The sequence below is a fragment of the Aegilops tauschii genome, chromosome 7 (genome assembly GCF_002575655.3).
Source record: "Aegilops tauschii subsp. strangulata cultivar AL8/78 chromosome 7, Aet v6.0, whole genome shotgun sequence".
Taxonomy (NCBI): Eukaryota; Viridiplantae; Streptophyta; class Magnoliopsida; order Poales; family Poaceae; genus Aegilops; species Aegilops tauschii.
Window position 1 is genome coordinate 276,337,789 of NC_053041.3, and position 72,089 is coordinate 276,409,877.

General features: G+C 43.2%; 3 protein-coding genes, 2 long non-coding RNA genes and 1 pseudogene across 11 annotated transcripts; all 6 read left to right on the forward strand.

Annotated features, from left to right (window-relative positions):
- Positions 1-5,170: 5,170 nt before the first annotated feature.
- Positions 5,171-5,680, forward strand: LOC141028043 (uncharacterized; annotated as a pseudogene).
- Positions 5,681-21,096: 15,416 nt separating this feature from the next.
- On the forward strand, positions 21,097-26,032 carry LOC120969402 (uncharacterized). 7 transcript variants are annotated; one of them, XR_012188543.1, is made up of 8 exons: positions 21,097-21,723; positions 22,346-22,420; positions 22,915-23,050; positions 24,124-24,323; positions 24,523-24,611; positions 24,860-24,901; positions 25,330-25,502; positions 25,667-25,835. It is a non-coding gene; the product is annotated as an uncharacterized lncRNA (long non-coding RNA). The 7 variants fall into 7 exon arrangements; XR_005763568.3 differs by lacking the exon at positions 24,523-24,611 and having other exon boundaries at positions 25,667-26,032; XR_012188546.1 differs by lacking the exon at positions 25,330-25,502 and having other exon boundaries at positions 25,721-25,845.
- Positions 26,033-29,901: 3,869 nt separating this feature from the next.
- LOC109746330 (uncharacterized) lies at positions 29,902-30,530 on the forward strand. Its single transcript, XR_002228777.4, has 3 exons — positions 29,902-30,085; positions 30,172-30,249; positions 30,368-30,530. It is a non-coding gene; the product is annotated as an uncharacterized lncRNA (long non-coding RNA).
- Positions 30,531-31,827: 1,297 nt separating this feature from the next.
- On the forward strand, positions 31,828-33,205 carry LOC109746333 (uncharacterized). The gene is made up of 2 exons (XM_020305451.1): positions 31,828-32,758; positions 32,844-33,205. Exons 1-2 carry the CDS (start codon positions 31,828-31,830, stop codon positions 33,203-33,205), a joined length of 1,293 nt encoding a protein of 430 aa, XP_020161040.1.
- Positions 33,206-33,708: 503 nt separating this feature from the next.
- LOC109746332 (uncharacterized) lies at positions 33,709-35,220 on the forward strand. Its single transcript, XM_020305450.3, has one exon. The coding sequence runs from the start codon at positions 33,709-33,711 to the stop codon at positions 35,218-35,220; it is 1,512 nt and encodes a 503-aa protein (XP_020161039.3).
- A 38-nt stretch (positions 35,221-35,258) lies between these two features.
- Positions 35,259-36,179, forward strand: LOC109746331 (uncharacterized). Its single transcript, XM_073504018.1, has one exon. It carries the CDS (start codon positions 35,259-35,261, stop codon positions 36,177-36,179), a length of 921 nt encoding a protein of 306 aa, XP_073360119.1.
- The last annotated feature ends 35,910 nt before the right edge of the window (positions 36,180-72,089 follow it).

Below are 72,089 nucleotides of genomic sequence, written 5' to 3' on the forward strand. Positions count from 1 at the left end.
GTAGGTGGTTCTCTCTCAGAAAATGTAAGCTGGAAGTGTAGGCACGTTCTGATGGCTCTCACTCAGATGGATAAGGGGGTGGAGGGGTATATATAGCCTCCACACAAAATCCAATCGTTACACACATTTGACCCAACTCGGTCAGATCGAATAGAAGAACTCGGTGAGACCGATTTAGTTCAAAATGTGAACGTTAGGAATCTCAGTGGGACCAACTGGAACAACTCGGTGGGACCGATGTGCTAGGGTTAGGGCAAAACCTCATCAACCTCATCTCGGTGAAGCCGCTTGCTTGAACTCGGTGAGACCAATTGCAGCAAAGAGCAAACAGATAGTTGGTCAAGCAAACTCGGTGGGACATATTGCACATTTCGGTGAGACATAAATAATTACAACGGGCAACAAAGAGTTTGAGGGCCCATCTCGGTGAGACCGGGATCCGTATCAGTGTGACCGAGGAGTTAGGGTTTCTGGCAGTGGCTATGTGAAGTGAACTCGGTGGCGCCGGATAGATCAAATCGGTGGGGCCGAGTTTGACTTTGAGTTTTGGACATATTTCAAAATGAGAAAGTGGTTGAGGGCTTTGGAGAAATATCACTAAGCACTTTGATCAAGTAGACCATTAAGCAACACCTCATACCCTTTTAATAGTATTTGCTTTACTATGGACTCAATGTGATCTTGGATCACTAAAATATAAATGAAGAGTCTTGAGCTTTTTCCAATATGTGTCCTTAGCATTTTGAAGGGGTTCCACATCCTCTTGTCCTTGCCACACCATTGTTGAACTTGTCTAAAATACACTAGATAGAAGTATTAGTCCAACAAGAGACATGTTGTCATTAATTACCAAAATCACCCAGGTAGCACTTGTGCTTTTATCTCCCCCTTTTTTGGTAATTGATGACAACATACATCAAAGCTTTAGATTATAGATATGTAGAGAAACAAGTAAAGCTTTGGAAAGACATGTAACATGCATAGGCTCCCCCTACATGTGTGCAATCATGTGAAGATAGAGTGTAAGAACATGTGAATGCATAAGCATGACAGAGCAAGCAATGAGTTACATGTATCTTGGCTATATGCATCAGAGCAACTGATGTGAATAAAAAGAAGTGTACCTCCATGTTCATGAATCCTTCTTGCAAACAATATATACATCAGCAAGAGATCATCATGCACGTGAGTGTGATGCATATACTTACCTTGTGGTCTTGAGCTGGCTTTGGAAGAGGTGGACTTGAGAAAACAGGGTTAGATAACACAAGAGCACTCTAATTAAAGCAATCTCAGGAAACCAAAAGAGTACCAAGACTGGGATGACATTTCATGGGTGAGTACTCAGTACGTCATTTGGATATAGACATGTCCCCAAAGATTTAAAGATGTGCAATGAATTTCAAAGATTTTCTTCCCCTAAACATGGACTCTTTCTCCCCTGAATCTGATATTGGATAATGGGAGAAGGTAGGGTGAGAGAAAATCAGAGTAAGAAAAATCAAAGCAGGAAATGGTACAATCAACCAAAATTTAGAGCAACAAGAATGTTTGTAATAGCTAAGATTAAACATATATTGACATGTCTTTCCCCTTTTAAAGACATGTGACTTCTCTCCTCTTTTGTCAACAAGCATCCGTGAGAGAGCTTAGATGAGCTCATATGATAAGCTTTGATGGTTTCTCTCTCCACCTTTGACATCAATTTCCAAGAAGGGCACTTTTGGAGCATGAGTCAAGTAGGTGTCGTCCTTGAGAGTCACAACAAAGAAGTAGGTAGTCTGAGATGCTGATAAAGGATAGAATCATTGAGTGGAGCTGAAGAAAATAGGCAATAAGAAATGGCAAAATATTTTCTCAGAGTTGAAATCGGTGGGGCCGAGTTTGACTTTGAGTTTTGGACATATTTGGAAATGAGAAAGTGGTTGAGGGCTTTGGAGCAATATCACTAAGCACTTTGAGCAAGTAGACCATTAAGCAACACCTCATCCCCTTTTAATAGTATTGGCTTTCCTATGGACTCAATGTGATTTTGGATCACTAAAATATACTAGTAGAATGCCCGTGCGTTGCCACGGGCTTCTGAAATATTTTGCTGGAGTTATATAAGCATAATACATGTTAATTTTCACATGTGTAGAAAAGATAGCATGTGCACGATGAGGTAATAATTAAAGTCCACTTCACTTGCAGTGTAAATTAATAAAAAAATTGATGATGTATGCATGTAAAACGATGATCTAACTAATAATCTGTTACAAAATAAGATCTACTTTATGTGTTTAAGAAATTCTCGCACAATATCAGAAATGTTGTCTTTAGTTTCATTTGCATGATATTTCGGCAAGTATAATAAAACTTCTTCCTCAACTCATATCCATCATGCACAAGTAATATATGTAGTTATAGCCTGAATACTTTATGTCGAAGCAATGCCGGAGCTTCATGGGGGCCAACCTCCCCCCCAGCTCATAAGAAATGTGTGTATATCCTTTAGTTATATATGCTTATTTATCCACTAAAAATAAGCCCATAGCAATTAAGTTTGATACCAGCAGCCCATGCCCCCATGATTTCCTCTCAAGCTTTGCCACTGCGTCAAAGGTCTTAAATGTGTAACAGAGAATACTCACCATGCAAACGATATTTTCATGGGTCTATGTCTAACCATATCTTGTTGTAGATAAGTATTAACATGTTGTACGATGTGGCGATATTTGATGGTTCTATGTCTTTTTCTCCATCTTTTCTTATTTGGCCAAGTACGAACGTGCTAATAATATGTATCTTTTAACCTGCCTATCTCGTAGATGGTCATGAGCACACATGTAATATATGTAGGCATTTATCACTTGTAATTCCACATTTATAATATATTTATGGTATTATATATTATATATGGTTCGTGTTGTTAAGTACAAAGTTTATGCGATCAGTCTTATGCCGTTGTGCAAGAACATATCATCTTTTATAAACCATTTTTCAACTCGTCGTTTGATAACAATGCATTTCCAATCTCCACCAATTTGAATTTTTGGGGGGCAGGCATCATTGATTTAATGACTCTAATATCTCTTGGGGTACAAACATAGTCTATCATCATGATATAAGAATGTGCCAAATCAGTATACAAAAATTAGCCAGATTAGTTGAATACACCAAAAATATGGCGAACGAGAAACCGATAATCACATTGAAAAACTACCTTGTATTTAAACCTTTATATTTGCTAATTTGCTTTGTTATGCAATATCACATCTTGCACATTATCATGTTGTAAACAAATATGTAAACTTTTGGCCTCTTCCAGTGACGACGTCGCGTTGGAACCCTTGTCAGTCGATTCTTTTTGAGTGTCGCTAGAATACATCTCTATTCTGACATAATCTGAAAAAATTATCATATAAAATATGCACCTTTTGTATTATCATGTATAACATACATATAAAAAAGGATTATTTGTATGCACCTCTTCCCATGGTGTTTCAGCCCGCTCCTTCATTGTTAAGTCGGTGGCTATGTCACTTGATATTTTTTAAAATCATCTAAATCCATCGCTCTTTTTTTATCTTGAGGAAAAAATGGGATACAAAAATATTTTATACTGCATTATATAAACATATATAACATACTAAAACAGAAGTGAGGCTAACACAACTGATTATATTTGCAAAAAATAAAGTGGGTACACCTTATTAGTATTTTTGAGACAATTAGTTTTGTTTTAGCGAACTTAATTAGTTTTTTTAGACAGTTTGAGGCTCGCCCAAAACTTTCTGAGCGGGGCCAGCCAAACAAGAGACGACCCAAGCTCGAGCCTGCTAAAATTCTTTTTTTAGCTACTACTAGTACACATGCCTGTGCGTTGCAACGGGAAAATAATTGCGCAAAATCTACTCCACATGCCATTATGCAACACTTCCTACATCCAACTTTGGCAAATAACAAAAATAAGGTTACCCGAGTATCGCTTTTCGACCAAGATCCTTTGATCCTCTTCTCATGCCGTCTTTGGCCACCGATGAACCACCACTCCATTTCTCTATTCACCTATTTCTTCTAGGATTTTTTTTAAAGCATCATTTTTTATATTGAAAAGAGTTGACCTGCAGCAATAAAGACAAAAGTGATGCACGTTTGAAACCATCTCCATATCACTTATTGCTTTGGTTCATTCGGAAAACAAAAATTCAATACGACAGAGTACCAAATTTCAGATACAAGTTATTGTTAGGCAGAATAAGCCGCGGCGACAAGCTCACCGCGTCGGGCGCGTGTATGGGCGCGCGCCAGACGTAGCGGGCGCGTCGGGACCGGGGGGAGCGTGTGTGTAGGCGTGCGTGTGTGCGTGGGTGCGGTGCATGGGCATGTCCATGTGATCGAACACCGCACGGATGTGTGTAGAGGTAGCCGTTGGCACGCGGGGTGAGCACGTTGAGCTGGTCCATCGCGGGCTCGCCGCGCCCGGGCGTGTGCGTGCATGTCGGGGAGGGCGCGGTAGAAGCGGGCGGGACGGGTGCTCGACGTGGGCTGGGACGTGGGTGCGTGCCCGGCGCGTCCCTGGGTATAAGACCCCGTGTAATGGTTCTGCTCTGTGACAAGTTCGTGCTCGTGAAATACAAGGCCATGGGCGCGGTGGCAGCGTTCGTGCGCTGGAGAAACTCCGTGTTCTTCCTCCTCCTTCCTTCTTCTTCCTGGAGTGAGCCACGGCGAGGGAGAGCAAGCTGAGTGACAGAGAGAGGAGGGCACTGGCGAGGAGGCGCGGCAACAACATTTGGCATCAGAGCCAGGTTCTGTCCAGGGCGCGCCGGCGATGTCGATCGTCCCCTACGGCGGCGGTGCTAGCGGTTCGTTGCCGCAGCAGGTGCCGCTGCTCACCGGAGAGAACTACACGGCGTGGTCGATCAAGGTGGAGGCAAACCTTGATGCGGCCGGGCTGTGGGAGGCGGTGGTCGTCCAGGAGGACGCGGCGGCCGCCGTGATCGCGAAGAAGGACAAGCCGGCGAGGGCGTATCTGCTCGGCGCGCTCGCGGAGGACTTGCTGCTGCAGGTGGCGGCGAAGAAAACTGCGGCGGAGGTATGGGCAAGCCTGAAGGCGCGGTTCGTCGGTGCGGACCGCGTGCGGGCGGCGCGGCTGGGCACACGGCACGGGGAGTTCGAGCTCCTGCGCATGGCGAGCGGCGACACGCTGGACGAGTTCGCCGGCAAGCTCGATGGCATGGCGGCGCGTTACGCGGCGCTCGGCTCAACCCTGGAAGACGCCGCGCTGGTGAAGAAGCTGCTCGACTCCGTGCCGGACCGCCTGTACGCGGCGGTGGCCGGGATCGAGCAGTTTTGCGACGTATCGACGATGCCGTTCGAGGAGGCGCTCGGGCGGCTGAAAGCGTTCGACGAACGGCTCCGACGACGCGGGCAGGCAGGCGGCGAGAGCGCGGACGGGCAGCTGATGTTCACCGCGGCGCAATGGCGGGCGCGTGAACGATAGCGAGGCGGAGCTCGGGATGACGACGACGGGGCGCGCAGCGAGGCGTCGGGCTTCGGCGGCAACCGGAAGGGCCGGTGCTACAAGTGCGGCGAGCGGGGTCACTTCAAACGTGACTGCCCGCGGTGGAAGAAGGCACCAGCGCCGGAGCATGCACTGCTGGTCGACGGGGACGCCGAGGACGCTGGGCTGCTCTGAGCTGCGGCTTAGGGCGCAAATGTTAGGCAGAATAAGCCGCGGCGACGAGCTCACCGCGTCGGGTGCGTGTATGGGCGCGCGCCAGACATAGCGGGCGCGTCGGGACCGCGGGGAGCGTGTGTGTAGGCGTGCGTGTGTGCGTGGGTGCGGTGCATGGGCGTGTCCATGTGATCGAACACCGCACGGGTGTGTGTAGAGGTAGCCGTTGGCGTGCGGGGTGAGCACGTTGAGCTGGTCCATCGCGGGCTCGCCGCGCCCGGGCGTGTGCGTGCATGTTGGGGAGGGCGCGGTAGAAGCGGGCGGGACGGGTGCTCGACGTGGGCTGGGACGTGGGTGCGTGCCCGACGCGTCCCTGGGTATAAGACCCCGTGTAATGGTTCTGCTCTGTGACGAGTTCGTGCTCGTGAAATACAAGGCCGTGGGCGCGGCAGCAGCGTTCGTGCGCTAGAGAAACTCCGTGTTCTTCCTCTTCCTTCCTTCCTTCTTCTTCCTTGAGTGAGCCACGGCGAGGGAGAGCAAGCTGAGTGATAGAGAGAGGAGGGCACTGGCGAGGAGGCGCGGCAACAACAGTTACTACAACACTTGCACAACAAGAAGACTAAACCAAGATTGATTATGACACGCCAGTGGTGTGGTAAGCCATGCCTGCAGAAGATGTGTCCCATGTCATTCAAGCCTAGCTCCTCCTTTTGCTCCCAGCTCATTTCATACTCCTCAACTGCAATAGTTAACCAACTGCCAAGGTCAGAATTATGAATTCTCAGAGGACAACCAACTTTAAACGGAAAAATCCAAAGAGGATATTCCAGCAATTCACAACAATGACTAAATCACACAGTGCAGGCAAAACGAAAACAAAAAGTTTGCAAGATCAATATCATTTGGTTCAAAATTTTGAAGTTATATGGATGAATGATGATGTTTATGATTGATTGGTTAGGCTAACTTGTTAGCGGCCGAGAAAACTTGTTTGTTAGCTGCCTATCATCTTCTGTCGAATCTCTAGCTGGAACAATGAACCAAACCGCCATGTTCCCTTGAAACTAATGTCAACAAAATAAATGTCTTACTGCAAAGTCTTGAAGAACATAGTAAAGATATACATAGGGAATTAATATAGAGTAATCCAAAAGAAGAACTAATCAATTGAAAGGTATCCGGATCGTATGAGGAATGAAACAACACCTTCATTAACATGTTAGACCGGGATGAACCAATCAAACAATAGTCAAATAAATAGAGGAGCAGGCATACCCGAATTCCCCAATAGGTATGTTTATCAGATGGATCAAATGAACTCTAGCCATAACCCATCATTCTTGGTATGGTTTGTGGCACAGGATGGTGGTGTCACACTCCTGCAATTGACATGTGGTTAAAGTATGACCAGCAGCTGCATTCACCTCAACATAACTCAGAAGACAAATCCCCACAAAAGGAAATTCAAAAGATAGATAATAATTGGTAGAAACCTAGATCAAACTGAGTAAGAAATACCTCAGATTAAGCATTCATAATTTGATTTTCCAGTGAAAATCATAACTTGGTCAGAAAATAAAATACCTAAAGATTCTGTTGTACGGGATTTGCTCTAACTCCGCCAGAGAATTTTGGATTTGGGGTAGTGTATTCTATTGCAGGAAGTCTAACACAAGACTGGGGATCAATTTTATGCCAACAATGTATGGATAAAGTAATCTTTACTGAATACAATTCAGAAAAAATGCCGCCAACTACAGGTAAGTTTCCATGTATCTACTTACATGTTTTCTCAAAAATAAAATGGATGAATCCTTACCTTATGTAATTTTTTTTGTTTTAGAAAAATCTTGTTTCTCTATTATTGTTAGATCCTTATGAACATATATTTTCCATAGTTCTTCAACATACAAGTAATCTTGACGTCTTGATTCTTGGTACTGCATGGTGGTTGTGATCAAGTCATTTAATTTAAGTGCAAAAACTGAAATGGCTTGCAACAGTTCACTATGGCCCTGTTCGTCAAGATAAAAAATACTACTCCCTCCATCCCAAAATAAGTGCCGCTGATTTTGTACTAAATTATTACAAATTTTGTACTACATCAGCGACACTTATTTTGGGACGGAAGAATATATAATTGGCGTTCATGGAGTGACCATGAACGTACTCAGAAAACGCATGCAGTGACCGAATTTGAAATAGAAACTTGACGACCATCGCATAGTATCTAAACTCATGTGCCACATAGGAAAAACCTTATAAGATAAACTCGAACGGATAAACTTCAGACTGAGACCTTCACTTACCTTTCATTATTATATAGAGAATAACCTGCAGAGATAAGGATTTTCACATAGCATCTTCTCAAAAAAAAACTGCATGCAATACAACAGCTATTGTAACTGAGTATACCATAATCTATAGTATTCGTTTGTGAAGATGAGATTTGTGTAAAATTCCTTGTATAAAAGAAATCTGCACACAACAGCTACTGTAACTGCCTACCGTTACTTGGGAGTATAATATGCAATGTTTTAAATGGCGGGTTATGGCACATAGTGGCAGAATCGTTAGTGCGCTAGCTGAACACCTTAGCATGAAGGCCCTCCAAAAGATATAGTGGGCAGGGAGGAGCAATGCTTGCAGCTGGCTATCTATTTCATACTCGACATGTCGTTGACAACCAAGTGAAGCTGCTGCAACTTGTAAGGCGCACACATGGTGGGTGTCTTGCCATGCTAATCTTTCCCTATGTCTTGGTCCATACTGGGGAAACAAATAACCTGCATACTAATCAAGAACATACTTAGAAAATGCATGCAAGGACTGAATATATGTAAGTAAAAATTATCGACCTTGCGCTACTACTACTGTATCATTGCAACAATAAGAATTTACACCCAACATCCTGTAGAAAGAAATCTGCACACAACATTAGCTATCATTACTTGAGACCAAAATTAACTACCTTTAGCGGTTATCTCTCGCATAGAATTATATCCCGTTTTTAACTTTTCTGCACAATAATCTGCAGAGAAACAACCATAGAGTAGATCTTTTCTTTAAGCATTACCAAATCTCGACATTCATCTGAACAAAAATAACAATTTGCATAGCTATTTTATTTAAGAATTACCTCAAACACATGAGCAGGTGCAAGTATCCAACAGGAAGACGCTGTTGGAAATATGCCCTAGAGGCAATAATAAAATGGTTATTATTGTATTTCCTTGTTCATGATAATTGTCTGTTGTTCATGCTATAATTGTATTAACTGGAAACCGTAATACATGTGTGAATACATAGACCACAACATGTCCCTAGTAAGCCTCTAGTTGACTAGCTCGTTGATCAATAGATGGTTATGGTTTCCTGACCATGGACATTGGATGTCATTGATAACGGGATCACATCATTAGGAGAATGATGTGATGGACAAGACCCAATCCTAAGCATAGCACAAGATCGTGTAGTTCGTTTGCTAGAGCTTTTCTAATGTCAAGTATCATTTCCTTAGACCATGAGATTGTGCAACTCCCGGATACCGTAGGAATGCTTTGGGTGTACCAAACGTCACAACGTAACTGGGTGGCTATAAAGGTGCACTATAGGTATCTCCGAAAGTGTCTGTTGGGTTGGCACGAATCGAGACTGGGATTTGTCACTCCGTATGACGGAGAGGTATCTCTGGGCCCACTCGGTAATGCATCATCATAATGAGCTCAATGTGACTAAGGAGTTAGCCACGGGATCATGCGTTACGGTACGAGTAAAGTGACTTGCCGGTAACGAGATTGAACAAGGTATTGGGATACCGACGATCGAATCTCGGGCAAGTAACGTACCGATTGACAAAGGGAATTGTATACGGGATTGATTGAATCCTCGACATCGTGGTTCATCCGATGAGATCATCGTGGAACATGTGGGAGCCAACATGGGTATCCAGATCCCGCTGTTGGTTATTGACCGAAGAGTCGTCTCGGTCATGTCTGCATGTCTCCCGAACCCGTAGGGTCTACACACTTAAGGTTCGGTGACGCTAGAGTTGTAGAGATATTAGTATGCGGTTAACCGAAAGTTGTTCGGAGTCCCGGATGAGATCCCGGACGTCACGAGGAGTTCCGGAATGGTCCGGAGGTAAAGATTTATATATGGGAAGTCCTATTTTGGCCACCGGAAAATGTTTGGGATTTTTCGGTATTGTATCGGGAAGGTTCTAGAAGGTTCCGAAGTGGGGCCCACCTGCATGGGGGGACCCACATGAACGTGGGTAGTGGGGGCAAGGCCCCACACCCCTGGTCAAGGCGCACCAAGATCCCACCTTAGAAGGAATAAGATCATATCCCGAAGGGATAAGATCAAGATCCCTAAAAAGGGGGGATAACAATCGGTGGGGAAGGGAAATGATGGGATTTCTTTTTCCCACCTTTGCCAACACCCCAATGGACTTGGAGGGCAAGAAACCAGCCCCCTCCACCCCTATATATAGTGGGGAGGCGCATGGGAGCAGCACCCCAAGCCCTGGCGCCTCCCTCCCTCCCGTGACACCTCTTCCTCCCCGCTTGCGCTTGGCGAAGCCCTGCCGGGATCCCGCTACTTCCACCACCACGCCGTCGTGCTGCTGGATCTCCATCAACTTCTCCTCCCCCCTTGCTGGATCAAGAAGGAGGAGACGTCCCCGCTCCGTACGTGTGTTGAACGCGGAGGTGCCGTCCGTTCGGCGCTAGGATCATCGATGATTTGGATCACGACGAGTATGACTCCATCAACCCCGTTCTCTTGAACGCTTTCGCGCGCGATCTACAAGGGTATGTAGATGCACTCCCCTCTCTCTCGTTGCTAGATGACTCCATAGATTGATCTTGGTGATACGTAGAAAATTTTAAATTTCTGCTACGTTCCCCAACAGTGGCATCATGAGCCAGGTTTATGCGTAGATTCTATGCACGAGTAGAACACAAAGTAGTTGTGGGCGACGATTTGTTCAATTTGCTTACCGTTACTAGTCTTATCTTGATTCGGCGGCATTGTGGGATGAAGCGGGCCAGACCGACCTTACACGTACTCTTACGTGAGACAGGTTCCACCGACTGACATGCACTTGATGCATAAGGTGGCTAGCGGGTGTCTGTCTCTCCCACTTTAGTCGGATCGGATTCGATGAAAAGGGTCCTTATGAAGGGTAAATAGCAATTGGCATATCACCGTTGTGGCTTTTGCGTAGGTAAGAAACGTTCTTGCTAGAAACCCATAGCAGCCACGTAAAACATGCAACAATAATTAGAGGACGTCTAACTTGTTTTTGCAGGGTATGCTATGTGATGTGATATGGCCAAAAGGATGTGATGAATGATATATGTGATGTATGAGATTGATCATGTTCTTGTAATAGGAATCACAACTTGCATGTCGATGAGTATGACAACCGGCAGGAGCCATAGGAGTTGTCTTAATTTATTGTATGACCTGCGTGTCAATGAAAAACGCCATGTAATTACTTTACTTTATTGCTAAGCGTTAGCCATAGTAGTAGAAGTAATAGTTGGCGAGACAACTTCATGAAGACACGATGATGGAGATCATGATGATGGAGATCATGGTGTCATGCCGATGACGAAGGTGATCATGCCGCGCCTCGAAGATGGAGATCAAAAGGCGCAAGATGATATTGGCCATATCATGTCACTTTATGATTTGCATGTGATGTTTGTCATGTTTACATCTTATTTGCTTAGAACGACGGTAGCATAAATAAGATTATCCCTCACTAAAATTTCAAGAGATGTGTTCCCCCTAACTGTGCACCGTTGCGAAGGTTCGTTGTTTCGAAGAACCACGTGATGATCGGGTGTGATAGATTCTAACGTTCGCATACAACGGGTGTTGACGAGCCTAGCATGTACAGACATGGCCTCGGAACACAAGCAAAACACTTAGGTTGACTTGACGAGCCTAGCATGTACAGACATGGCCTCGGAACACAAGGGACCGAACGGTCGAACATGAGTCGTATAGTAGATACGATCAACATGGAGATGTTCACCGATGATGACTAGTCCGTCTCACGTGATGATCGGACACGACCTAGTCGATTCGGATCATGTATCACTTAGATGACTAGAGGGATGTCTATCTAAGTGGGAGTTCATTAAATAATCAGATGAACTTAATTATCATGAACATAGTCAAAAGGTCTTTGCAAATAATGTCGTAGCTTACGCTTTAGTTCTACTAAGATATGTTCCTAGAGAAAATTTAGTTGAAAGTTGATAGTAGCAATTATGCGGACTGGGTCCGTAAACTGAGGATTGTCCTCATTGCTGCACAGAAGGCTTATGTCCTTAATGCACCGCTCGGTGTGCTGAACCTCGAGCGTCGTCTGTAGATGTTACGGAACATCTGACATACACGTTTTGATGACTACGTGATAGTTCAGTGTGTGATGCTAACGGTTTAAAATTGTGGCACCAAAGACGGTTTTGAAACGTCGCAGAACATATGAGATGTTCCAAAGACTGAAATTGGGATTTCAGACTAATGCCCACGTCAAGAGGTATGAGACCTCTGACAAGTTTCTTAAGCCTGCAAACTAAGGGAGAAAAGCTCAATCGTTGAGCATGTGCTCAGATTGTCTGAGTACTATAATCACTTGAATCGAGTGGGAGTTAATCTTCCAGATGAGATAGTGATGGTTCTCCATAGTCACTGCCACCAAGCTATTAGAGCTTCGTGATGAACTATAACATATCAGGGATAGACATGATGATCCTTGAGCAACTCGCGATGTTTGACACCGCGAAAGTAGAAATCAAGAAGGAGCATCAATTGTTGATGGTTAGTAAAACCACTAGTTTCTAGAAGGGCAAGGGCAAGAAGGGATACTTTATGAAACGGCAAATCAGTTGCTGCTCTAGTGAAGAAACCCAAGGTTGAACCCAAACCCGAGACTAAGTGCTTCTGAAATGAGGGGAACGGTCACTGAAGCAGAACTACCCTAGATACTTCGTAGATAAGAAGGCTGGCAAGGTCGACAGAAGTATATTGGATATACATTATAGTAACGTGTACTTTACTAGTACTCCTAGTAGCACCAGGGTATTAGATACCGGTTCGGTTGCTAAGTGTTAGTAACTCGAAATAAAAGCTGCGGAATAAACAGAGACTAGCTAAAGGTGAGATGAAGATATGTGTTGGAAGTGTTTCCAAGGTTGATGTGATCAAGCATCGCATGCTCCCTCTACCATCGAGATTGGGGTTAAACCTGAATAATAATAATTTGGTGTTTGTGTTGAGCATAGACATGATTGGATTATGTTTATCGCAATACGGTTATTCATTAAAGGAGAATAATGGTTACTCTGTCTATTTGAATAATACCTTCAATGGTCTTGCACCTAAAATGAATGGTTTATTGAATCTCGATCGTAGTGATACACATGTTCATGCCAAAAGATATAAGATAGTAATGATAGTACCACATACTTGTGGCACTGCCACTTGAGTCATATTGGTATAAAACGCATGAAGAAGCTCCATGTTGATGGATCTTTGGACTCACTCGTTTTTGAAAAGATTGAGACATGCGAACCATGTCTATTAGTATATATGCATGAAGAAAGTCCATACAGATGGATCATTTGGACTCACTTGATTTTGAATCACTTGAGACATGCAAATCATACCACATGGGCAAGATGACTGAAAGGCCTCGTTTTCAATAAGATGGAACAAGAGAGCAACTTGTTGGAAGTAATACATTTGATGTGTGCAATCCAATGAGTGCTGAGGCACACAGTGGGTATCGTTATGTTCTTACTTCATAGATGATTTGAGTAGATGCTGAGTATATTTACTTGATGAAACACAAGTCTGACTTATTGAAAGGTTCAAGTAATTTCAGAGTGAAGTTGAAGATCGTCGTGACAAGAGGATAAAATGTCATTGTGGAAAGTGTTTCACAACTAATACCGCCTGGAACGCCATAGTGTGATGGTGTGTCCGGACATCATAACTGCACCCTATTGGATATGGTGCATACCATGATGTCTCTTATCGAATTACCACTATCGTTCATGATAATTGTCTGTTGTTCATGCTATAATTGTATTAACTGGAAACCGTAATACATGTGTGAATACATAGACCACAACATGTCCCTAGTAAGCCTCTAGTTGACTAGCTCGTTGATCAATAGATGGTTATGGTTTCCTGACCATGGACATTGGATGTCATTGATAACGGGATCACATCATTAGGAGAATGATGTGATGGACAAGACCCAATCCTAAGCATAGCACAAGATCGTGTAGTTCGTTTGCTAGAGCTTTTCTAATGTCAAGTATCATTTCCTTAGACCATGAGATTGTGCAACTCCCGGATACCGTAGGAATGCTTTGGGTGTACCAAACGTCACAACGTAACTGGGTGGCTATAAAGGTGCACTATAGGTATCTCCGAAAGTGTCTGTTGGGTTGGCACGAATCGAGACTGGGATTTGTCACTCCGTATGACGGAGAGGTATCTCTGGGCCCACTCGGTAATGCATCATCATAATGAGCTCAATGTGACTAAGGAGTTAGCCACGGGATCATGCGTTACGGTACGAGTAAAGTGACTTGCCGGTAACGAGATTGAACAAGGTATTGGGATACCGACGATCGAATCTCGGGCAAGTAACGTACCGATTGACAAAGGGAATTGTATACGGGATTGATTGAATCCTCGACATCGTGGTTCATCCGATGAGATCATCGTGGAACATGTGGGAGCCAACATGGGTATCCAGATCCCGCTGTTGGTTATTGACCGAAGAGTCGTCTCGGTCATGTCTGCATGTCTCCCGAACCCGTAGGGTCTACACACTTAAGGTTCGGTGACGCTAGAGTTGTAGAGATATTAGTATGCGGTTAACCGAAAGTTGTTCGGAGTCCCGGATGAGATCCCGGACGTCACGAGGAGTTCCGGAATGGTCCGGAGGTAAAGATTTATATATGGGAAGTCCTATTTTGGCCACCGGAAAATGTTTGGGATTTTTCGGTATTGTATCGGGAAGGTTCTAGAAGGTTCCGAAGTGGGGCCCACCTGCATGGGGGGACCCACATGAACGTGGGTAGTGGGGGCAAGGCCCCACACCCCTGGTCAAGGCGCACCAAGATCCCACCTTAGAAGGAATAAGATCATATCCCGAAGGGATAAGATCAAGATCCCTAAAAAGGGGGGATAACAATCGGTGGGGAAGGGAAATGATGGGATTTCTTTTCCCCACCTTTGCCAACACCCCAATGGACTTGGAGGGCAAGAAACCAGCCCCCTCCACCCCTATATATAGTGGGGAGGCGCATGGGAGCAGCACCCCAAGCCCTGGCGCCTCCCTCCCTCCCGTGACACCTCTTCCTCCCCGCTTGCGCTTGGCGAAGCCCTGCCGGGATCCCGCTACTTCCACCACCACGCCGTCGTGCTGCTGGATCTCCATCAACTTCTCCTCCCCCCTTGCTGGATCAAGAAGGAGGAGACGTCCCCGCTCCGTACGTGTGTTGAACGCGGAGGTGCCGTCCGTTCGGCGCTAGGATCATCGGTGATTTGGATCACGACGAGTACGACTCCATCAACCCCGTTCTCTTGAACGCTTCCGCGCGCGATCTACAAGGGTATGTAGATGCACTCCCCTCTCTCTCGTTGCTAGATGACTCCATAGATTGATCTTGGTGATGCGTAGAAAATTTTAAATTTCTGCTACGTTCCCCAACAGTGGCATCATGAGCCAGGTTTATGCGTAGATTCTATGCACGAGTAGAACACAAAGTAGTTGTGGGCGACGATTTGTTCAATTTGCTTACCGTTACTAGTCTTATCTTGATTCGGCGGCATTGTGGGATGAAGCGGCCCGGACCGACCTTACACGTACTCTTACGTGAGACAGGTTCCACCGACTGACATGCACTTGATGCATAAGGTGGCTAGCGGGTGTCTGTCTCTCCCACTTTAGTCGGATCGGATTCGATGAAAAGGGTCCTTATGAAGGGTAAATAGCAATTGGCATATCACCGTTGTGGCTTTTGCGTAGGTAAGAAACGTTCTTGCTAGAAACCCATAGCAGCCACGTAAAACATGCAACAATAATTAGAGGACGTCTAACTTGTTTTTGCAGGGTATGCTATGTGATGTGATATGGCCAAAAGGATGTGATGAATGATATATGTGATGTATGAGATTGATCATGTTCTTGTAATAGGAATCACGACTTGCATGTCGATGAGTATGACAACCGGCAGGAGCCATAGGAGTTGTCTTAATTTATTGTATGACCTGCGTGTCAATGAAAAACGCCATGTAATTACTTTACTTTATTGCTAAGCGTTAGCCATAGTAGTAGAAGTAATAGTTGGCGAGACAACTTCATGAAGACACGATGATGGAGATCATGATGATGGAGATCATGGTGTCATGCCGATGACGAAGGTGATCATGCTGTGCCTCGAAGATGGAGATCAAAAGGCGCAAGATGATATTGGCCATATCATGTCACTTTATGATTTGCATGTGATGTTTGTCATGTTTACATCTTATTTGCTTAGAACGATGGTAGCATAAATAAGATTATCCCTCACTAAAATTTCAAGAGATGTGTTCCCCCTAACTGTGCACCGTTGCGAAGGTTCGTTGTTTCGAAGCACCACGTGATGATCGGGTGTGATAGATTCTAACGTTCGCATACAACGGGTGTTGACGAGCCTAGCATGTACAGACATGGCCTCGGAACACAAGCAAAACACTTAGGTTGACTCGACGAGCCTAGCATGTACAGACATGGCCTCGGAACACAAGGGACCGAACGGTCGAACATGAGTCGTATAGTAGATACGATCAACATGGAGATGTTCACCGATGATGACTAGTCCGTCTCACGTGATGATCGGACACGACCTAGTCGATTCGGATCATGTATCACTTAGATGACTAGAGGGATGTCTATCTAAGTGGGAGTTCATTAAATAATCAGATGAACTTAATTATCATGAACATAGTCAAAAGGTCTTTGCAAATAATGTCGTAGCTTACGCTTTAGTTCTACTAAGATATGTTCCTAGAGAAAATTTAGTTGAAAGTTGATAGTAGCAATTATGCGGACTGGGTCCGTAAACTGAGGATTGTCCTCATTGCTGCACAGAAGGCTTATGTCCTTAATGCACCGCTCGGTGTGCTGAACCTCGAGCGTCGTCTGTAGATGTTACGAAACATCTGACATACACGTTTTGATGACTACGTGATAGTTCAGTGTGTGATGCTAACGGTTTAAAATTGTGGCACCAAAGACGGTTTTGAAACGTCGCAGAACATATGAGATGTTCCAAAGACTGAAATTGGGATTTCAGACTAATGCCCACGTCAAGAGGTATGAGACCTCTGACAAGTTTCTTAAGCCTGCAAACTAAGGGAGAAAAGCTCAATCGTTGAGCATGTGCTCAGATTGTCTGAGTACTATAATCACTTGAATCGAGTGGGAGTTAATCTTCCAGATGAGATAGTGATGGTTCTCCATAGTCACTGCCACCAAGCTATTAGAGCTTCGTGATGAACTATAACATATCAGGGATAGACATGATGATCCTTGAGCAACTCGCGATGTTTGACACCGCGAAAGTAGAAATCAAGAAGGAGCATCAATTGTTGATGGTTAGTAAAACCACTAGTTTCTAGAAGGGCAAGGGCAAGAAGGGATACTTTATGAAACGGCAAATCAGTTGCTGCTCTAGTGAAGAAACCCAAGGTTGAACCCAAACCCGAGACTAAGTGCTTCTGAAATGAGGGGAACGGTCACTGAAGCAGAACTACCCTAGATACTTCGTAGATAAGAAGGCTGGCAAGGTCGACAGAAGTATATTGGATATACATTATAGTAACGTGTACTTTACTAGTACTCCTAGTAGCACCAGGGTATTAGATACCGGTTCGGTTGCTAAGTGTTAGTAACTCGAAATAAAAGCTGCGGAATAAACAGAGACTAGCTAAAGGTGAGATGAAGATATGTGTTGGAAGTGTTTCCAAGGTTGATGTGATCAAGCATCGCATGCTCCCTCTACCATCGAGATTGGGGTTAAACCTGAATAATAATAATTTGGTGTTTGTGTTGAGCATAGACATGATTGGATTATGTTTATCGCAATACGGTTATTCATTAAAGGAGAATAATGGTTACTCTGTCTATTTGAATAATACCTTCAATGGTCTTGCACCTAAAATGAATGGTTTATTGAATCTCGATCGTAGTGATACACATGTTCATGCCAAAAGATATAAGATAGTAATGATAGTACCACATACTTGTGGCACTGCCACTTGAGTCATATTGGTATAAAACGCATGAAGAAGCTCCATGTTGATGGATCTTTGGACTCACTCGTTTTTGAAAAGATTGAGACATGCGAACCATGTCTATTAGTATATATGCATGAAGAAAGTCCATACAGATGGATCATTTGGACTCACTTGATTTTGAATCACTTGAGACATGCAAATCATACCACATGGGCAAGATGACTGAAAGGCCTCGTTTTCAATAAGATGGAACAAGAGAGCAACTTGTTGGAAGTAATACATTTGATGTGTGCAATCCAATGAGTGCTGAGGCACACAGTGGGTATCGTTATGTTCTTACTTCATAGATGATTTGAGTAGATGCTGAGTATATTTACTTGATGAAACACAAGTCTGACTTATTGAAAGGTTCAAGTAATTTCAGAGTGAAGTTGAAGATCGTCGTGACAAGAGGATAAAATGTCATTGTGGAAAGTGTTTCACAACTAATACCGCCTGGAACGCCATAGTGTGATGGTGTGTCCGGACATCATAACTGCACCCTATTGGATATGGTGCATACCATGATGTCTCTTATCGAATTACCACTATCGTTCATGATAATTGTCTGTTGTTCATGCTATAATTGTATTAACTGGAAACCGTAATACATGTGTGAATACATAGACCACAACATGTCCCTAGTAAGCCTCTAGTTGACTAGCTCGTTGATCAATAGATGGTTATGGTTTCCTGACCATGGACATTGGATGTCATTGATAACGGGATCACATCATTAGGAGAATGATGTGATGGACAAGACCCAATCCTAAGCATAGCACAAGATCGTGTAGTTCGTTTGCTAGAGCTTTTCTAATGTCAAGTATCATTTCCTTAGACCATGAGATTGTGCAACTCCCGGATACCGTAGGAATGCTTTGGGTGTACCAAACGTCACAACGTAACTGGGTGGCTATAAAGGTGCACTATAGGTATCTCCGAAAGTGTCTGTTGGGTTGGCACGAATCGGGACTGGGATTTGTCACTCCGTATGACGGAGAGGTATCTCTGGGCCCACTCGGTAATGCATCATCATAATGAGCTCAATGTGACTAAGGAGTTAGCCACGGGATCATGCGTTACGGTACGAGTAAAGTGACTTGCCGGTAACGAGATTGAACAAGGTATTGGGATACCGACGATCGAATCTCGGGCAAGTAACGTACCGATTGACAAAGGGAATTGTATACGGGATTGATTGAATCCTCGACATCGTGGTTCATCCGATGAGATCATCGTGGAACATGTGGGAGCCAACATGGGTATCCAGATCCCGCTGTTGGTTATTGACCGGAGAGTCGTCTCGGTCATGTCTGCATGTCTCCCGAACCCGTAGGGTCTACACACTTAAGGTTCGGTGACGCTAGAGTTGTAGAGATATTAGTATGCGGTTAACCGAAAGTTGTTCGGAGTCCCGGATGAGATCCCGGACGTCACGAGGAGTTCCGGAATGGTCCGGAGGTAAAGATTTATATATGAGAAGTCCTATTTTGGCCACCGGAAAATGTTTGGGATTTTTCGGTATTGTACCGGGAAGGTTCTAGAAGGTTCCGAAGTGGGGCCCACCTGCATGGGGGGACCCACATGAACGTGGGTAGTGGGGGCAAGGCCCCACACCCCTGGTCAAGGCGCACCAAGATCCCACCTTAGAAGGAATAAGATCATATCCCGAAGGGATAAGATCAAGATCCCTAAAAAGGGGGGATAACAATCGGTGGGGAAGGGAAATGATGGGATTTCTTTTCCCCACCTTTGCCAACACCCCAATGGACTTGGAGGGCAAGAAACCAGCCCCCTCCACCCCTATATATAGTGGGGAGGCGCATGGGAGCAGCACCCCAAGCCCTGGCGCCTCCCTCCCTCCCATGACACCTCTTCCTCCCCGCTTGCGCTTGGCGAAGCCCTGCCGGGATCCCGCTACTTCCACCACCACGCCGTCGTGCTGCTGGATCTCCATCAACTTCTCCTCCCCCCTTGCTGGATCAAGAAGGAGGAGACGTCCCCGCTCCGTACGTGTGTTGAACGCGGAGGTGCCGTCCGTTCGGCGCTAGGATCATCGATGATTTGGATCACGACGAGTACGACTCCATCAACCCCGTTCTCTTGAACGCTTCCGCGCGCGATCTACAAGGGTATGTAGATGCACTCCCCTCTCTCTCGTTGCTAGATGACTCCATAGATTGATCTTGGTGATACGTAGAAAATTTTAAATTTCTGCTACGTTCCCCAACAGACGCAAGGGGGATGACTGAATATTTCGTAATCGTCATGCCGTCCTAGGCGAAGTGAGGCTGCCGCTGCTTGTAAGGTACGCTCATGGTGGGCGTCCTGCCGTGGTTGCAGCAACGCTGATCTTTCCCTTGCATGGGGCCGCAATTCCGGCGCGCAGATGGCAGGCGAGCCACCGACGAGTAGCAGCAGGACCACCGCCGCACCTCACCGCTCCCTTCTCTTTCCTTTCGGCCTCCCATCTGCTTCCTCACGTGCTCCCTTTTCTCTCCCGCTCATCTCTCTCTTCTCTCACAGTTACCCGACGCCATGCCGCGCCACCTACTGTTGTGCTCCGAGCTCCGCCTGCCTTCCTTCCAGATCCACCGCCCGAGCGCCACTTCCCACCGGATCCGGCAGGTTCTCACCGACCGCGCGACCGCAAGCCCCTGCAAGGTCGCTGCCGGTTTGCCTCTCCTCACAAGTATGGAGGGGGGGGGACCGAAGTGGTTGGGTTGAGGCCGCGGCGGCGAGAGCTGGCGGAGGTGCGGCTGCGGCGGCGAGATGGCGGAGGTGCGGCGACGGCGGCGAGCGGGCCGAGGTGCGGCGGCCACGGGGCGAGCTGGCGGAGGTGTGGTGGTGGTGGCGTAAGGATGGCTCGGCTTGGGCACATGTGAGGGGTCGAGGAGGCAGATGCGTATGGGTGACTTGTTTTTTTTCAGCGAACCGTTTTTTTCTTTTGCGTGATAGATTAATGATGTACTGCGGGTTCAATTACTAAACAATACAGGGACTTTTTTGTAAAAAAGCGTGACGGACGACCAGAAACAATCCCTGGTTTATTAGCAGGTAGAGATAGAGATACGCCCACCCTAAAAAAGCTACTCCCCTTGTACTCACCGCACTGTGGCACCTTCACTCTCTCAATCTCAAGCCTTCTCCTGTCCCCGCCGTCTCCCTTCCATCGACGGCGCCGCCGCATACTCCTATCCCCTCCACCGCGTCGGCCGGCCCTTCCTCTCCTCGCCATCTCTCCTCCATGTTGCGCGCCGAGCCCACCATCCCTTCCCATGTTGTACTCGGCCGCATCTTCCTGGCTCGATTGGTTCGATCTGCTGCCATCCACGTCCGTCAGGTTATTCCGGCGGTGCAGCGGCGGCGAAGCTTGGCGCGACGATGGAGCCTCCCTGTCTGGCGATGGGGTGGGAGTCGGATAGGCGTGCGGCGGTGATTGTGCGATCACGGAGACATCTCTGCAGTCCCGATGGCGTCGCTGCTGCAGTGGTTCCATTCCGGCGGCATCGTCGATCCGTTCAAAACGGGGCTCGTCCATGGGGTGGCCTGCCTATCAAGACAGAGGCGTGGCCCGACATCGTTATTGCTCAAATTCAGTGCGTTTCTCGCAACGGATTACTGGGAAGATGAAGCAATGGCCCTCTTTCCTCTCCATCAGTACAATTTTACAGGCTAATCAACTCGATGGGCACCTTAGAAAGGTACACAGCCATGTACGTATCCGTGAATCTGAAGCCTTTCAGGGTGTACAGGGTGTACACGTTCTGAATTTCACAAAGCTACTACTAATTGCTGTTGGTAAAAACAAACTGGGCTATGCATGTCACTCAACAAAGTATCCTCTTGTACATAGAAACATCACAACTACTGACAAATGCACTGTATTGTTATTCTAAGCGTGTTTTGGTGAAATATTTGAATCTTGCTTCATAGAAATACACTACTGTCTAAGTTAATCCACTACAACCATATCTGATATTGACCAACTACATCCTGATCTAATACAGGCAGAATCAGGGACCAAAGGATCATCTCTTACCGATGCATAACCTGTAGAACTCTATTACCTACATAAGCTGATCAACTACATCCTTGTGTAATACAAGATAATAAATCATAAATCAGCGGACCATATGTTCCCGATGCGAATGCCTCCTTTTGCGTTGTCCGTTTGATCATTAGTATTTATTTTCATCATTATGCTAGCAATCATGTTCTGAAATTGCCAACTGCAGTACTGCTCTGCCTACATCGTAATATACAATGCCTCGCCTATAAAGTTTGAAGAATCTTAAAATATTTGTTATACTGGATCTGCTGCAGAGAGGTTATCACTCTTCTACGCTGAGCATGCCGACAGGAGCTTCTTCAACAGTCTGGTGAAGCACACCATTTTGGGTATGTATAAGCCAGCACTGAATTTTCCTACATAGCATGTCATGGTTCCAATCAAGTGAAAAGTAACTTTGCATGATCATAGACCTCACTATACTATTGTTATTATATTCATGCGTCTTTATGGATAATCTTTTTGGGTATTAATATGGGAAAATAAAAGCAGAATCAACAGTGTGTTTTTACTGCCATGATAAACTTTGATATATAGTTTTGATCTACCCACATGTTCCATTATCTGAAGAATGGTATATGGCTATATAGATTCCACTGGAGAGAATACATTATTCAATTCCCCCATGTCAATGTTAAATAATCATGTAAAGGGAAAGATAATAAAAGTGAAAGTGAGTCTAATGATAGAAATTAGTAAGAAAATGAGAAGTTGAAAACAAATAATATATAGACTCCAACACTGTCCGCCAAACAAAGAAAATGAAAAGTTCCTGTTTATTTCTTGTCACCTATTTGTTATATCTAACAGTAGCATTTTATAGATCAATTCCTCGCATAGACCCGCATTGAGGGAGGAGGACGCAGAGGCCGACAACAAGGAGCGGGTGTGGGTGTTCATCCTCGCCACTGACCACAAGTGCTGCGATAAATTTTGAGAAGAATTCTATGCCTCCACTGGTATGAGCAAATCACCCGTTGATTCCTTCTCTCTGTCCATTGCCTGTTGAAGTAGCTAATAGATCGCTTCAGAATGTTGTGAGCTTGGTTATTTTACACCGTCTGCTAATGTTAAGCAAAGAATGAAGGCTGGAGTGTGTTACATGTACTCCCTCCGTCCGGAAATATTTGTCGCAGAAATGCATAAAAATGGATGTATCTAGAACTAAAATACATCTAGATACATCCATTCCTTCGACAAGTATTTTCGGACGGAGGGAGTACGCAACAACGTTTTACTTAGATGTAGTAGATGATTGATTACAAAACAACTATCCATAAATTGGTGCATTCTGTTTTGCAAAATGATCAGGTGGTGGTTAAGCTGGTATCTTGATCGCGGCAGAATACTACATCTCCAGTGTTCAGTGTCAAAGCAAAAGGATAATATACATAAGTAATCTACCAAAAGGAAAAGTAATCTAACCAACAAGTAATTCTCCGTTACCACGAGTTGACCATGGCTATGCCAGAAACAAGGAGAGAATAGAAAACCTCAATAGCAATGATGCTGCTACTATTTCCATTTCTTAAACATTAGTTAGGAGTTCATCTAATTGGAGTCCAGCTCCAGCTGCCTAAAAAAAGGTAAAAGGAGCAAACAGACACAAAATAAATGAAACTAAGAGAGAACTAAACCGCAAAATAAAATTGGGACGTTGTGTGTTTCTGCTTTGGGGCCGCATGAATCCATTATGGATTAAAAGCATTCTATAAGCCAAATTCCATGCCTTCTACAGAGGGAGTACTGCCCATGGGCTCTCTATAGTTGAATTTGTCAATTAAGTAGATGCTTTAATTAACTTGTAAGTAAATAGACGAACCATATTTTGTTTGAACTAAGCAGTTGCTGCTAATATAATTCTCTCCAGCAATATCAGTTTCGGATAATATAATCTGCATATTACTTTCTATGTGTTTAAGCATGTTCAAACTCGGTACAAATGTAATAATGGATATATTTTGATTTGATAACTTGATGTCTTAATTGTTCTGGCTAGATCCTGGACCTTATGATATCTACCTATAACCAGTGATACGTTTCTGCCTTTTGGCTGGATGTCTACTTCTTCTCTCAAGGCCACAGTAGCCAGTAGGTGCGGGCAGGTGTGGCTAGGAAGAAGGTCCCGGAGGCAGCGGACTGGACATCGGGTGTGAGCGGCCGAAGAGACTGGGACCGGCGAGTGGCAACAGCTGGCTGGATGCGGCGGGATGAGCCGGTAGAAGAAAGCAGGTAAGCAGCGGCGGCCTACATGTCTATGGTTGGTACATGCCGCCATCTAAAACACTTACAATGAACATCAATGTTTCTGAGCTTTGCTTGTTGAGCCTGTCGTTGCCATGTAAGCCAGCCACGAAGTGTTCAGAAAATATCTGAAGTTATATTCTACAGTAGAATCTAATCACCTTATTGTGGTTGTTTTCTGTGTCAGTCATTATTTGGATAACATCCTATTGGAGAATATCGGTGATGTTAAGACATTGCAAGCATTATTTGAACTCGAAGCACTTCTTCTTACAAGTATGCTCATTTTATAATCGTTTCCTTGGTTGTGGTGGATTATTTAGTGAATATAATTCCTTTTTTAGGTCATTGCATGAAAAATAAGAATACTTATATCACTGAATTACTGGTGATTTTCTATCGGAAGCTAGTTCAGTTAGGCGCTTCTAACGTCTTAAGCTCTATTTCTCTTCAGTTGCCCTTAATTACCAGATGTTGGGTATTTTCTTCCATGAAACTGCTCTTCAGTTTGATATAATCTGCAGGAGCAATCCAGGAGCATGGCGTGTCACCTATGTCCTAATCAAGTGTGTAATCTCCTATTGATTTTGCCTACTGAATTATAACAAGTTTTGAACTTTGTTGACTGATTTTCCTTATCCTGCTTGTTAGCTTTTCATGTCATTCTGCACGCTGCTCATAGTGTGCATTCCTTGTTATTTGCTAATGGTTGTACTGTACAAAGCTTGGTCTGTTATTGAAACACATAAGTGCGGCAGCAAATTCATAATGTGCATTTCTTGTTATTTACTAATGGTTGTACTAAACAAAGCATGGTCGAAACACATCCTTTAGTGGGGCACACTTATATATGTCGATTTTTCCTCCAGCTGTGTATTACATATTGTGATAATTGTACGAAGGCTGCCATAAAAGACACACATGTCTTTAGATCAGCAATATGCCAGGCAAATAATGGTCGAAACACATACCTTAATTTCTACTCTGTGTTCAGGCCCTAGCAGAGCTTGAACCTTCTTCAACAAATAATGGTAACCGAGTCTTAGTCGTCACTGGACCACAATTCTTGATATCCTTCCATGGACACTGGAAGTAATATGAGCTACAGATATGCATCTCAATGGGGGGTTATTTCTTTCCTCAACAAGTTATAGTATAACAGGAGAGGTAAAGTGAACACACACCTTTGGTTTTATGGTTCATAGAACGTCACTGTAATATGTTTTAGGCTAAGCCGAAGCGGCGTTGGCACTGAAGAACTTCAGTCTTATTCTGGAGTCTGATGCATTACAAATTATTGCTGTATATTGATCTTGTACTCACATGAATAGGGTAATGATGCTGACCTGTGGCTTCACCTTCCATGGAAAACTCTGACTTGCCAGGAGGGGGTCGTCGCTTCCAGAGATCGTCGCCGATCCAGTAGTCGCTTCAAGAGACCGTCTCTCGATCTGGTCGTCGCTTCCAGAGATCGTCGCCCAGCCCGGTCGTCGCTTCCAGGGATGGGGATGCCTTCACCAAATGAGGCAAAATCTGGCTCGCAGATATGGGTCGTCCATCTGGAAGGTTTCGGTTTTATACATGGAAAGAATCCAACTTGATATGTGGAAGGTCTAGGCTGCATACACGGAAAGACTACGTGATCATGAATTGTGATATGATTTCTACTATACATGGAATACATGTTATGTGCAAAAGGAAAAGAATTTGTTAGGGGTATCGATGGGAGGGGGGATCGAGGTTTTTTTTCTGGGCATGAATTAAACCGGTCTTGGTTTTCGGAGGAAGGAAAAAAATCGGTGGGAGGGGGATCGCCTGGGTGGGGGGAGATCGATGGAAGGGTGGAAACCAACGAACTACGTACGTACTGAGACGTTAGGAGTCTCAGTTGCTAGTCCGCGTTCCGGGTTTTATTTTCGTCCCACCTAATATGGTCTTTTTTGGTACTTCTTTGGTACTTGCTCCCACCTCCCGCTTAGCCGCGAAAAACCAATAAAAACCCCGCGATCGAGTCCCGCACACGCCCAACCTTCCGTCGTAATTAATTGAGACGATCGAAAATAAACCACCAAGCACAAACCGGCGAAAATTAACCAGCGAAAAAAAAACGCCCGACTGTGCGTCCTCGAGCGAGGTCTCGTGTCCCTCTTGCGAGGAACAGTCGCCCGACACTGCCCTCCTTCGCCCGCCGCCCTTCGGTCCTTCACCGCCACCGATCCATCCATGCACCGCCGCCCTGGCACATCAAAACCGCTGGCGCGTAACTCGCACATCAAAACCGCCGGACTCCATTTGATCCGGCGCTGGTCCCGTGCAGGACCCTCCGCTGAGCGCTTCCAGGATCCGGCGCCGATCCCTTTCAGGACCCGTCGCCGGAGACGTCCAGGACGTGACGAGCCACCGCCGAAGGCGTCCAGGATCCGCCGCCAGATACACTCACTCCAGGTATCACAGATCCGCCGCCGGCCCCTTTCAAACAACCATCTTATGAATAGAATTTAGGTCGAATCTGAAATTTACATCCATCGCATTTCATACACACACCTCATGAAATCTACAGCCATCACAGGCACCACAGATAAGAATGTACAGCCATCACATACATTACAGGCATCACAGGCACCACAGGACGATGCATTAATGATACATGATTAGTGATCTGTAGTTCTTGCAATCTACCAGCCATCCAAAAGATAACTTTGACAAAACTGCAAATTAAAATAGCAGCAAGTAAGGTTCAGTGCAGGTCACAAATTGTTTTGCATTTTTCATCCACAACCGTACAGAGAGAATAGCTATAGTGTCAACCAGAAATTTCAAGGGAGCAATTCATTACCAGAATTATATTGTTTCAATGAACAATGATTTGTGGCTGACAAGTATATGAGAAAGCACCCTACACATGAGATGGTGCATAAGCAACTTAAATGGAGCAATTGATTTGTCTAGCATGATTAATTACAAGGGAGCAATTCGTTACCAGCCATCAATGATACATGATTAGAGATCTGTAGATCTTGCAATCTACCAGCCATCCAAAAGATAACTTTGACAAAACTGCAAATTAAAATAGCAGCAAGTAAGGTTCAGTGCAGGTCACGAATCGTTATGCATTTTTCGTCCACAACCGTACAGAGAGAATAGCTATAGTGTCAACCAGAAATCTCAAGGGAGCTATTCATTACCAGAATTATATTGTTACAATGAACAACGATTTGTGGCTGACAAGATTATGAGAAAGCACCCTACAGATGAGATGGTGCATAAGCAATTATGCTTAAAGTTTATGATAAAACAGTGTAAAGGAACTGTATGATAAAGTGTGATAAAACTTAAATGTAGCAATTGATTTGTCTAGCATGATTAATTACAAGGGAGCAATTGATTACCAGAATTATATTGCTTTCAATGAACAACGATTGTGGCTGGCAAGAATATGATAAAGCACCCTGCATATGAGAATGTGCATAAGCAATTGTGCTTATAGTTCAAGATAAAACCGTGTCTAGGAACTGAATGATAAACTGTGAATGCCTTCAAGTAAATTACCATCTTGTGCATGCCTTCAAGTAAATTACCATCATCTGCGCCATCTCTCTTGCTTTCATCTTGCATCTACTATCTCCATCTGATTCAGGTTTCTTTTATGTTTCTTCCAGGCCTCAAGAACACCACAGCCAGACACAAGTTGGAGGTAACGGTCATTCCATTTGCGTATGGGTAATGCAAAAAGCAAAGCCGGTGAACATCAACAAGAAGAGGACGTAGCTACAGGTATTAAGCACTGCACCAGAAATACTTGCATTTCTGACAGTAACAATCTTTTTGCATAATGTGTTGCAGGTCAGGCGAGCGGTAAAAATGTTGAAGAATACAGTGCAACCTTGATACCCGTTGATGAAAAAGATGAAGCTATTTGCGCGATAGAACTCGGTATATAACTGTGTGAAAATTACTGTGAGGTATTGCCTGACGTGCATATCTGACAATGACATGGACCATGCTTAATGTGTTGCAGCCCCTACGAGCGAGACAAATCTGAAAGAATATAATCCAAGCATCGTAACCGTAGCTGTAAATGTTGACCCAATTTACACGACGGAAACAGGTACATGATTGATTGAAGATGTATTTGTTGTTTGCCTGCATACCAGGCAAACATTGGTTTTGTATTCATGTTGACTAGAACTCTACAGATGGATCAGAATGGGTAAGGCCTGGATACCATGCTGATGGTCAAACATTTGCGGCTACGGCTAATCTAACACTCGATCATGCTATTCATAAGATGCAGCTACGAAATGATACTGAAGGTATCCATAGGCATGATATCCACCTTCCCAACCGGCGTATTCGGTTGTGGTTCAGTGTGTTTTATTTGTTTTTTGATTTGTACTTATAACATGATGCAGACGACACAGCTTCCGAACAGCTTGAAACTGTTTCTCTAAATAATGAATGCAAAAAATACGCTGAGGAAGCAAGGGAGCAGTACAATGCAAGGAAGCGTGCAGCTTATCGGAAGAAAAAAATGAGGATATTGTCAGCTTACAAGATGAGAATCAGCCGGTATTTGCAAAATCTGGTGAGGTTGATGGCTGCTCTTAGTTTGATGTGCATACGTATAGTATGCACATGATTCGTTGTATTAACCTATATCCTTGATTAGAGATGATATGATGCTCATACTATGTTGCTTATTAGATCATAGGGATCTTATCAACGCTCGTAGGCGGGCGGCTTATCGCAATAACAAGTCAGATGGTTTGGATAACCAACAAGTCAATGGGAAGTCATCCCGTCGCCAGTCTCTATGTGATATCACAAATGTTCTCGAAGATAGGGAGATAAATAAACCCACACGAGATTATCATGGTTGGTAAATTGATCCACGTCCCGTATGTGCTGTGTTTGCACGAAGGTAGTCACTTATTACACAATTTAAATAAGTACTGACCAAGCTTGTTGAATCATATAATTCAGCTAGCTCGGACTATACATCAGTCTCGCCTAATGATGCAACATACCCTCATGAAGCTACGGTCACATCGGGTGTCCTTTGTGTGAGAGATAAAGAAGGTAATATTATCTCACCATCCACATGGTCATTAGATGTCAAGTTGTGTTTTCTCATTTGGCTTTAGAGATAATGACATGAATGTCATGATTATGTGACACCAATGACACCAAAGAAAATACAAATGACAGAATATTTTTGCACAATAGACCAAAGAAACGCCCTGGAAAGGGCTTCCTGTCGGCGGAAAAAACAACCTAATGTCCGAGATGAAAATGCACATGCCCTTCATTCATCAGGCAAGCTTAAAGTGTTTTAACCATGATAGTCGGTACCGTCAAAACCATTAAGCTGACATATGTTTGGACAACTTTGGTTCACCAGACAACCCAACTAGCTCTAACTATACAGCATTATCGCATGATGCGTCAACATTTCCTGCTACAACTACGGTCACATCTGGTCTCATTAATGAAAATGAAATACAAGGTAATCATATTTTGCCTACTCATTCAACAATGGCTGGCATGTTTCTGTTATATTCTCTAATTTTAGGGTTTGCCCTGAATGACACCAGATGCAAATGTGATCATGTATGACACCCAAGAAACAGAGCATAAAACGGAAGAAGAAAGCAAGAGAGGCCATAGAAACACACTGAGAAGGGCTTCATATCGGCGGAAAAAACAACCTAATGTCCGAGATGAAAATGCACGGACCCTTCTTTTATCAGGTAGGGTTTAAAATGTTTTAAACATTATAGTCGGTACCGTCTTAACCAATAAGCATTAATATGTTTGGTCAACTCTGGTTCACCAGACAACCCAACCAGCTCTAAAACATTTCCTGGTTCAAATACGGTCTCATCTGGACTCATCTATGACAACGAGCTTCAAGGTAATCATATTGTGCCTACTCATACAGCAATTGCTTGCACGTATCTGTTTTATTCTCTAATATTCGGGAATGTTCTGAATGACCAAAGATTTGAATGTAATCTTGAATGACACCCCAGAAACAGAGCAAAAAACGGAAGAAGAACGCAAGAGAGACCATAGAAACGCCCTGAGGAGGGCTTCCTATCGGCGGAAGAAACAATATAATGTCCAAGTTGAACATGCACAGACCCTTCATTTATCAGGTAAGCTTATAATGATTTAACCATTATGGTCAGAACCGTCTTAATAATTAAGCATTAATATGTCTGGACAACTTTGGTTCACCAGGCAACCCCACCAGCTCTAACTATACATCATTCTCGCATGATGCACGGACATTTCCTGATACAACTATGGTCTCATCTGGGATCGTTAATGACAATGAGCTACATGGTAATCAAATTTTTTCCTACTAAAACAGCAATTGCTTGCATCTTAGTGGTATGATCTCTAATTTTCGGGAATGTGTGTAATGGATCTAGATGTGATTTTGAATGACACACAAGAAACAGAGGAAAAAACAGAAGAAGAACGCAAGAGAGACCATAGAAACGCCCTGCGGTGAGCTGCTTATTGGAGGAACAAGGATAAGCATATCAAAGATCAAAACAAACGTCCATCTGGTACTTCAGGTATACGCTTACGTTCAATATCCGTTTCGTCATCAGGCCCTACTATTCTAGATGGCACTCCTCCAGCGCCGATAAATCAAACTGTTCTAACTATGTTTTGAAAATATTATTGATCCAGACGACCTGAATAGCCCTAGCGTTACAAAATTAATGAAAGAGGGAGCAACATGTCCCCCTTCAACTTTACATGCCTTTGTCATTCAGGACACTGCTCTAGCTAGGAGGCAAAGTGACAATGAGCGGAAACGTAATTTAACAAACGAGCAAAGGGAGGCGAAAAACGCAAGTAGCAGAGCATTCCATCAGAAGAAAAGTGACGAATTAACGGTGGAGGTCAGAGAAACAAAGAATGAAAAAATACGCGAGAAGCGCGTGCAGCGCCGCAAAAGCATGTCGGTGATTGAGAAGGGGGAGTCAAGTGCACAGAGGAAGGCCAATTATGAAAGAAGGAAAAAAAACACCGTGCAAAGAATGCATCGCAATCCCCCTTACAGACCTGGCAAACTCAACCTCTGAATGTCCCACTTCCCCAAGCCGCGCATCACCCGTCTCTCGGGCCGCAAAAGATGATTCATCTGATGGCGATCCGGGGACGAACATGCCGAGATACTCTGCCGGTGCTGATGGTATGAAATTGCGATTGTTAGTTTCTTATGCTCATTCTCAGCATGTCGTTCTAACATGATCTTGTCTGTTGTCGCATTCTGTACGACGACAATGCAGAAGACATCGATGTATTCCAAAGCGGCACCATGGGCGATGAGCAGGAAGCACACGACTTGATTGATGAGGAGTACTACATGTTTTGCAACAAAGGTATTGCCAACTCTACACTATGACACTGTGGAGCTTTATTGTTGTGTCATTTATTTTTTGTTACTGTTTTGTACATGATTTTTCAAGAAATGCCCGCAGGATCCGATAATGACATATTGGATGATGACGAGGAAGCAAGCATGTCTAGCACTAAACCTAGCGACATTGATCCATTTGACACTGTCTACTCAAACATTCCAGACAACACTCACATCCTGAAACTCGACGAAAATTGCAAACACTGCAAGGCCAGAACGTTTGAGTCTGAGACTGACGGCTTCTGCTGTCGCAATGGCCAGATCCAGCTTAAGCAACCAGAACCAATCCCGGAGCTTATGAGGCTATGGTCCAGCATGGATGCAGATTCTAGACATTTTCGGGAGAACATACGGTTCTTCAACGGGCATTTCGCCTTCACAACCCTTGGTGTCAGCCTTGATGAAAACTACACGAACATGAAGTCTGGGGTGTACACAGTCCGAGCACACGACACCATCTACCACAATGTCCATTCGTTCGGGCCTAGCTCCCGTCCAGAACATCTGCAGTTGTACTTCTATGACGACTACCCTAACCTAAATCATCGTAATGCGGCCACCAAGCAATTAGACCAGGATGTCGTGAAGAGGTTAGTAGACATACTCAAAGAAAACCCATACTCCCAACAATTTAGGAGTTTGGGTGCACACAAGGACAACCTCGATGATTATAGGATAGACCTAAACACCGATAAGAGGCTTGACCAAAGAAGATATAATAGACCGGTGTCATCTGAGGTTGCTGCAATTTGGGTTGAGGGCACTGACCTAGCAAAAAGATTTGACCGCAGGATAACACTTTGTGGTAACAACAACGAAAGGCATAGTATACGTGTGACCTCAGGGGCATATGACCCGTTGTCTTATCCATTATTCTATCCAATGGGGGAGCTAGGTTGGCATCCGAAGCTACCCAAACGTAATGTTTCTTGGGAGGTTGTACAAAATCCTCCTTTGTGTCATGATTATGAGGATGATGCAGGTATGTCGTTTGTGTCCCACTTTGTTACAAATAATTTCTTGTTTTTAAAAATAATGCTCACACGATGGTACTCAAACATGTGCAGAGGGGAATAGCAGGTTATGCGTCTCCGTTAGAGACTACTACTGTTACATGCTGCAAACACGGCCTGCGATCTTCAATCCAATACTCTGTGGAGCACGCCTACTGCAGCAATGGGCGGTTGACATGTACATCAAGATTGAGAGCTGTTGGTTGAGGTGGTACAGGAAGAACCAGACGCAGATCCGTGCCGATTTGTATAAAGGAATTGTTGATGCGATCACATCGGGGGAGACGCGAGCAAGCGCTGTTGGGGTAAGAATAGTGCTCCCTGGAACTTACCCTGGTGGCGACCGCAACATGAAGAAGAGACATATGGATGCCATGGCCATTGTCCATACATACGGGAAGCCTGACATCTCTTGACCATGACTTGCAACCCTAAATGGGAAGAGATAACAAATGAGTTGCTTCCTGGATAGACGGCGCAAGACCGACCTGATATTGTGGCTCACGTGTTCTATGGCAAACTAGAGGCTATGAAAGATATGTTGCTCAAGAAGATGGTCCTGGGTGTTGTTGTTGCTTATGTTTACGTAGTCGAGTTCCAGAAGAGAGGCCTCCCCCACGCACATTTTTTGTTGATCATGGATTCAACGTATAAGCTTCTTGTCCCAGAGCAGTATGACCGACTCATTTCCGCAGAGCTCCCAAACAAGCAGAAGTAGCCGGAATTGTATGCAATGGTGGTAAAACATATGATGCACGGACCATGCGGTGCTCTCAACCCGAAGAATGTTTGCATGCAAGATAATGAATGCAAGTGCAGATACCCGCAGCCTTTCAATGAGAACACGATACAAGGCAAGGACTCATACCTAGTTTATCGGCGTAGAGACGATGGTAGACGCGCTAAGGTTCGAGGGAAAATGTTGGACAACCGATGGGTTGTGCCATATAACCCTTACCTTCTGCGGATGTTTAATTGCCACATCAACGTCGAGGTGTGCTCTAGCATAAAGGCTGTAAAATACATTTATAAGGGCCATGATAAGGCTTCTTTCAGCATCGACCAGCCAGACGCTGATGGTAACATTGATGAGATCAAGAGATACGTTGACGCAAGATGGGTCACCCCTCCGGAGGCTATGTGGAGGATATTTGGCTTCCCACTGTGTGCCAATTACCCGCCTGTCTTGCAGTTGCCTCTTCATCTCCCGAATATGCACAGGGTTGCATTCAATGCACAGGCTGACTTGAAGAATGTTGTATCCTCCGAGAATGCTTCAAAATCCATGTTAACGGAGTATTTCAAGGCAAACGAAAAACACCCTTGGGCAAGGCATATATTGTACAAGGATTTCCCCGGAAGCTTCACGTGGGAGAAGAAAAAGAAGTTCTGGAAGAGGCGGGTGGAGCGTTTTCAAATAGGTCGTATCGTGTCTGCCAATCCTGCCGAGGGGGAGCGATACCACCTTCGTGTGTTGTTGAACCATGTCCCGGGGAAAACATCATTTGAGGACTTGCTCACCGTCGACGGCGTGGTATGTGGGAGCTTTAGAGAGGCCGGTGAAAGGTTGGGACTCATCGAGGCAGACAACACACTCGACGACTGTATTACTGAGGCGGAGCAGTGGGCTATGCCATGTTCTCTTAGGAGGCTCTTTGCAACAATCTTGGTGCACTGCGAGCCAGGCGACGTGCGCGGTTTATGGGATAGACACCTCGAGCCTATGTCCGATGACTACCGTCAGACACGCACATCCCCGAACGAGGTGGAGCAGATGGTGTTGCTTGACATTAGGGGTATGTTGCAGTCTATGGGTAAAGACATTATTGATTTTGCTCTTCCAACGATCGATGATGCATTTGACCCAACCGAGGGCGAGGCCAGAGAGATCATCGAGGAATCAACCATTGAGTTTGACGAAAGTGACACTAAATTGTCATCTTCCCTGAATTTTGAGCAAAGGGCTGCATACGACGAGATACTAGCGGCTGTTGAACGCGGTGATGGGGGTATATTCTTTGTTGATGGCCCTGGAGGTACGGGGAAGACCTTCCTCTACAGGGCGATGCTCGCCAAGGTGAGGCGCGAGGGCAAGATTGCTATCGCTACCGCGACGTCGGGCGTCACTGCTTCTATCATGCCTGGCGGCGGGACTGCCCACTCGAGGTTCAAAATCCCACTGAGTTGCGATGATGGAGCCTCGTGCAGCTTCACCAAGCAGAGTGGGACCGCCAAGCTGCTAAGGATGGCCTCATTGATACTATGGGACGAGGCCAGCATGACTAAGCGACAAGCGGTTGAGGCATTAGACAATAGCATGCGCGACATCATGGGAATACGCGACCGACCCTTTGGAGGAAAGACTATTTTTTTGGCGAGGACTTTAGGCAGGTGCTTCCGGTCGTCAGAAGGGGGTCACGGGGCCAGATAATTGATGCAAGCCTCCAAAGTTCTCATCTATGGAAGAGTATGCGGCAGCTTCGGCTCATCACCAACATGAGGGCTCATAATGACACGTGGTTTGCAGATTACTTGCTCAGGGTCGGTAATGGCACAGAGGAAGCCGACGATCAAGGCAACATACTACTCCCTGATGATATCTGTCTGCCATCTACAGGCGAGGTTGACGACCTGGAGAAGCTGATTGACCACGTGTTTCCGAGTCTAGATGACAACATGGCAGATTCGAGTTACATGACATCTCGCGCAATCCTTTCCACGACAAATGACAACGTCGACAAGATAAACATCCGCATGATAGAGCGTTTCCACGGAGATGAAGTAATCTACCATAGCTTTGACAGTGCAGAGGATGACCCATATGGCTACTACGCTCCTGAGTTTCTGAACGGATTGACCCCCAATGGTCTTACTCCGCATGCACTCAAACTAAAGCTGAATTGCCCGGTGATACTTCTAAGGAACATTGATCCAGCTAATGGGCTGTGTAACGGGACTAGGCTTGTTGTTAGAGGTTTTGAGAGGAACACCATTGATGCAGAAATCGTGATTGGACAACACGCTGGTAGGAGGGTCTTCCTTCCTCGAATACCTCTGTGCCCATCTGACAACGACATGTTTCCATTCAAGTTTAAGAGGAAGCAATTTCCTATAAGGCTTAGCTTTGCTATGACGATTAACAAGGCTCAAGGGCAGACCATCCCAATTGTTGGTGTGTATCTACCTAATCCGGTGTTCTCTCATGGTCAACTCTATGTTGCTTTGTCTCGAGCCACCGCGAAGGGAAACATAAAAATACTCATTCAGATGGAGAAGCCAAAGGAGAAGTCCAACAAGCAACATAACAATCCGAAGAAGCGTAAAAGACCGACCGTGTCCTTGCTGACCTCAATGAAGAACATCGTCTACAAGGAAGTACTTACAGGCTGAAGTATGGTCTTAATAGACCTGCTGGATTTATAGATGCAATTTACTCTTCCGATGGTCAAGAATTGCTGTAATTCGGTTCTATGACATATCTTTTCATTTGGTATCTTGGTTGTTGGAGGTATACACCAATCAGTTCAAGTAATAACCGCATTTCAATAAATTTATACTGTGTTATGTGTAATCTGACAATGTACATGTCACACAGCGTACTGTGTTATGTGTAATATGAGAATCAGAAATAATGATTGGCTTCATGAAGACCTGGATCATGTTAAATTTATTTTTTAAAGTTTGATTACAACATGGAGCATGTATGTCTTGTCACCATTTAGCATGAAGGTTACATTTGATACATTGAATTTCAGTGCGTGTATTGGTTTACATATGTTATGTATGCTCGAGATGATTAAAGCATAAATGCTCATGAAAAGGCTGGAATCATACACGTCTGAAGTTGTTTTACTGACTTGAGCTTTATGAGTGTATGAGTGTGTAATATTTGATTTGTTTCACCCAGTTTTAATTGCTGTCCAGTTTTCATGAACATATATAGCTAACATGGCTTGCTGTTATTATATATAGTAATGTATTTTTAGTTCTTTTACTGCCTTGAGCTGTATGAGTGTCTAAAATTTGAGCTGTATGCCCGAACACAAGTATATGAATGATCAATGGGTTCTATCAATGGGTTCTATGAAAACTTAAGTAATTACGTTGCTGAGACACCTACAGTAGTACAGCTAGGAAGCATTATTGAATGAACTGCTCACGGTTCTATCAAAATATTTAGTGCGTGTTGTTTATGCTTCAAAATAATTTACTCCAATGTCTAAAAACTGTGGTTTTGTTTACTCCCAAACACAACAATTACTAAAGGCTGACTAAGTAAACATTTTAAATTAAATTTCTCGACATGAAGCCGTGATTGGCATAAAGCTGACACATGACTTATGTTTATGCTTCATTTTAGTTCATTTGAAGTTTTAGTTATTCATTAAAAAAAACTCTGCATTGCATAATAACTCAATGCTTTGTTCAGCACAACTTATTTGCAAAAGCACAAAGCATGAGACATAATATTGCGCGCAATCAAGGCAATAAATACTTTGTTACACACATAATGAAATTATAGTTATCTTATTCAAGCATGAGACGTATCTTTTCATTTATGGAAATAGATATATTACGTGACTACCCTTACTGTAACAGGGTATCTCCTTCGTTATACTGAGATCCACATTTATTGTGTTACTAAAAGTAAATAAACAGTAATTATTTTGATACTCTCCTCGATTGCAATCAGATCCTGGTTTGTTTGATTACTATAAATAATAAATTGTGTTTATTAAGATGGCAAAGATTGATCAATCTTTATTTGGTTACCAAAGGATGATCAAACTTCCTATTGTACACCTAGAGCTCCAAAACTAATTTTTGAAAGTTAATGCTTTTCCCGCCTCCCACTATGGTAATATATAAATGCCACGCATCACCATACATTAGCCTCCATATATCTACACAGGTTCAGCAATATCCTCTACATCCTCTACGACTATGGTGATCTCTTACAACTTGACAAGAACTAGGAGGGTGATGGAAAATCCGCCGGCTCCCAACATCCCTCGTGTAGAAATCCCTCCGATGAACAGGCAAGATATATCATCATGTACGTTGACTTGTCCGCTCGTTTATTTACCTCATATATTCATTATATGCTATGCAGGAATTTGACTTTCCAGAACGTTGACATGGAACATATATATCATAATTGTTGGATCATTCGTGCTAAGGTTTTGTGGAAGGCCCAGATCAGGGTTAATGCTATGGGAAACCAATACCTTCGTTGTATACTACTTGATCAGCACGTAAGTCATTACTCATCACATATAGCACTTTTTTTGGTATGCAGATGTGTTAAAGAGTTTCTCTACCTGATTTTTTATTTGTTTATATAATATTATTAGGGAACAAAGATGGAAGCAATTGCCTACAGCAACCAAGCATTCCGTTTCAACGACATGCTGCATACCGAGATGATTTATGACTTCACTTCCGTCGGGTTCAACCCCACGGATATGCTAGATGGACATTTTTGGTATATATGCATGGATTATGTCATCGCACTACATTCTAGGACCGAGGTTAGCATGTCGGCCCACAGGATATCATTGTCAATTTGTCCACCGTGCTTCCCACAATTCGGGGCCATATTGTCGCTACGTGACAAAACCATCACTGGTGCAACACCTTCAGCTTTGCTATTGCACATTAGTCCATACATAGCATTGTCTCATTATGATTACATTTTTTTAGATGTTGTTGCTATTCTTGTCTATGCTGGTAAGATACAACATCAGTGGGATTCAGTATATAGACGGCATGTCCCTTTCATTGAGATTGCCCTAATGAATTTTCGGTAAGCTCCATTCAATATATGAGATTTTCATATGGTTATTTTAATTTTATTATTATTTCCTACGCCTAACATTTGTTTTTGTATGTAGACGGGAGATAATTTTTCTACGCCTAAGTCAACAGCATGCTGGTCATCACTTGTACCATTTGCAACGCACAGAAAATCTGTTCGAGAAGATTGTTGTTACTTACGTACAGTTAAATTGGAGGGATCAATGCCTGCAAACTATGAGGGAGAGCACATTCTTCTTCTCTCCTGACATTAATGATGATGATCATTATCTACAAGGTAGGGTTTCTAAAGTATTCTTAATTTTGTGTCATTGTGCTTTCTTATGTAATTATGTAAAAAAGCTGTAATTTTTACTAACACTTTTTTTGTCAAAGATATCCACAAAGTCAGCCTGATGACTTATGACGAAACACTTTCTTACGTCAATGACCGCGTTCAAGCTAGGAAGAATGGACGCTAGAGTAACTTGTGTATCAACATGGTGCATGCAACATGTCGTTGCCAAATGTCGTTATATCTCTTTTTGGTTTAATGGTGTATTATAATCAATAAAATAGTATGATCAAGTGTCAGCATATTTGCTTGTCAAGTTATAGTGAACCCCTTTTGGCATTATGCTTCAATGTATGATACACGTAGTCCTAGTCAAATATTTGGTTTTGTACAATGGTGAATTGCTTCTTTTCGCTGGGAATGATAAAAAAATCCAATCGGAAGATATTATTCACTCAAAAAAAATCTGAGAATGATCTGATACGTCCCCAAGATCTGATACATCCACATTTTTCCCTAATTAGAAACGTTTGGCATAAATTAAATGGATTTCGATTTTTGGAAGGCAATATTAAGTCTCCATAAATATGGCACACACACACACACACACACACACACACATATATACACACACACACACGTCCTGGACCTCCTAATTCCCTACCCACCCCAGTTTGCATATATTCCATCAGGAATAACCAAACACTCACGAGTTTTCGGTCACCGATGGAGGAAATCATTGGAAACACTGCGCCCCTAGAGGTTGCTGTGCCCACGTCCCTGGAGGGTGCTGTCCCCGAGACCCAAGAGGTTGTGCCTGAGCCGCATGATGCTGTGCCCGCTCCCATGCATCTTCTGCCCCCACGGATGCATGTCGTGGAAGATGCACTCGAATACATCTTTCGCTTTATGAATGGCGTTCATGAGGAGCATATGTTGGAGTAAGTTATCTTATTGTACGTTTATTTTCTGTATAGAAAATTTATTAGAACTCTCTCATACACTACTTATAATAAGATTAGTATATTGCTATATCTCCTTTTGTTTCTAGAGACCATAAGACGTTGCAGCCATGACGAAGGATTTAATTATTTATAATGGATTATCAATATTTCCAGCGCACAGCAACTCTAATTTTTGAATATTTTTTTCTCATAGTCTCTGCTCTACAAATATAGTACTGTAAATTTATTCCCTCACTATGTTGTACATATGGCCATATTCGTGTACACAGCTAACAGATTATTAGAACGAAACAACTTATTATTTCAATCCTAATAGAAGCGAGTTACCAGATGTTTAAGGTAGGTACCAACTTTTTGCTGCTCTTAATTTGCTGTAAATATTATTGTTTGGTAACAGCAATCAAACTATATGAAATAAGTCGCCATTTTTTAACATACTCTTGTTCCAATGCTGCACACTTTTTGCTAAAGGTTGTTTTGCATTTTTTGTGTTGCAGCACAATCTGGATAAGAAGCGATGCACCATACCGGATAGAAGTCAGCCTTGGATGCTACATGACACCCTATTTTTAACTAACATAAGTCTTCATACCGCATGCTTCAATCTTGTTGTTCGTAAGCTTGCGAACGCGGAAGTAGAGAGGCATGCAGGCACCAACATGGTTGGAAGCAAACATTTTTTTGACTTGCAGTTTCATGCTCAGTCACAGGCTGTTAGGTATTCCTGGATGCCTCAAGGAGAGCGCACCACGATGCTAATTAACAATGCTGTTGTCCAGCCCTTCCCTAAATATGATGTTTTCAGCTCTATAGTTGTAAGAGACCAACTTACTTAATGTTTATTTTAATTATTGATTATTATTGTGAGCCAGGGAGCTGCTCAAAGTTTGCTATTCGAACCAGACTGTATTTCATTTTGAGGAGGACCCCCATGGCACTGAACTTCAGAGGGAAGCCCTTTTAGTGAAGCAAGAATTCAGCTTTGTCTTGCAACAGGAGGCCCCTGATAGGAACAGCCAACTTGTGTAATGGCCCGAACAACAGAACATTCATGTTTCACCTCAGTGGTACTATTCTAAATTTGGCTTGCATATTAGTGCGTGCTCTAATATAGCTATTACAATATGTTTGCTTTTGTGACAGCATGGACTCCGGATTCAAAGTTTTACAGGAGATGGCCCATTCACTACAGGAATCAGCTATTTTGCCGTCTGCCACGACGGACGGCAAAGGCATGAACGGCGGACGGCAAAAGGCTCCGGCAAAGTAGGCTACGGTAAACAGGTCCTTTGCCGTCTGCTTTTTATGGCGGACGGCAAAGAGTCCTTTGCCTACAGCGGCGGACGGCAAAGAGGAGGGACGGCAAAAATACTGGACGTCCGCCCTCCCTCTTTGCCGTCAGCTAGCCGACGGCAAAGAATCTTTGCCGTCAGCTAGCGGACGACAAAGAACTGGCTGATGGCAAAGACTTTCTTTGCCATCAGCCAGTTCTTTGCCATCAGCTTTTGGGTAGCTGATGGCAAAGAGCTTCTTTGCCGTCTGCTAGCAGATGGCAAAGAGCTGGCAGATGGCAAAGTAGCTGATTCCAGTAGTGATTTGTATGAAACCATCGGGAATGACATGGTTCATAACATGCCTAGGACTAACGTAAGTGATTTTGTAATGAGGTTACAGCTTGCATATATTTGCTAAATATATCTTCTGACTTTGTTTATGCATAATTTGAAGGATCCACAAAGTCTCAGGAAGCGACTAATGGTTCAGATGCTGATGGTCAGGGAGAATGAAGCAAAGGATAACATTCCAGAGCAAGTTAGAGCAGCGTTGAGATTTATTGGTGGCTAAGGAGGACTGCTGCATCGATAAATACCTAAAAATAAAGTGATGTTTAGTTGCTTGCTAGGAATTAATCTGTTTGAATGCCCGTGCTGATCAGATGATCAGATGACATTTTCTCTTATATTTTTAAAGTTTAAAGAGTGATTGCTGTTGATATCCACTAGCTATGTTGGTTCTATATTTATCTTTCCTTCTATCTAAATTTTACGGGCAGAAGGCAATACCAGTTTGGACGAGGTTTGGTGCTCCAGGTGAACCAGAGTATTTTTGTGTTAGACCATGGCAGGTTCACAACGTACTCAAAGACCGGCAGGTGATGTTTTCAGACATTCCGTGCCTCGCATCATATACTACCTCGTATAGTATAACTCCATCCATACACGCACTGCTCTACTATACGAGGTTTTATTCGTCGTAAATAATCACATTCCAGCTAGCGAGTAAATAAAAATAAGATGGTCATACGTCACGTACCTTGCATATATTCTATAAGTTTCAAGTTCTCCTTTATGTTCCTCTCTCGCCGTTGCCTTTAATTCTAGCTTTGCGAATAAACGCTGATTATCTTTTTTGTGTTCCTGAATAGAATAACAAAAATGAGAGAGGAATGGGTTTTCTTATTGATCAGTACATACAGTAAAAAACTGAAACGACTATAATAGTAGATTCACCAAGTTTAGTTGATCAAGGAACACATTTGCACTGAAAACAAACATTTGTACAGGGAAATCAAAGAGGCACCACGACACCAAAGTATATTCATAAGAATTTTGAATAAAAAAAGAGACTGATATTCAACAGCCAAATACATTTGAACTTATAAATTTGCTTAACGCCATTGGTTTTTTTAAACAATGCGATTATACCATAATTGAGCTTAGCAAAGTTAATATTTCAAATGAGGAACTCATCAAGCAATTTAGGTTTTAATTCTCATTTAATTAAATTCATAGTGTTTGCTATAAATTATTTGGAAAACAGCCTGTTACTAAACAGACTAGCCTGGCACTGTTTTATATATGAAATATGGGTTGGCTAATTGGATCTAGCCAATCAAGACGACGATGCATTTTGCTTCGCGCGTCAAAGAAAAATTAACAAATCAAACAGTCGGTTTGTCTTACACAGTTTGTGCAAATATCATCAAGCTTAACATATATAAGACCACTCACAATATCACATACCCCCACACAGATATAATCCCAGGCTTGCATATCCGGTGCAGTGATTGTTCGACATAAACTTGCGAGTATAGGAACCTACTACTACTAAGCTACTATACCAATCAAGTCAAATTTTGTTCAAGTTGCTACCGTGTAGTCGTGTAGAGGATGTACCTGGCTGGGCAAAGTCGCTGGAGTCTGCTCTGTCTCACCACAGGCTGCACCACCGTGGCCGTGTCTTGGCCGTCGGGGATACGTCTTCGCCCTGGCCCTGCCTGTGAGGCCGGGTCACGGCGCCTCGATACATCAGCGAGGAGGATATCAGGTCATGGAAGCAAAAAAGGAAGAATTTTCTTCAAGTTGCTACCATGTAGTCGTGTAGAGGATGTACCTAGCTGGGCAAAGTCGCTGGAGTCTACTCTGTCACAGATGGGCTGCAACAGTTCCACGCCCCCTTGTGACCTACGGCCGCTCGTACTCAGTCGATGTCGACCTTGCAAAAGATCGATGATGCATTAGGTGCATATCTGTTTTGATTGTACAAACAACAAAATCAGAATGATGTTAATTGCCATCTTTCAGAAACAAAACATTTAATATTATTTGTTTGTTAATTTAACTTGATTTATAGTACACGTTGAACTGATTAAATACACATAAATTATATAGAAAGTTCATGTTTACCTCTTCAAACTGAACAATAATAAAAATAGAATAAATATTTAAATAGACAAATTAGATATTTTGTTTTTATATGGGAAAATTTTATACCTCATAAAAACTAATCAGTAACTTAGTGGCATGCAATCAATGATAAGTTGTTTATTTAATTAATACACCAATTTAATTCTTTAGTAAGTTAGGATTTCTGACATCTTTTCTAATTTATTAAGAGGTGTGCCTTTGATGAAAAGAGGAAAGATATCTGCACCATACATAAGTATATATGGTAGAACTGGAATATGCCATGATCTGCTACCCAATCTTCCTCTTCATGGCCTTCCTATATATGTTAACCTCCTCTGCCATCCCTCATCCCCCTCCTTACTCTCCCTTCGTCCATCACAGATAGCAAAGGATCAAAATACCCAGACTTGGAGGTCAAATTCCCGAGGAGTACCTTCTGTAAGCAAGGAGCATCAAGAAGGCGAGTTCCTCTAGGTATGGAAATTTATGGATCTTTCTCTTCTGTAAAAGGGTAAGAGTTATTAGATTAGGATCATGTTTGGTCAGGCATACCATCAAATTCCAAAAAAAGAACACCAGTTGAGATAGTGCCAGCTTATAAAAAGATCATAGCCAATACAATTGATTGTAGATCTAATCAAGCAGTCCTATTAGGTGGGCTTCAACTGAATACAAACAGTTCTTTCAGATATTATAGGCTAACAGTCTATTCTGGACATCGCAAGTGTGGCATACACCTAACTTTTTAAGTTATGACCATAGTTCACTGCCTAACATTTTAATGAAATCTCACAAATATATTTGAGCCAGAAAAACAAACAAATAACTTTTAAAGTGTTTCAACATGCCAGAAAGCAAACAAATATAATCATCTTCTGAAGATATGTCTGTGAACGGATGATTTCTTTATATGAAATCGGAGAGGCAAGCTCTCTTTTATCAAAAAAAATTTCCTGAAGATATATATCGTCTGAGTCATAATATTAAGTCATTTCATGTAATAAAAATTGCATGAGGACAGAATGCTTCGATGGAATAGTCTAAAATTATTCACAATGGATATGTAATACTCCAATACCAACTATGAGCAAATATATGAATCTACATTCTCAAGATAGAGCAAGTAATACGATGCACATGCTTATTTTGAGCTGGCACTATTTGCAGATGCTACAAGCACTCCTAGGAAAGTGAAAACCGTGCACTGAGCTCACCGTTTCTGCATGGCAATGGCTGTCAGTGGTGTAGGCCCCTTCTTTCCCTCAATTGGAGGAAATTTTTCTTGAAATGCTTTGCTTCTGCATCAGTCTGCACATTAAGAATCCAGTGAATTAGCGATTAAGAAAGACGGGATAAATAACAATTAATCACTTGCTCTCTGCATAAGTTGTAAAATTAGGAAATAATTTTAGTAAGATTTTGAACTTATTCCCAAATTACAAATATATAAAAAAATGTACAGTATCCCTATCTTATTTATCTGTTCCATACAACATGTCAGAAAGTACAAAAGTATGCATGCAACTCTGAACACTTGATTTACAGCAGCACATTTTATAGCAATGAAAGCAAGCATGCAATTCTGAACATGCCAGAAAATAAACAAATAAACAAACACTTCTGAAAAAATATATCATGACAGTCATAATATTAAGTCCTTTCATGTAATAAAAACTGCATAATGAGAAAATGCTTCGATGGAATGGTCTCAAATTATTCACAATGGGCCCCTCATCCAACTTCCACCACAAGATATAATTAAACCATTAAATTTGTCCTTAATAGTAGTTTACAAGTATGCTTGTTCTGCCTTATGTATGTGTGCAACACGTCAGATGCAAATAATTCCATCAAGTAATTATTTAGTCTAACCAGCATTGTGCTAAGCAATCGATCAATCAATTTATGCACTGGATCATATGCCAACATATATACAAATATCCCTGGTAAACACTGGATCAACTCAATTTACTCTGTGTGAACTAATTATCCATAACTACCTTAATTAAAGTAGTAGTCACTTAGGTCAGAAACTAAAAACATGATCCAGTTCCCACAATAGTTCCATCTACAGATAAACAGCCAAACATCCAGTGCCAACCACTGTGCTAAGAAATATCAAACTGAGCACACCTCATAGCAGTTCATAACTGCAACCATTTAAACCGCATACAAAATTCAATAAACTTTACCATATCTACTGTAAACAATACAACAGTGCATCAACTCCATGTACTCCTAAAGTACCATTTCTTTGAAATTCAGTCCATGTACTAATTCAGAAAATTCCTAACTACTACTCCTGCTGCACGAATAATTGAGTGAGTTAAGAAAGCAGATATACCTGCCACTGCTTGTTTCACATTGATGTTTTTCAGTTGATCGATGGATTCAGAGTTCTGTTGCCAGCACTCCCTGTTTGTTGGCTTGCCTGAACAAATAAAACAAATTATGTATTTAAATAATAGGAGGGGAAATCAATCAAGCAAGCAGGGTAATAAAACAAATGATATATAGTGCTCGCTGCATGCCGTCACCTACTAACATGCACGGATGCATTAGAAACTGAACTTTGTGCACTGTCGGAAGGAATCAGACTATCTATGCAATTGAGCAATCTGCCTCTTCAAGTTGAAACTGATTGTTCGGAGGCCATTTGTATGTTGACAAGTGAAAAGCAAGATAGATCAAGTTTTGTTTTCTTGGTCCAAGAGATTAAACAGAAGCTTTTAGAGAGGAAGTCATCTTACTCATGTATGACCGCAAAAAAATGTCGTTGGTGGGTTCATCTTACTCATGGTCCAAAATTGGTTTCAATCCAAACAAGTGCCAAAACTCATGGGCGTGACCAATATATTGGTAAGGTTGGCTTTGGTAGTCAACAAAACAGACCTTTATTCACGCAACAAAAAAAAGGTTTGGAGTGGCTTACCATCACCTGAAGAGGTAGCAGATGCTGAGACGGTCGATGTTGCCAGCTACTGCAGCGGGAGGCGGGCCACGACGACGGTCAGATGTTATAAACTTTAGGGTAAAATAAATCACATAAAAATTAAGAGATGGCATTAAAAAGATAGCTTAAACTAAGAATAGAACGCATCAACTATAAAATTTTATAACATTTGCTATCTAAAGTTGCCAATTTGACAGAAAGAATGTAACTTTGACATTAATACTTGCTGCTAGGAAACAGCTAAATTGCACACATAAAAGAATGGCAGCATTCACTTAACTAGAATTTGTGCGACACTGATTCATCGGGATAATAAAACTTGACTAGCTAATTTACAAACATTCCAAACCTAGGCACGGGTATCATCAAATGATCATCGAGTTTTAGGTCTATCCTATTATGATCGAGGTTTACAAACTATCGGTTTTTAGATAGAACTACCCCTACTGCAAACAAAATTCAGAAATTAGCAGTGCATCTACTGTAAACAAGATCCAAAAGTTTGATATTCAGTGCTCTGGAAACAAAATTGCTCAAAGTTCTAGCAACTACTCCTACTGCAAAAACCCTAAAAAAGAGAGCTAAGGATGCAAAGATGCTGCCACAGCTTAAGGATTCAGTTGCTTACCATCAGATAAGCGGGATCCGTGCGAGCTAGCGGTTGCTGAGAGGGAGTTGATGCCGAGGTCACCGGCGCGGGGCGTTCCTGTATCTTGGCCTGGTGCAGCAGCATGAGGCGGGCACGGAGCGATGTCCTGTGGCCGTCTGGCTGGAGTGGTGGGGATGTGGACGGGTGGTCAGACGTGCCGTTGGTTGAGGTGGCTGTGTCCCCGCGTCGCGTCGGTCGGCGCACGCCGTGTCGAGTGCTTGTACATGTCATCCCTCCTTGCCGAGGGCGGCGGCGTCGGGAAGCAGTCGTCGTCCTCGCCGTGCATGTGAGGTTTGGTGACGGCGCCGCGGCACAGAAAGAACAGAGAAGGAGTTCAGTGACGCAAAGATTCGAAGAAGACGAGGAGGGGGCGGATCTGAGCAGCCCGTGTTGAATGGATTTGTGAGGCATGGGGAGTGGCGTACCGGAGCTGTGGCGTTGCAGATCGGGATGCGTCACTGCGGATCCACCTGCGACATTGCCGGAGAGGAGCGCCGCCACGGATCCGACCGGAACGGGACCGGATCGATCACTCGCATGTGCTCCAGGAAGCGCGCCCCGTCCGTCCCGCTCGGTCGCGCAGCACACAGCAGGCAGCCCCAAGGTCAGTGGATGCAGGAGACCGATGCGGTGGAAGGCGGGCGGAAGAGTGAGGCTGCCTACTCGTCGACACGGGCGGCGATGCGGCGGGGGGAGGGGAAAGGGAAAGAGGGTTTGAGTGAGTGAGATGAGAGGAGAGGAGAGAGTGAGTGAGAAGAGAGGATAAGGTAGGTAGAATGCGGCGGGGGGAGGGAAAGGGCGACGCCCGTTGCTTCAGTGCTCCTGCCGCCCGAGAGGCCTGCGTGCCAGGTGGGCCGTCGTGGCGGGCCGCGCAACAGCCCCGTTTGGGCCGGCCCAGACATGTTTCGCTGCTGCCTCGCTGTTTCTTTTGTTTTCTGTTTCTTTTCTTTTCCTTTTTCTCTTTCTTTTCTTTTTTTTGTTTCTGTTTATATTTCTTTTCCTATAATTTTTTATTCTTTATTTATATTATTTTGTTTTTATTATAATATACAAAGTTCATTGCATGTTACAAAAGTGTTCAACGGTATATTAAGGAAATGTTCATGGTTTTTTACAAAAGTTCATCATCCATTACAAAACTGTTCAACATTTATTAGAAATTGTTCAGTGAATATATAATCACTGTGTTTTTTAAATTTGTTAAGTGTATATTACACAAATTTGAAATCTGTATTAAAAAATTGCTCAACTTATATTACATAACTTATATCACTATGTATTTTTGAGTTTTTTCAAAATAAGTTCGATTCTTAATAGGTCGCTCTGCAAGACTATCACTAGGTTTCTTTAAGACATGTTGTTAGTTTTTGGCCATTTTTCTACACGGCTGGAGCTCGTTACATCCAAATGGGCCGGCCCAGTCGCCCCCTGCCTTCAGCGAAGGCTCCCGTGTTTTGCTTAGCGCATGTTAACCTAGCCGGGCTGTGGTTATGCTTATTACATATACTAAGGGTATCACAAAAAAAACACATATACTTGGTTAATGTTGGTTAGTTAGCATGTTTATTTTTGTTTGTCAAATTTCAATAGCATATATAATTAATTTAAAATCATTTAAGCAATTTCAGATGACTACTTACTTATATATGAACATTATAGTTTGTTGTTTCCCCGAATTGTTGTATTAGTAAAATGATTTAAGCTGCATATTTTTCTAATATAATCAAAAGCATATTTTATCACAGATAAAATAGTTGTGTTAGTTTCACATTATATGATGCAGCAAAAAATACTATTTATATTTCAGCATATATATAAAGTGATGGGTTCCGACATACGCACTGATGTAACGATGACAGACCGCACTGAAACACAGCGAGAAGAGGTGCATATAGCTAACCTTACTCTGTATGTATATTATACATGATAATATGAATGGTCTATTTATATTTTTGTTTTTTCAGAATATAGGAGACATGGATATGGACTTTGGAGATGCACAGAAAGAATCCATTGAGGGTTCAGATGCAATGCCGCTGGAAGGGGCCGGAAATTCACAACATAATAACGTCGAAGAGGTTATATCTCATAACAAACCAAAAAAGGATGCTAATTTACATGTTATCCCACAAGGTATTTTTTAATATTATTATCAATATTATTTTTGTGATATTGCCTTTTGTATTCAACTAATTTGGCTCATTTTGTTTACTAAGTTGGCTCACTTTTTTATGAAATTGACAGACTATGTTTGTACCCCTAGAGATATTACAGTCATCGAATCAATCAAGTCTGCCCCCAAGAATACCCAGTTCGTGGACATTGGAGATGCCTTGTTAGCAACCGACGATTTGAAATGCCTTATAAAAAATGATATGTTCTTACATGACAGTGTAAGACCAATTGCACAAACTTTGTAATTAATAATATGAACAATATATAATATCATAAAATATAAATATAATCTAAATGTTGTTTACAGGTGATAAATGCTTACATATATTGCATGCTTGCTCACAAGCATCTACAAGACAGGGCGGGTGAGAGGGTACACATTATTAGCACGTTTGTATCTGGCCAGATAAAAGAAGACGGGGAAAGAGACATAGACCCATCAAAATATCACCGCATCGTGCATCATGTCAATACTTATCTACAACAAGATATGGTTAGTTTTTGTCTCGTTATCCATGCATATAATTATGGATTGTTTTTATTTAATTCATAATTATAAAGATTTATTAATATTTATATCTAATTGCGATCGTGACTTGTATGATATTTACACCAGTTATTCATTCCGATTAACATGCCGGGCTACCATTGGTATGTAGCAGTCGCCAATGCCAAAAAATGTGAGATTCAAGTATTGGACTCACTTGGTTGTCGGGTCAAATGCAATGACCTTGCTACTACGGTAACTATATTTTTTTTACTCATCTTAACATATATTTTGTTTGCCTTGTTCCCTAATATTTCTCATATATAAAATAGTTACTAGGACTCGAGAAGCGTATAAAACTTGTAGAGCATAGTCCGGAGTTTATCAGAGGTCATAAGTGGCCCGATCTGAATGTTACAAAATGGACGGTTGTAGAGCAGTTTCATGAGGCAATACAAACTGATGGGTAAGCACTTGTTACAATGGTTTGTTTATTTGATTTATCTGTGTGGTATTGTAAAGGATTATTTTATAATATTATAGCGTATCATGTGGACTGTTTATGCTAAATTATATGGAATACTGGACATCACATGGACTGTCAGACACGTTCACCCAGGTATTCCATTTTTATACATTATCTCGTTATTTTATCTCAAAATATTATATAAATTGATTTTATATATATTTTGTAGGAGGATATGAAACATTTTCGAAAAAATTAGCTGTCATTTTGCTCGATTCAGAGCTGAATAAGCTAAAAGGAGATCCCATATACCATCAACCTGACGATGAAGAAACTTTAGCTAATTCTGATATCGAGATCCTGGAGAATCCATCTGACGTAGTCAAAGACAAACGTCCTGCCCCAATCACTACAATACCCACGGACCAACGTGAATTACTTGCCGGCCTCTGCAACTACATCATGTCTATCGATGATGCCGAGTGTTTGGAGTAAGTATCATGTATCAATATTTAATGTGCGGATTTATAATATTATTCTTCTTATCATCCAATTTATAGGAAGGTATGGGTCCGGAGCTCGACACCCGATCCAATGGGCTTAAGTCTTAAGAAACTTCAGTGCATACTTAACATGGAGCAGACCATGGACAATGACTGCTTCAACACAGCCGTGCGTATGCTGGCATGTGACGAGGGAGTATTGTTCACAGACCCTCCTGTGCACTACATGGATCTACGATTTTGTGTAAATCATCTTAACTCTTAATTCTATGTGTCATTACAATCAACATGTTGAAACAATATTTCTTTTTTACTTAGTTCATGATGCTAGAGTCAACACGAGGTCAGAAGTTTTGCGGGAAGGAAACTATCCAGAGGTTGGCAACATTATTTGATAGCTGGCCTGAGATGGACAACGACCTCTCATCGTGCAACAAGGTAAGTAAAGTATTTTGTCCATTGTTATCATGGTTTATTGTTGTTTCTAATACCTCCACTTGTAGATTTATCTTCCCTATGCATCCATCGGCCGATACATCTTGTACGTCATCGACAAAGAGGCACGTCGTCTATATATTATGGATCCTATTCAAACATCACAATCGTTAGAGGAGAAAAAATTGAGGCATGCACTGAAATTAAAAAGTTTTGCAAGGGATTTCAAAGAAGCACTCGAAATAAAGCTGGCTGGTTGGAATTATGATCTATCTAAATGGCAACGTTTATTTCCGTCCGGTGTTCCAACGAGTATAGATGGGTAATGAATTCATAACAAAAACATTTACTTTTGTTATTACTATATTCTTTACATTGTTAATTTAAAGTTTTACAGGAATTTTTCTGGCTATTTTGTTTTTCATTTTATGCTCTGGTGGAACGGTGAAGATTTGGTCAAGCCGATTTGCGCGGTGAGTATTGTCCGTTACATGTTTTAAGACCTTCAGCGTGAAATTTTCATACTAACTACATGTATGCGTTTGTGCAGGATGGGTATGAATTGAGGAATCAGTTTTTGTTATACTTTCTAAAACATCGTGGGAATGAAGCTAAAGGAAACTTACCGGATATTGTGAAAGAATTTCTTAAGCGCATCATCTAGATATTAATAGTTTTGTTATAGATGTTTAGTTGGAACATCGCTCAGTTTGTTACATGGACATGTCGTTAATTTTTCTTATATTATCAATTTACATTGCAAAAATAAAATTTAGTTATTAAATAATTATGTTTCTGTTATATTGTTTGTATGTGTGGAATTTAACATGTAACTCCTGCAAACTTTTTCAAGAGCCCGTGGGAATGCACGGGCACTCTACTAGTAGAGATAAATGAAGTCTTGAGCTTTTGCCAATATGTGTCCTTAGCATTTTGAAGGGGTTCAACATCCTCTTGTCCTTGCCACATTGTTGGGGATATAATTACTGGGTATGAACTGCCTAGGAGGGGCCGGGTCATACCACTGGCGACTTATCAATGAAGATGGCGGGTCATAGCAAGCCTATTGACGGCCCAAGACCCAGAGGGGACTTGAGGCCCAATAGGATGAACTGCCATATGTATGACTTGTATTGTAAGGCAAGCTTAGTTAGTCACCGAGCCGGACACGTTGTGTATGAGCCGAACGGGATTCTGTAAGCCACCGGGCATCAACCTGTGTATATAAAGGGGTGACCCGGCGACGAATTAAGGGCAAGAAACAAGAGATCAAGAACTAGGTCAAGCGTATTTGCTCGAGACCCAAGCAATACAATCCCAAAACTGGAGTAAGCCTTTACCTCCACCGCGAGGGGCCGAACCAGTATAAACTCTTTGTGTCCTTTGTCCCGATTAACCCCTTTAAGCTAACCTACTTGCGATGGCTCCATGACTAAGTCCTTTTGCTAGGACATCTACCGTGTTAAGTCCACGACAGTTGGCCCCCACCGTGGGGCTAGCGCATGGTGGTTTAGAGTTCTTGAAGGGCAACTTCAAAGGGATCAAGGGATATGTTGTGGGCCAGATGACCAAGAGTCATCGCGGCAAGCTCTACATCGACGACGCAGGCTGGGGCCCCGAGGCCAGCTCAATTAAGTACGGGTACCGGGTCCCCTTCGGCGGAATCCACGTCTTCATCGGCAAGATCGGCAAACCGGGCCCTAAGCCGGACACCTGCACCGACATCATCAAGACGGCTCAGCGCGCACGACCCGCCCAGGTTCAACCCGCCGTGAAGCATGCCTTTGTTGGTTTTATCCATGGGGCGGAATTTGAGGAAGAATCTGTGTCTGGTGGTGAGATGGCCATCTACTCTGATGGTGAGTCGTCAACCGGTGAGACCAATTCAATGTATCAACTGCAACACGGCCGGCTTGGGGGCTGCTCCGATGGCGACAGTATTCCGGACCCCTATGAGCCACTGAACAGGGTGGCGATCTTCATGGCCGGTACACAGCCGGCGCTCGGCTCAACAACCGCCACGGCTATGACATCGAGCTCAACGGCTGCGGTGACGGCTGGTGCTAGCGGCTCTGCGCGCCCGCCGGCTCAAGTTCTGATAGAGTTGTTGGAGGCTTTGGCGACTTTGATGGGGGTGGAGGTGACCCCGGAGACTCAAGAACAACATAAGGTTGATGTGGCGAAACTACGAGATGAGATATCTCAAGCCAAGGAGGAGTTGGCGGCTGAGAACGCTAGGATGGCTACGGAGCGGGCTGCTTTGGACGGTCAGGCGCAACGGATTCAGGCAGAGTCTTTCCCGCTTACTTTGGATCAAAACGCTTCGAATGCTATCATGAGAAGGAGACACCAGAGCCATTTACCTCCGGTTTATGATGCGAGAAACCTCTTCAACACGCCTGGGGCAGGGACCAGTGACTCGCCTGTGGTGAACCGGGCGGTTGAGGCGCCCGTGACTGGAGCGTCGGTTCAGCCGCATGCTGCGGATCCGCCTCAATTGGATATGACTCCGCCTCGGCATGTTCCGACTCCACCGGGTCATTATTCTAACCCTTTGGATAACATGATTGCTACGGCGACACGATTGGCGGCTCTCCCAGTTGAAGGCGAGTCTCCGACGGCAATAGAGACACGGAGGGCCAGAGAACTTCTTCAGATAGCTGTGGCTCAACAGGCGGCTTATTCTTATAGTCATGAGCGGATTCACTCAACCCCTCGACCAAGTCGGAGTTATAGCAGGCACATTGATTCGCCAGCAGTTTCAAGCAGTGAGCAACACCGTAACCAACCTCGTAGGCATGACCCGGCGTGCGGTGGTAATGATGCCCAGACTTTGGTTGATCAGGGCAGGGCGCGTCGGGAGGTGGAGCTGGCGGCTCAGCTAGCGGCTCAACAGCAATCCCCGGCTTATCCGTCAGCGTCTGTGGAGGCAGGAGTGACCTCTAGAACCCTGGGTGTGCCCTATTTAGTGCAGGCTCTACGCAACGAGCGCTTGCCTAAGAATTTCAAGGGCCCACGAAAGGTGCCTAATTACACAACTGATCAACCCCCGGAGGCTTGGATTGAGAGGTATGAGATGGCTATGGAGATGTTGGATGTTAGTGATGCTGCATGTGCTAAGTATTTCATCATGATGTTGGATGGGCCAGCTCGTACTTGGTTGAAAGGGCTGCCCGCTAATTCCATTAGATCATGGGCAAAGTCGAAATCTTGTTTTATCCAAAATTTTAAAGACACGTGCAAGCAGCCTATGTCGATCCTGGATTTGGATTCTTGTGTCCAAGGTGAGGGTGAGTCAACAACCAATTGGGTGCGCCGAATCTCAGCTGTTATACACTCATCGGACAGTATCAATGCCGGTTCAGCGGTCCTGATGTTGGAGAAGAATTACCGTTTTCTCCCCCTTAAGCAGAAACTGGGGGGCTTAAACGCCACTGCAATGACATGGGGGAGTGATACGTCTCCAACGTATCTATAATTTATGAAGTATTCATGCCATGTTTACAACAATTTTATATGGTTTTGGTATGATTTGCATGGAACTAACCCGGACTGACGTTGTTTTCAACAGAACTGCCCTGGTGTTGTTTTTTGTGCAGAAATGAAAGTTCTCCAAATGAGCTGAAACTTTTTGACGATTTTTTTGGAACAAAAGAGACCCCCAAAGCTTCGTGGAAGGACCAGAAGGTGAAGGAGTAGGGCACAAGACACCGGGGCGCGCCTGGGCCCTTACGCGTGCCCCGGTGGGTTGTGCTCACCTCGAGGCCCATCTTCACGTGAAACCAACGCCAAAAAATCCTATAAATAGAGAAACCATCAGAAATAACCCTAGATCAGAATTCCGCCGCCGCAGGCCTTTGTAGCCATCGGAAACCAATCTAGACCCTTTTCGGCATGCTGCCGGAGGGGGGAATCATCTCCAGTGGCCATCTTCATCATCCCGACGGCCACCACGATGAGGAGGGAGTAGTCCACCCTCGGGGCTGAGGGTTTGTATGAGTAGCTATGTGTTTAATCTCTCTCTCTCTCTCGTGTTCTTGAGATGTCACGATCTTGATGTATCACGGGCTTTGTTAATATAGTCGGATCATATGGTGTTTTTCCCTCTCTATCTTGTTGTGATGAATTGAGCTTTTCCCTTTGAGATTTCGTTGATATCGGATTGAATACTTTTATGGATTGAGAACACTTGATATATGTCTTGCAATTGAATACTCGTGGTGACAATGGGGTATCGTATTGATTCACTTGATATATATTTTGGCACTCAACTCGCGGATTCCGGAGGTGACATTGGGGTAATCTATGCATAGGGGTTGATGCACGTTCTTGTCTTTGTTTCTCTGGTAGAAACCTTGCGGCACTCTTTGAAGTTCTTTGTGTTGGATTGAGTATTATGAATATGAATTTGCTTTGGTGTTATTTTAGTACGAACTCTAGGATAGATCAAACAGAAAGAATAGCTTTGTGTTATTTTAGTACGAACTCTTGAATAGATCTAACGGAAATAATAGCTTTGAGGTGGTTTCGTACCCTACAAAAAATTTATTCTTATGTTCTCCGCTAGATAGGAACTTTGGAGTGATTCTTCATCGCACTTTGAGGGGTGGTTATATGATCCAATTATCTTAGCATGGTTGAGAGGTTGCACTAGCGAAAGTACGGACCCTAGGCCTCATTTTCAAGCATTGCAATACCTTTTTGTGCCCGTTTACTATTTGCTACCTTGCTGTTTTTATTTATTCAGATTATAAAAATATATTTCTACCATCCATATTACACTTTTATCACCATCTCTTCGCCGAACTAGTGCACCTATACAAATTGCCATTGTATTGGGTGTGTTGGGGACACAAGAGATTTCTTGTATTTGATTGCAGGGTTGTTTGAGAGAGACCATCTTCATCCTACGCCTCCCACAGATTGATAAACCTTAGGTCATCCACTTGAGGGAAAATTGCTACTGTCCTACAGGACTCTGCGCTTGGAGGCCCAACACGTGTCTACAAGAATAAAGTTGTGTAGTAGACATCAAGCTCTTTTCTGGCGCCGTTGCCGGGGAGGTGAGTGCATGAAGGTATATCTTTAGAGCTTGCAATTGAATATTTTAGTTTCTTGTTTTATCACTAGTTTGGTTTATAAAATAAAACTACATAAAAAATGGAATTGAGGTTGCATAATATTATTGATCATCTTTATAATATATTTCTTGAAAAGATGGTTCGGAAAATTGTGCTCAATTGTTAGAAGAAGAAGTCAATAAAATGTTTGGCACAAAATAGTTAAATGATGAGCATGATTGCAATGTCGTTAGTATGAATTCTTTGAATATCCATGATGCTAATGATATGCAAATCTACAACCTTGGGGATGCTATATTTGATGAAGATGATATTTTACTCCCCCAAGTTTTGATGAGAAAATTTATTATGATGAAAGCATGCCTCCTATTTATGATGATTATATTGATGAAAGTGGGTTCGGAAGAGTTTCAACTCTAAGTACTAATGATCCCACTATTTTGGAGGGTGTTGAATCTTATTGTAATAATTATGAAAGTGGAGTTTGAGAGGTCATGACTTTATTTAGTGATGAATCTACTATTTCGGAAGAGGTTTCAATTGATGATGAAAACAAAGTTCCTATCTACGATGATTATGGTGATGACATGTATGCTACAAATAATTATGATAACCATGAAACTTGTCATCATGATTTTAGTTTTGAATCTCATGATAGTTATTTTGTTGAGTTTGCTCCCACTACTTTTCATGAGAATAAATTTGCTTATGTGGAGAGTAGGAAAATTTCTATGCTTATGTATCATGAAAATAATGCTTTATGTGATAGTTATATTGTTGAATTCATTCATGATGCTACTGAAAATTACTACGAGAGAGGAACATATGCTTTTACATATTACAATAATATCAAGTTTCCTCTCTATGTGTTGAAAATCTTGAAGTTGTGCTTGTTTTGCCTTCCTATGCTAGTTGATTCTTGCTCCTATAATTTTTTTCTCAAAAAATCCCTATGCATAGGAAGTGGGTTAGACTTAAATGTGCTAGTCATATGCTTCATGATGCTCTCTTTGTGTTTCAATTCTTATCTTTTATGCGAGCATAATTGAAACCATCATGCCTAGCTAAAAGGCATTAAAGAAAAGCGCTTGTTGGGAGACAATCCAACACTTTTACCTACTGTTTTTGTGTGTTCACATGATTATACTACTGTATTGATCATGTTTTATTGATTTTGTTTCAATAAGTGCCAAGTAAAGCCTTTGGGATCATGTTGGGTGATAGTTGATTTGTGATACGTCCATTTTGCACCATGTTTTCTTACTGATATTTACAATGTTTCTATCAATAATAATGCTTTTTGGAGTAATTCTAATGCCTTTTCTCTCATAATTTGCAAGGTACACACCAAGAGGGAGAATTCCTGCATCTGGAAATCAGGACCTGAAAAAGCTACGTCAGGCCACATATTCTGCACAACTCCAAATGAGCTGTGTTGGGAATCGTAGCATAATTTTAAAATTTTCCTACGCTCACCAAGATGCATCTATGGAGTATACTAGCAACGAGGGGAAAGGAGTGCATCTACATACCCTTGTAGATCGCGAGCGGAAGCGTTCCAATGAACGTGGATGACGGAGTCGTACTCGCCGTGATCCAAATCACCGATGACCGAGTGCCGAACGGACGGCACCTCCGCGTTCAACACACGTACGATGCAGCGACGTCTCCACCTTCTTGATCCAGCAAGGGGGAAGGAGAGGTTGATGGAGATCCACCAGCACGACGGCGTGGTGGTGGATGTAGCGGGATGCCGGCAGGGCTTCGCCGAGCTTCTACGAGAGAGAGGTGTAGCAGGGGAGGAGGGAGGCGCCCAAGGCTGTCGTATTGCTGCCCTCCCTCCCCCCTTTATATAGGCCCCCTGGGAGGGGGGGCGCCGGCCAAACCCCATCTAGGGTGGGGGGCGGCGGCCAAGGGGGGTGCCTTGCCCCCCAAGGCAAGTGGGGCGCCCCCCCATCCTAGGGTTTCCAACCCTAGGCGCAGGGGGGAGGCCCATGGGGGGGGCGCCCAGCCCACTAGGGGCTGGTTCCCTTCCCACTTCATCCCACGGGGCCCTCCGGGATAGGTGGCCCCACCCAGTGGACCCCCGGGACCCTTCCGGTGGTCCCGGTACAATACCGGTAACCCCCGAAACTTTCCCGGTGGCCGCAACTTGACTTCCTATATATAATTCTTCACCTCCGGACCATTCCGGAACTCCTCGTGACGTCCGGGATCTCATCCGGGACTCCGAACAACTTTCGGGTTTCCGCATACACATATCTCTACAACCCTAGCGTCACCGAACCTTAAGTGTGTAGACCCTACGGGTTCGGGAGACATGCAGACATGACCGAGACGCCTCTCCGATCAATAACCAACAACGGGATCTGGATACCCATGTTGGCTCCCACATGTTCCACGATGATCTCATCAAATGAACCACGATGTCAAGGATTCAATCAATCCCGTATGCAATTCCCTTTGTCAATCGGTATATTACTTGCCCGAGATTCGATCGTCGGTATCCCAATACCTTGTTCAATCTCGTTACCGGCAAGTCTCTTTACTCGTACCGCAATGCATGATCCCGTGACTAACGCCTTAGTCACATTGAGCTCATCATGATGATGCATTATCGAGTGGGCCCAAAGATACCTCTCCGTCATACGGAGTGACAAATCCCAGTCTCGATCCGTGCCAACCCAACAGACACTTTCGGAGATACCCGTAGTGCACCTTTATAGTCACCCAGTTACGTTGTGACGTTTGGCACACCCAAAGCACTCCTACGGTATCCGGGAGTTGCACGATCTCATGGTCTAAGGAAAGGATACTTGACATAGGAAAAGCTCTAGCAAACGAAACTACACGATCTTTTATGCTATGCTTAGGATTGGGTCTTGTCCATCACATCATTCTCCTAATGATGTGATCCCGTTATCAATGACATCCAATGTCCATAGTCAGGAAACCATGACTATCTGTTGATCAACGAGCTAGTCAACTAGAGGCTTACTAGGGACACGTTGTAGTCTATGTATTCACACATGTATTACGATTTCCGGACAATACAATTATAGCATGAACAATAGACAATTACCATGAACAAAGAAATATAAAAATAACCATTTATTATTGCCTCTAGGGCATATTTCCAACAAGCTGAAAGTTCCCAGAGAACTTTTATGGAATATATAAGAAATATTGGAGCCAATAAGTACCAGAGGGGGGCCACCAGGTGGGCACAACCCACCAAGGCGCGCGAGGCCCCCCTAGCGCGCCCTGGTGGGTTGTGGCCTCCTCGGCCCACCTCCGGTGCCCATCTTCTGGTATATAAGTGATTTTCACCTAGAAAAAATAGAAAGAAGACTTTCGGGACGGAGCGCCGCCGTCTCGAGGCAGAACTTGGGCAGGAGCACTTTTGCCCTCCGGCGGAGCGATTCTGCTGGTGGAACTTCTCTCCCGGAGGGGGAAATCATCGTCATCATCATCACCAACAACTCTCCCATCTTGGGGAGGGAAATCTCCATCAACATCTTCACCAGCACCATCTCATATCAAACTCTACTTCATCTCTTGTATTCAATCTTGTTACCGGAACTATAGATTGTTGCTAGGGGGTGACTAGTAGTGTTGATTACATCTTGTAGTTGATTACTATATGGTTTATTTGGTGGAAGATTATATGTTCAGGTCCATTATGCATATTAATACCCCTCTGATCATGAGCATGTTTCTTGTTTGTGAGTAGTTACTTTTGTTCTTGAGGTCACGGGATAAATCATGTTGCAAGTAATCATGTGATTTTGATATGTGTTCGATATTTTGATGGTATGTATGTTGTGATTCCCTTAGTGGTGTCATGTGAACGTCGACTACATGACACTTCACCATATTTGGGCCTAAGGGAATGCATTGTGGAGTAGTAAATAGATGGTGGGTTGCGAGAGTGACAGAAACTTAAACCCCAGTTTATGCACTATTCCGTAAGGGACCGATTGGATCCTAGAGTTTAATGCTATGGTTAGGATTTATCCTTAATACTTTTCTCGTAGTTGCGGATGCTTGCGGGAGGGTTAATCGTAAGTAGGCGGTTTGTTCAAGTAAGAACAACACCTAAGCACCGGTCCACCCACATATCAAATTATCAAAGTAGTGAACACAAATCAAACCAACATGATGAAAGTGATTAGATGAAATTCCTGTGTACCCTCAAGAACGCTTTGCTCATCATAAGAGACCGTTTTGGCCTGTCCTTTGCCTCAAAAGGATTGGGCTACCTTGCTGCATACTTATTGCTAATATCGTTACTTGCTCATTACAAATTATCTTGCTATCAAACTACTCGCTACTTACAGTTTCAGCACTTGCAGACATTACCTTACTGAAAACTACTTGTCATTTCCTTCTGCTCCTCGTTGGGTTCGACACTCTTACTTACCGAAAAGATCTACAATTGATACCCTATACTTGTGGGTCATCAAGGCTATTTTCTGGCGCCGTTGCCGGGGAATGAAGCGCCTTTGGTAAGTGGAATTCGGTAAGGAAACATTTATATAGTGTGCTAAAATTTATTGTCACTTGCTACTATGGAAAACAAGGTATGTACTCTGTGAAAGACCAATGAGGCGTCTTGATCTACCTCTATAGATCTTGATGCCTAATATATAAGCAGCTTCTCCAAGGTCCTTCATTGAAAAACACTTATTCAAATAGGCCTTTATACTTTCCAAGAATTCTATATCATTTCCCATCAATAATATGTCATCCACATATAATATGAGAAATGCTACAGAGCTCCCACTCACTTTCTTGTAAACACAGGCTTCTCCATAAGTCTGTGTAAACCCAAACGCTTTGATCATCTCATCAAAGTGAATGTTCCAACTCCGAGATGCTTGCACCAGCCCATAGATTGAGCGCTGGAGCTTGCATACTTTGTTAGCATTCTTAGGATCGACAAAACCTTCCGGCTGCATCATATACAACTCTTCCTTAAGGAAGCCGTTAAGGAATGCCGTTTTGACGTCCATCTGCCATATCTCATAATCATAGTATGCGGCAACTGCTAACATGATTCGGACGGACTTCAGCTTCGCTACGGGTGAGAAAGTCTCATCGTAGTCAACCCCTTGAACTTGTCGATAACCCTTAGCGACAAGTCGAGCTTTGTAGATGGTCAGATTACCATCCGCGTCCGTCTTCTTATTAAAGATCCATTTGTTTTCTATGGCTCGCCGATCATCGGGCAAGTCAGTCAAAGTCCATACTTCGTTTTCATACATGGATCCTATCTCGGATTTCATGGCTTCTAGCCATTTGTCGGAATCCGGGCCCGCCATCGCTTCTTCATAGTTCGAAGGTTCATTGTTGTCTAACAACATGATTTCCAGGACAGGGTTGCCGTACCACTCTGGTGCGGAACGTGTCCTTGTGGACCTACGAAGTTCAGTAGTAACTTGATCCGAAGCTTCATGATCATCATCATTAACTTCCTCCCCAGTCGGTGTAGGCACCACAGGAACATCTTCCCACGCTGCGCTACTTTCCGGTTCGGAAGGGGTGACTATCACCTCATCAAGTTCTACTTTCCTCCCACTCAATTCTTTCGAGAGAAACTCCTTCTCCAGAAAGGACCCGTTCTTGGCAACGAAGATCTTGCCTTCGGATCTGAGGTAGAAGGTATACCCAATAGTTTCCTTAGGGTATCCTATGAAGACGCATTTTTCCGACTTGGGTTCGAGCTTTTCAGGTTGAAGTTTCTTGACATAAGCATCGCATCCCCAAATTTTTAGAAACGACAGCTTAGGTTTCTTTCCAAACCATAATTCATACGGTGTCGTCTCAACGGATTTCGACGGAGCCCTATTTAAAGTGAATGCGGCAGTCTCTAAAGCATAGCCCCAAAATGAGAGCGGTAAATCGGTAAGAGACATAATAGATCGCAACATATCCAATAGAGTGCGATTACGACGTTCGGACACACCGTTTCTCTGAGGTGTTCCAGGCGGCGTGAGTTGTGAAACTATTCCACATTTCCTTAAGTGTGTACCAAATTCGTGACTTAAATATTCTCCACCACGATCTGATCGTAAGAATTTTATTCTCCTGTCACGTTGATTCTCAACTTCACTCTGAAATTCCTTGAACTTTTCAAAGGTTTCAGACTTGTGTTTCATTAGGTAGACATACCCATATCTACTTAAGTCATCAGTGAGAGTGAGAACATAACGATATCCTCCGCGAGCCTCAACACTCATTGGACCGCACACATCGGTATGTATGATTTCCAATAAGTTGGTTGCTCGCTCCATTGTTCCGGAGAATGGAGTCTTGGTCATCTTACCCATGAGGCATGGTTCGCACGTGTCAAATGATTCGTAATCAAGAGACTCCAAAAGTCCATCTGCATGGAGCTTCTTCATGCGCTTGACACCAATGTGACCAAGGCGGCAGTGCCACAAGTATGTGGGACTATCGTTATCAACTTTACATCTTTTGGTATTCACACTATGAACATGTGTAACATCACATTCGAGATTCATCAAGAATAAACCATTAACCAGCGGGGCATGACCATAAAACATATCTCTCAAATAAATAGAACAACCATTATTCTCAGATTTAAATGAGTAGCCATCTCGAATTAAACGAGATCCAGATACAATGTTCAAGCTCAAAGCTGGCACTAAATAACAATTATTGAGGTTTAAAACTAATCCCGTGGGTAGATGCAGAGGTAGCGCGCCGACGGCGATCACATCGACCTTGGAACCATTCCCGACGCGCATCGTCACCTCGTCCTTCGCCAGTCTTCGTTTATTCCGTAGTTCCTGTTTTGAGTTACAAATATGAGCAACCGCACTGGTATCAAATACCCAGGAGCTACTACGAGTACTGGTAAGGTACACATCAATTACATGTATATCACATATACCTTTGGCGTTGCCGGCCTTCTTGTCCACTAAGCACTTGGGGCAGTTCCGCTTCCAGTGACCATTTCCCTTGCAATAAAAGCACTCAGTCTCGGGCTTGGGTCCATTCCTTGGCTTCTTCCTGGCAACTGGCTTACCGGGCGCGGCAACTCCCTTGCCGTCCTTCTTGAAGTTCTTCTTACCCTTGCCCTTCTTGAACTTAGTGGTTTTATTCACCATCAACACTTGATGTTCTTTTCTGATCTCCACCTCCGCTGATTTCAGAATTGAATATACCTCAGGAATGGTCTTTTCCATCCCCTGCATATTGAAGTTCATCACAAAGCTCTTGTAGCTTGGTGGAAGCGACTGGAGGATTCTGTCAATGATCGCGTCATCCGGGAGATTGACTCCCAGCTGAGACAAGCGGTTATGCAACCCAGACATTCTGAGTATGTGCTCACTAACAGAACTATTCTCCTCCATTTTACAGCTGAAGAACTTGTCGGAGACATCATATCTCTCGACCCGGGCATGAGCTTGGAAAACTAATTTCAGCTCCTCGAACATCTCATATGCTCCATGTTTCTCAAAACGCTTTTGGAGACCCGGTTCTAAGCTGTAAAGCATGCCGCACTGAACGAGGGAGTAATCATCAGCACGCTGCTGCCAAGCGTTCATAACGTCTTGGTTCTCTGGGATTGGTGCATCACCTAGCGGTGCTTCTAAGACATAATCTTTCTTGGCTACTATGAGGATGATCCTCAGGTTCCGGACCCAGTCCGTATAGTTGCTGCCATCATCTTTCAGCTTGGTTTTCTCTAGGAACGCGTTGAAATTGAGGACAACGTTGGCCATTAGATCTACAAGACATAGTGTAAAGATTTTAGACTAAGTTCATGATAATTAAGTTCATCTAATCAAATTACACAATGAACTCCCACTCAGATAGACATCCCTCTAGTCATCTAAGTGAAACATGATCCGAGTTAACTAGGCCGTGTCCGATCATCACGTGAGACGGACTAGTCAAGATCGGTGAACATCTCCATGTTGATCGTATCTTCTATACGACTCATGCTCGACCTTTCGGTCCTCCGTGTTTCGAGGCCATGTCTGTACATGCTAGGCTCGTCAAGTCAACCTAAGTGTATTGCGTGTGCTCCGAGGCCATGTCTGTACATGCTAGGCTCGTCAACACCCGTTGTATGCGAACGTTAGAATCTATCACACCCGATCATCACGTGGTGCTTCAAAACAACGAACCTTCGCAACGGTGCACAGTTAGGGTGAACACTTTCTTGAAATTATCATAAGGGATCATCTTACTTACTACCGTCGATCTAAGCAAATAAGATGCAAAAACATGATAAACATCACATGCAATCAAATAGTGACATGATATGGCCAATATCATCATGCTCCTTTGATCTCCATCTTCGGGGCACCATGATCATCTTCGTCACCGGCATGACACCATGATCTCCATCATCGTGTCTTCATGAAGTCGTCATGCCAACGATTACTTCTACTTCTATGGCTAACGCGTATAGCAACAAAGTAAAGTAATTTACATGGCGTTATTCAATGACACGCAGGTCATGCAAAATAATAAAGACAACTCCTATGGCTCCTGCCGGTTGTCATACTCATCGACATGCAAGTCGTGATTCCTATTACAAGAATATGATCAATCTCATACATCGCATATATCGTTCATCACATCTTCTGGCCATATCACATCACATAACACATGCTGCAAAAACAAGTTAGACGTCCTCTAATTGTTGTTGCAAGTTTTTACGTGGTTTGTAGGTTTCTAGCAAGAACGTTTCTTACCTACGTATGACCACAACATGGTTTGCCAATTTCTATTTACCCTTCATAAGGACCCTTTTCATCGAATCCGTTCCGACTAAAGTAGGAGAGACAGACACCCGCTAGCCACCTTATGCATCTAGTGCATGTCAGTCGGTGGAACCTGTCTCACGTTAGCGTATGTGTAAGGTCGGTCCGGGCCGCTTCATCCTACAATGCCGCCGAAACAAGAAACGACTAGTAGCGGCAAGAAGAATTGGCAACATCAACGCCCACAACTTCTTTGTGTTCTACTCGTGCATAGTAACTACGAATAGGCCTGGCTCATGATGCCACTGTTGGGAATCGTAGCATAATTTGAAAATTTTCCTACGCTCACCAAGATGCATCTATGGAGTATACTAGCAACGAGGGGAAAGGAGTGCATCTACATACCTTGTAGATCGCGAGCGGAAGCGTTCCAATGAACGTGGATGATGGAGTCGTACTCGCCGTGATTCAAATCACCGATGACCGAGTGCCGAACGGACGGCACCTCCGCGTTCAACACACGTACGATGCAGCGACGTCTCCTCCTTCTTGATCCAGCAAGGGGGAAGGAGAGGTTGATGGAGATCCACCGGCACGACGGCGTGGTGGTGGATGTAGCGGGATGCCGGCAGGGCTTCGCCGAGCTTCTACGAGAGAGAGGTGTAGCAGGGGAGGAGGGAGGCGCCCAAGGCTGTCGTATTGCTGCCCTCCATCCCCCCCTTTATATAGGCCCCCTGGGAGGGGGGGCGCCGGCCAAACCCCATCTAGGGTGGGGGGCGGCGGCCAAGGGGGGTGCCTTGCCCCCCAAGGCAAGTGGGGCGCCCCCCCACCCTAGGGTTTCCAACCCTAGGCGCGGGGGGGAGGCCCATGGGGGGGCGCCTAGCCCACTAGGGGCTGGTTCCCTTCCCACTTCAGCCCACGGGGCCCTCCGGGATAGGTGGCCCCACCCAGTGGACCCCCGGGACCCTTCCGGTGGTCCCGGTACAATACCGGTAACCCCCGAAACTTTCCCGGTGGCCGAAACTTGACTTCCTATATATAATTCTTCACCTCCGGACCATTCCGGAACTCCTCGTGACGTCCAGGATCTCATCCGGGACTCCGAACAACTTTTGGGTTTCCGCATACACATATCTCTACAACCCTAGAGTCATCGAACCTTAAGTGTGTAGACCCTACGGGTTCGGGAGACATGCAGACATGACCGAGACGCCTCTCCGGTCAATAACCAACAGCGGGATCTGGATACCCATGTTGGCTCCCACATGTTCCACGATGATCTCATTGGATGAACCACGATGTCGAGGATTCAATCAATCCCGTATGCAATTCCCTTTGTCAATCGGTATATTACTTGCCCGAGATTCGATCGTCGGTATCCCAATACCTTGTTCAATCTCGTTACCGGCAAGTCTCTTTACTCGTACCGCAATGCATGATCCCGTGACTAACGCCTTAGTCACATTGACCTCATCATGATGATGCATTACCGAGTGGGCCCAGAGATACCTCTCCGTCATACGGAGTGACAAATCCCAGTCTCGATCCGTGCCAACCCAACAGACACTTTCGGAGATACCCGTAGTGCACCTTTATAGTCACCCAGTTACGTTGTGACGTTTGGCACACCCAAAGCACTCCTACGGTATCCGGGAGTTGCACGATCTCATGGTCTAAGGAAAGGATACTTGACATAGGAAAAGCTCTAGCAAACGAAACTACACGATCTTTTATGCTATGCTTAGGATTGGGTCTTGTCCATCACATCATTCTCCTAATGATGTGATCCCGTTATCAATGACATCCAATGTCCATAGTCAGGAAACATGACTATCTGTTGATCAACGAGCTAGTCAACTAGAGGCTTACTAGGGACACGTTGTAGTCTATGTATTCACACATGTATTACGATTTCCGGACAATACAATTATAGCATGAACAATAGACAATTACCATGAACAAAGAAATATAATAATAACCATTTATTATTGCCTCTAGGGCATATTTCCAACAAGCTAAAAGTTCCCAGAGAACTTTTATGGAATATATAAGAAATATTGGAGCCAATAAGTACCAGAGGGGGGCCACCAGGTGGGCACAACCCACCAGGGCGCGCCAGCCCCCCCTGGTGGGTTGTGGCCTCCTCGACCCACCTCCGGTGCCCATCTTCTGGTATATAAGTGATTTTCACCTAGAAAAAATAGAAAGAAGACTTTCGGGACGGAGCGTCGCCGTCTCGAGGCAGAACTTGGGCAGGAGCACTTTTGCCCTCCGGCGGAGCGATTCTGCTGGTGGAACTTCTCTCCCGGAGGGGGAAATCATCGTCATCATCATCACCAACAACTCTCCCATCTTGGGGAGGGAAATCTCCATCAACATCTTCACCAGCACCATCTCATATCAAACTCTACTTCATCTCTTGTATTCAATCTTGTTACCGGAACTATAGATTGTTGCTAGGGGGTGACTAGTAGTGTTGATTACATCTTGTAGTTGATTACTATATGGTTTATTTGGTGGAAGATTATATGTTCAGATCCATTATGCATATTAATACCCCTCTGATCATGAGCATGTTTGTTGTTTGTGAGTAGTTACTTTTGTTCTTGAGGTCACGGGATAAATCATGTTGCAAGTAATCATGTGATTTTGATATGTGTTCGATATTTTGATGGTATGTATGTTGTGATTCCCTTAGTGGTGTCATGTGAACGTCGACTACATGACACTTCACCATATTTGGGCCTAAGGGAATGCATTGTGGAGTAGTAAATAGATGGTGGGTTGCGAGAGTGACAGAAACTTAAACCCCAGTTTATGCACTATTCCGTAAGGGACCGATTGGATCCTAGAGTTTAATGCTATGGTTAGGATTTATCCTTAATACTTTTCTCGTAGTTGCGGATGCTTGCGGGAGGGTTAATCGTAAGTAGGCGGTTTGTTCAAGTAAGAACAACACCTAAGCACCGGTCCACCCACATATCAAATTATCAAAGTAGTGAACACAAATCAAACCAACATGATGAAAGTGATTAGATGAAATTCCTGTGTACCCTCAAGAACGCTTTGCTCATCATAAGAGACCGTTTTGGCCTGTCCTTTGCCTCAAAAGGATTGGGCTACCTTGCTGCATACTTATTGCTACTATCGTTACTTGCTCATTACAAATTATCTTGCTATCAAACTACTCGCTACTTACAGTTTCAGCACTTGCAGACATTACCTTACTGAAAACTACTTGTCATTTCCTTCTGCTCCTCGTTGGGTTCGACACTCTTACTTACCGAAAAGATCTACAATTGATACCCTATACTTGTGGGTCATCAAGGCTATTTTCTGGCGCCGTTGCCGGGAGTGAAGCGCCTTTGGTAAGTGGAACTCGGTAAGGAAACATTTATATAGTGTGCTAAAATTTATTGTCACTTGCTACTATGGAAAACAATCCTTTGAGGGGTTTGTTCGGGGTATGTTCACCTCGTCCGGAACCACAATTAATTGCCCCTCAACCTACTGCACCTATTGAAAATATTGAATATGAAATTCCTTCGGGTATGATAGAACAACAGCTAGCTAATCCTTATGCAGGAGATGGAACCGAACATCCTGATATGCACTTGATACATGTAGAACAAACCTGTGGATTGTTCAAGCTTGCAGGTTTACCCGAAGATGAGGTGATGAAAAAGGTTTTCCCTTTATCTTTGAAGGGAAAATCATTGGCACGGTATAGGCTATGCGATGATATTGGATCTTGGAATTGGAATCGTTTAAAATTGGAGTTTCACCAAAAAAATTATCATATGCATCTAGTTCGTCGTGATCGGAATTATATATATAATTTTTGGCCTCGTGAAGGAGAAAGTATCTCTCTAGCTTGGGGGAGGCTTAACTCAATGTTATATTCATGCCCCAATCATGAGCTCTCCAGAGAAATTATTATCCAGAACTTTTATGCTCGGCTTTCTCGTAATGATCAAACCATGCTGGATACTTCTTGTGCTGGTTCTTTTATGAAGAAAACTATTGAATTCTGGTGGTTTCTTTTGGAAATAATTAAACGCAACTCTGAAGATTGGGAACTCGACGAAGGTAAAGAGTCAGGTATAAATCTTAAGTATGATTGTGTTAAATCTTTTATGGATACCAATGCTTTTCAAAAGTTTAGCACTAAATATGGACTTGACTCTGAGATAGTAGCCTCCTTTTGTGAATCATTTGCTGCTCATGTTGAACTTCCTAAAGAGAAGTGGTTTAAATATCACACACCTATTAAAGATGAAGTTAAAGAACCAGTACCAGTTAAAGAAGAAACTATACTCTACAATGTTGATCCAATTGTTCCTACTGCTTATATTGAAAAACCACCTTTTCCTGTTAGGATAAAGGAACATGATAAAGTTTCAACTGTGGTTAACAAAAGCTCTATTAGAACACCTAAACCTGATGAACAAAATAGAGTTGAACCTAATATTGCTATAGTTAAAGATCTCTTAGAGGAAGATGTGGATGGGCATGTTATCTACTTCTGTGCAGAAGCTGCTAGAATTGCCAAACCCGAAAAAAGGGATAAAAATAGACCAGTTGTTGGCCTGCCTGTCATTTCAGTTAAAATAGGAGATCATTGTTATCATGGTTTATGTGACATGGGTGCTAGTGTGAGTGCTATTCCTTGCAAGTTATATCAAGAAATTTGGGAAGACATAGCACCTACAGAGTTAGAAGACATAGATGTTACTATTAAACTTGCAAATAGAGACACCATATCACCTTGTGGGATTATTAGAGATGTTGAAGTCTTGTGTGGGAAAGTAAAATACCCTACAGATTTTCTTGTTCTTGGTTCCCCACCAGATGACTTCTGTCCCATTATCTTTGGTAGACCTTTCTTGAACACAATTAATGCTAAGATAGATTGCCAGAAACAAACTGTGGGTGTTAGCTTTGGTGATGAGTCTCATGAGTTTAATTTTTCCAAGTTTAGTAGAAACCATCATGAAAAAGAATTGCCTAGTAAGGATCAATTAATTGGTCTTGCTTCTATTGTTGTGCTACCTACTGATCCTTTATAACAATACTTGCTAGACCATGAAAATGATTTACATATGCATGAAAGAAATGAAATAGATAATATTTTCTTTGAACAACGTCCTCTACTTAAACACAATTTGCCTATTGAAACTCTGAGAGGTCCTCCTCCACCTAAGGGTGATCCTGTGTTTGAATTAAAACAATTGCCAGACACTTTGAAATATGTTTATCTTGATGAAAAGAAAATATATCGTGTTATTATCAGTGCTAACCTTTCAGAACATGAAGAAGAAAGATTATTGAAAGTTCTAAGGAAGCACCGAGCTGCTATTGGATATACTCTTGATGATTTAAAGGGCATTAGTCCCACTTTATGTCAGCACAAAATTAATATGGAACCTGATGCTAAACCCGTTGTTGATCACCAACGGCGGTTAAATCCGAAGATGAAAGAGGTGGTAAGAACAGAAATATTAAAACTTCTGGAAGTAGGTATAATCTATCCTATAGCTGATAGTAGATGGGTAAGTCCCGTTCATTGTGTCCCTAAGAAAGGAGGTATTACTGTTGTTCCTAATGATAAGAATGAACTCATTCCACAAAGAATTGTTACAGGCTATAGAATGGTAATTTATTTTAGAAAATTAAACAAAGCTACTAGAAAAGATCATTACCCTTTGCCTTTTATTGATCAAATGCTTGAAAGATTATCTAAGCACACACACTTTTTCTTCCTTGATGGATATTCTGGCTTTTCACAAATACCTGTTTCTCAACCTGATCAAGAAAAGACCACTTTTACTTGTCCTTTTGGAACATATGCTTATAGACGTATGCCTTTTGGTTTATGTAATGCACCTGCTACCTTTCGAGGCATGATGTCTATATTCTCTGATTTTTGTGAAAAGATTGTTGAGGTTTTCATGCATGACTTCTCTGTTTATGGGAAGTCTTTTGACGATTGTTTAAGCAATCTTGATCGAGTTTTGCAGAGATGTGAACAAACAAATCTTGTCTTGAATTGGGAGAAGTGCCACTTTATGGTTAATGAAGGTATTGTCTTGGGTCATAAAATTTCTGAAAAAGGTATTGAAGTGGACCAAGCTAAGGTTTGATGCTATTGAGAAATGCCATGTCTCAAGGACATCAAAGGTATTCGTAGTTTCCTAGGCCATGCTGGTTTCTATAGGAGGTTTATTAAAGACTTCTCTAAAATTTCTAGGCCTCTCACTAATCTTTTGCAAAAGGATGTTCCTTTTGTTTTTGATGATGATTGTTTAGAAGCCTTTGAAACACTCAAGAAAGCCTTAATTTTTGCACCTATTGTTCAACCACCTGATTGGAACTTGCCTTTTGAAATTATATGTGATGCTAGTGATTATGTTGTTGGTGCTGTTCTAGGACAAAGAGTTGATAAGAAATTGAATGTTATTCATTATGCTATGCTACTACTGAAAAAGAATTCTTAGCAGTGGTGTTTGCTTGTGATAAATTTAGACCTTATATTGTTGATTCCAAAGTAACTGTTCACACATACCATGCTGCTATTAAATATCTTATGGAAAAGAAAGATGCCAAACCTAGACTTATTCGTTGGGTTCTCTTGCTACAAGAATTTGATTTGCATATTATTGATAGAAAAGGAGCTAAGAACCCCGTAGCTGATAACTTGTCTAGGCTTGAAAATGTGCTTGATGACCCACTTCCTATTGATGATAGTTTTCCTGATGAGCAGTTAGCTGCAATAAATGTTGCTAATAGTACTCCTTGGTATGCTGACTATGCTAATTACATTGTTGCTAAATATTTGCCACCTAGCTTTACTTACCAACAAAAGAAAAAATTCTTCTATGATTTAAGACATTACTTTTGGGATGACCCACATCTTTATAAAGAAGGAGTAGATGGTATTATTAGACGTTGTGTACCTGAGCATGAACAGGGACAAATCCTATGGAAATGTCACTCCGAACCGTATGGAGGGCATCATGCTGGAGATAGAACTGCTCATAAGGTATTGCAATCTGGATTTTA

What these genes read in the sequence shown, in the direction of transcription:
- LOC109746332 (XM_020305450.3), top strand. Translation starts at nt 33,709, where the DNA reads ATGTTGGACAACCGATGGGTTGTGCCATATAACCCTTACCTTCTGCGG.
- LOC109746333 (XM_020305451.1), top strand. Translation starts at nt 31,828, where the DNA reads ATGCCCGCAGGATCCGATAATGACATATTGGATGATGACGAGGAAGCA. An exon ending in TGATTATGAGGATGATGCAG is followed by an intron (nt 32,759 to 32,843) that starts GTATGTCGTTTG and finishes AAACATGTGCAG; the next exon opens with AGGGGAATAGCAGGTTATGC.
- LOC109746331 (XM_073504018.1), top strand. Translation starts at nt 35,259, where the DNA reads ATGCGGCAGCTTCGGCTCATCACCAACATGAGGGCTCATAATGACACG.